A 52,148-nucleotide genomic window follows, 5' to 3' on the forward strand; every position below is an offset into this window, starting at 1 on the left:
AAGATTAAGGCAAAATGGATCATAGACCATGGAGGCCTTTCTTTTCTTCTCTCTCAGACTGTGATGTTTTACTGGTTTTAGTTAGTTGTTACCAAATTCATACATCCCATGTATACATGAAAGAAGGAAATCTGAGGCAACCCTTCATGTTCTGTGGAAGTTTATCCTCACTGCCTGCAGGTCTGTAATCACCTGTGCTGGATAAACAGTGTTCAAGCTGTTTCAGAGGGAGCATTCACCACTACCTGTGCTGACGGTAGAGAAACTTATCCTTGTTTTCATGTTGGTAAGAAACACAGACATGAGCTAAACTTTTTGGGAATCACTTTTCTCTTTTTTATCTCTTCTATTTCTGTCTGTCTTCTATTTCTCTATTTCTAGTCCAATCATTTTTCCTTTTCCTTCCCTTCATCTTCTCCCACATGAAGCAGCATGTTTATTAGAAATGTGGAATGCAAGAAACTAGAAAGATGGAATGGAGAAAGTCTGGTTGTTCTAGTCAGAGGGTTCTCTGAACTTACAGTTGTTCTCTTACCATTAAAAATTGCATTTCTACTGTCTTGCACCTAACCCTCCAATTTAAAGCCCAGTTTCTAGGCTCAAGGATTGAAGATCAATTGCCAAGTCTTCCAGACTTCCTGAATGACATCAAAATTCCTGGCCAAAGTGACTCACCTTAAGGTTTTACGGACATTTCTTTTTTGGGCATTTCTTTTTAGATTTTAGAAAAAGTTAACATCAAAATGGTTACTGAGGTTTAAGTTCAGCTTCATAAAACAACCTTGATGAAATGCACTGAAATGAACTAGACTAAAAAATAACTTATAGAATGTCTCAAATTGGTCTTCTCAAATGTAGGTTTGAGTTTAGCAGAAAATTTTCCTTTACCATCAGACTTACTTTCCAGTTTCACATTCACAAAGCCTCCTGAAAATACTCAGCTAGTACTATAACTGCAGAGAACAAGGGAGTTTTCAAATATAGCAGTGCCTGAATGAACTAATTACACCACGGTGCCCAATTTTAAACTGCATATTTAGCAAGTGAACAAAAGTGAAATGGAGTAGTCTGGGCAATTTTGTGATGTTTTGAAGATAAAAAATGTCCCTTATTTACTTGCTAAAAGTTATTTCTAACTACTTTTTTCTCACAATTCTGTGTTTGCGTTTGTTTTTTTTTTAAACACTTCTGTAGTTAGTTGGTTGAAATGCAAAAATTTAATAAAATTATGAGACTTGGCAAACAACATTTTGCATAAGTTCCTAATTTCTAGAGGCAAGTGTCTGGGCTTACTGAGCTGGCATAATGAAGGGTTAGGGTGATGCTAGAGGCCCAGAGTCTGACCTCTTTACTGTAATGTTTTGGCAAAAACAAAGGGATTTTTTTAGTAGAAAAGCTTTAAATAATTGAGAGCTGCTCAGTTATGTGCCAGTCTAGAAAATATAACTTCAAATTCAAACAGGGTATGAAACAAGATCTATAGCACTGTACTCCCACCCAAGTGAAGGCCATTAACACAATCCAAGAATAAACCTAGATGATCATGTTTTGCGCATGAGATTTCCAAGGGAATCTAAGAATCCCTCCAGGTTTAAAATACTTAAAAATCTGTGCTGCCAGATTTTTGATAGCTGTGTGCATGTCTTGTTGAAAAATGATGGAGATCAGAGTGTCTCATGGGCAGAAATATAGGGCCAAAAGTTTTTAGGAGTCTTCTGTATTAAACTACACCTGTGCAAATGATTCATCCAGAAGAATAGGTAAAATCTTTATTGCTATTATCTGATCCAAATAAATCATTATCTTCATATTATTTTCCTCATAATTTTTAAAATCCTTTGTTTCTTTTTTTTTTTTTTTGAGTGATACTTAGGAATTGATCTGACAAGACTTCATGTCAATTAAATATAAGTGCAGTGTAATTTTGATGTTATCCTTGGAGATTTTCCCAACATTTGTGTGAATAAAGAGGAAAGGGTTTGGTTCCCAACATGACAGATCACCAACACTCCCATTGCTCCCTTTGTAAACTGCAATATAATACTTCTTTTTACATTCTCCAGCAGAGCTACATGTCATAATGTCAGTTTCATGCTCTTTTTCAGCCTCGAGAGTAACAGGACCTGGACATCTTCCTGATCATTGTTAAGAAATATTTATTACAGCAGTGTGTGGTGTTTCCCCCTGTAAAACCATCTCCATTAATAGGATCTGAAGTCATCATGGGCTCTGTTCCAGGTACTGTGTAAAATCGAGTTAGTAGGAAGCCACAGCAACTCACTGCATTGCCTGTGTTTATGTTTTCTGCACTGAGTAATGTGTGGAAAACCCCTGAACTTTCTTCAAGTCATTTGGAAAAATACTTATTTTCAATGAGATTCTCACTGCTTTAATTTGCCTGTGGATGTTCAGCACAGTGTTATATCTGCAGGCAATCTATCCAGCAGTGCATGGTGGGAGGACAAGAGGCAAGAGACAAAGTTAGAGCAACAGAAGCTCCAACTGGCCATAAGAAAAGGGCTTTTCATTATGGGCACCGCTCAAATTTAGAACAGATTTCCGAGGGCTTGGGCAGTTTCTTTTCTCAGAACCTTTCAAGATCATATTGGAGAAATCCCAGAGCATGCCTTTGAGCAGGAGCATGGAGAAAATAACCTCCTGATGTCCCTTCTGACTTGAAGTATTTCATGCCCCTAAGGTCCTCTTCACAGAGACTATGCCAAACAAAAGAGGTTGTATCTTGTTCTATCCATGCTCTGTATCTCCTCCTAAACACACAGAAAAAGATGGTTGGAGAGAAGATTCTTAGTTCTGTCCACAGGCTTCTCCGACTAACTCTTTTTGAACTCATATGGCAACAAAAAACAAAAGTTGAACTAAACTTGTAAACTCTGGCTCCTTTGAAAATTAAGTAATGTCTTCTCTGATAGCTTTACCTTCCATGTCATAAAATGGGGAGCTATTCCATATTAAACAGCTCTAACTAGTTAGGTTTCTTTTCTTCTAAATTTTCAGTTCCAAAACAATGGATGAAACATCACTTGCAGAAACAGTGGCTAGTCACTTCTGGATTTCTTTAATTTATTTTCTTTCCTTCTAATCACTTTTTAAAAACTCTCCTGTCCTTGATAAATTTTGTTTTATTTATTGGCATGTCGAACTAGTCAAACAGGACTCTCACCATTGCTGACTAATTTTTTAATGCGTCACAGGGTTTTCCCAAGTCTCAAAGGTGAAATATGCATGTAGGTGGCAAATACAAACAGAAAAGGGTTACTTGTGCACATACTGAAGTTGGTAAGTGAAGAAAATGTTCAGTGGTTACACACAAAAAATTCCCCTGTCTGTGTGTGTGGGGTGTGTGTTTGATGTGACCAAAATGAATAGAAGAAGACTAACCACATGTAACAGGGTTTTTTTGGAAAGACAAATGTCCAACCCTCTCCCTACTTCTTCCCCTTGCTTTTATTGCTGAGCACAACATCATATTGTATGGAATATCCTTTTTGTCAGCTGGGATCAGCTGTCCCAGCTGTGTCGCTGCCCAACTTCTAATGCACCCCCAACCTACTTGCTGGTGGGGCATTGTGAGATGCAGAAAAGACCTTGAGGCTGTACAAGCACTGCTCACAACAACTAAAACATCCCTGTGTTGTCAACACTCCTTCAATCACAGTTTTAAAACACACCACCATACAAGCTATTATGAAGAAAACTAACTCTGTCCCAACCAAAACCAGCACATTCAATTTGTTTTCTCCTTGTATAATTGTGCAGGAAGCCTAGGTGGCTAAATGACAGAAAAAGACATCAGTGGGGAAAAAATTCCCAAATTAGTTGGCACAGTAATAAATGTAAGAGTCCAGCTCCCAAACTTCCAAACTCAGCACAGATGTCTGATGAAGTAATGTGAAACCCTGGGAGAATGATTTAAAGCAACCTGCATAAAGTACCCAGTAATCTTATGTGCTTCTGTATCTTGTTTGCATGCTCTTCACAATGCCTACAGAAAACACTCTGGAAATTGTCTGACCTTTTCTGTAAGTCTGATGTTACTCTGCAGTTCTCAAAATACTTTTGAAACTGCTATGCAATTACCAGTAAAAGCAAAGATTCTAATAATAAAGTAGCATTTTGTTTGACCATGAAAGTAAGTACAGGAATAAAGCCCTGCTGTTTCTGGGTTAAAAAAAACAAATATATGTTGCATAAACAGAGGATAACTTGGATATAGTTGTCTTACAAAAGTGATCATATGTACACAGACTTTTAAATGGATTTCAGTGATTAGGAGTCCACAAAGATGATTTTGAAAAACTGTATTGCAAGTTGGTAATCTATCTAATTTCTGACCTTCAGCAATGTCACCCTGAATAACAAGTCCATTATAAGGAGGAATATGTAGCTTTTTTCCCATTACTGTGGTAAATAAAGGATTATGCCTTTGTTCTCATGGGCACCACCATTTTAATATATTACTATACACAGTCCATACTACAGCAGGTGCAGTAATATCTCTCTTAATTTCAGGGGTTTTTAATTAGATTCCTTTACATTTGCTATGGGCCCATATTGACACTACCAGTTTGCATACCTTTTGCATAGGGCTCAGGGCATGAGCAGACAAGTAAATTCTAGGTTTCTTTGAATTGTAAGCTACTCCAGAAGAAGCTCATGTCTGAAGATGAAATTGATAGAGTTAAGAGGTAGACAAGAGATTAGGAGAAGATCCAGGGGGAAGTATACTTATGAGGAATATATCACAAGTTTGGGATTTTTTTTCTGTATTTAAACCCCAGGAAAAGATCTGTCTTTAATGTCACATTTTCTACAGGCTATGAAAATTAGCTTTAGTTTTAGGTTGCAATGTGATGCCGAGAAGGGAACTTGCTGCAGAGCTGCAAAACCCCCAAAAGCAGCATGCAAGTGTACCACATAATAAAACTAGGAAAAATTTTGATCGTATCTTTTCCTGCCAGGGAGTGGCTGCAAACTAAAGAGTTTTAAAACAGGAATTGGCAGATTATCCCATGTTCAAAGAATTATACAAAAGTATTTAGGGAAGGAGCTGCTGAAGCAGTGAAGAAAGAGAAGGACAGAAACAGAAAAATAACTTCTTCCATCCTTCCTACTAAAGAAATACAGATATAGAGGGGTTTGAAATATGAAGAAAAATAAACGTCTAGAGGAACAATTGCATTCCATAGATCATCAAAAGGGGTGTTAGAACCACTTATGACCAACAACACAGACATAACTATTGTAAACCAAAGGATCTATTTAATTAGCTATTAGCAATATCCTCTGGCCAGTCAATAGGAGAGCTGGTTGCTCATAAGCAGACACAATTAAATATAAAGATTTTATTACTTTAGCATTCAACTATGTGCCTGAATCTTTGGACTCAAATCTTTGGGAAGTACTGGAGAGGTAAGGTTTTAGAACAGATCTTCCCAAGAAGATACAGAGTTCCTGACTGTATCCCTTTACCCTTTTTCTTTTATTAGTGATGAGTTGTGCGGTAGTTCAGAAATGCCCTCACTTTTCAGCATTCATCTATATTTGACTTTTAATAGGTCACCTATTGTGTATTATGAGGAGGTAGTTCTGACACTAGATAATTTCCCTGTACGGATTGTTCTGTCACAAAGAGAGGCACCATAGTGGTTTCTTTTGTAGTTTTTCAAGTCAATGCTCCTTCAGGTTCTCCTAGCCCGCAGTTCACCAGCTACTGATAGTGAAAAGTCCTCTTAAAAGCTCTCAAAAATCACTTCTAATGATTCTTGCTTTACCTGCACAGTGCTCAAGGCTATACATCAAATTATCTTGAAGCAAAAATGTTGAACAAAGACATAAATGGTAACTCCTACTTGAAGTGATGAAGAGGTGGAAACACATTGCTACCACATGTAAAAAGCATTTCAAAACATCCTATCCTTGCCCTTCACAGAGAATAGGAGGAGAGCATTGCGGCTGGTTGTGAAAAGGTGGTGGCTAAAGACCTTTGCAAAACTGAAAAACCTGGACTGACTACATGTCTTCTTTCAGCATACCTTCCACCAGACCATGAGTCTGTTGAAACTATTATGCTTTAAACCCAGGAGACCAGCTAGGATCACCATCTGCTATTTGGTGAGCCAGTCCTCCCATCAGCCCCACCCCAGTGAGATCAGTATTTGTGAAAGGTCAGCTGGTTTAGAATGAAGATTGACACCCAGATACCTGTGTGCAGGCTGTCCACAGCCAGTGCTAGCTGTTGACATGATGCTGTGAAGCTGACCTTTTGCACACTGATATTTATGATCCATTCCTGATTATTTCATGTGTGGAATATCATACAGTCTTACCACTGGCAGTGGGTGAGGCCCATCCCAAACACTGAGACACAGGAGGAAAAAGCATGCCAGTCCTCTCAAGCATCTCAGCAGTATTTTCAGAGCATCACATTAGAATGAGCCAGTCCCTACTTCTTTAATAGTGCAGGGCACTTCCCCCAGGAGACCAAGCAAACTAAAAGTACCACAAGCTTGAAAAAAGAACTAACTCTTATCTGAATCCATTGGATTCTGTTTCGTGTGTGTCATAAAAATAACATGAGGAAGCACTATGGACATCTACATGCAGAAGCAGCATAGATGGAGCTGCATCTGCCTTGTACCTCCTTAAAACCTATTCGTGTCATTTTATCTTTTACTTCAAGTGCAAAAAATAGTTATTTGCCCAGCCATATCCTTGGGAATTCTAGGAAGCAACCACTTTGTCTTCAGTTTTCTATCCAGCACCCAGACAGAGCAATGCATAGTATGGTTTTGCCAAGTGGCTGTCAGAGCAGCTTGATTACACTAATAAAACAGTTGATTAGTATCTGTTGCAGATATTGTCCCCCTAGAAGCTTGAATTTATTGATGTTTTATATTAAAAGTCTCAGATTAATTTAGAACTTATAAGAAATTATAAAAAATCGTTTATTCTGATACTACAGGCTGGTTGACCTTATGGAGCAGTGTTTTCTTTCCTAGTCCTGATTCTTTCCAACATACAATCTCAGTTAATTCATTACAATAAAAGGAGAACTTCAGCCAACCAATGCATTTGATTAACGAGTAGGAAGGTGTTCTAAGGACAAGGTTTCCATGTATGCAGAGGGATGATGGTAGAGCATGCTTCTTTTGGAGCAGCAGAGGGGAAAAAAATTGCAATTATCAACTGAGCATAAAACAGTAGCAAGACCAGAGGGTTTTCATATGGCCCAACTTAGAGATGCTTACTTACATCTTCACTAGATCCTTGTCTTGGACTGTAGATTTCTCAAGGCAGGACAGAACTCTTGCCAGAGTTATATGTGCACAGCTGAGAGTAAGAGTTGATTAAAATGCTATAATTTCAGAGATAAAGAAACCTTGTTCTTAAAATCAATAGTTAATGGCTCTAAGTGTTACCCTAATCCTAAACTAACCTAATACTTGTAAACTAAGTATTTGTTGAATTGGTTTATTGCCATTTAGAAAGCTTTCCAAAAATTAACTTGGATCATATTAATAATTTAAGAAATTGTGTAAACATCAAATTCAGTGAACCATGATTGTCCACTGGTACATTATAAAACTGGGCTATCTCTATCTATTTTGCATGTGCATTACTGAGAAACTCTGTATATATGTGCATTTTATTGCAAGCAGCTACAGCAAGGACAGTTGCCTCACTGTCCAACATACATCATTCCACCACCATGAAAATACAGCTTCTTCTCTGAAGAGCCTGTGCTGCAGTTTTCACTAAACTCTCAATGACTTTAAAAAATAGGGCCTTGATAGTTTGTCGCTAGAACTGGAAACCAGTATTTGGAACTCTACACAAACTTTGCATAAGAAATATCTGAGGTGGATTGCTGTGGAACAACAGTTTTAATAAAAAAAATTTAATGTGGAACCATATGTGAAAACACAAATGATTTATGAGCTAATGTCTGTGATTGCTGCTAGAGAAGCAAACATAGAATTGGCTCCTGATATTTATTTTAGACACCAAGAAGCAATCAAGATACTCTGTATTTTATTGTCAGCAAAACAGATCTCATTTTACTACAAGCAATTGGATCAAAACATTCATTCTTATCATGTTATCATAAACTTCAGTAACATAGAAGACAGTTTGAGGTTAGCACTTTCAGGGAGGGGAGGAATGTCTGCTTTGAAATCAATGCAATATTGTTAGGAGGGAGAGGAAAGACACCTTGCAACAGCAAGGAGCAGCAATACTGTTTCAGAATTCTAGGATATAACTATATCAAAAAGCACAAAACTTGAAGCAAATCTCGAAGCAGCACATTCATGCAGAATATTACAGTGAAAGTGCTTTGCCTCTGTGTGACTGCAGACACTGCTATTGCTGAGTCAGAGGCAGATTGCATTGAAACAGCCCAAAGGTTATCCCAGTGCCTCCTATTATTCATCACCTGAGATTCACACAGGTGCAATTCATGTATATATGTCCTCATGAAAAAGGGTAGGTATTCCACATTTACATATTAAATTTAACATTTCCAACAACTGGCGTGCCCATTACATCTGCTGAATTTTCACACTTCCAGTTTTCTTCTGTAGCTCGTTATCCTACAGATAAACAAAATTATTCTAAAAATGGTTTGCATCACTGATCATCAACAAAACTCTGGAGAATCAATTCACTATTGGTAAAATATTCTGCCCCCTTTTGCACAAGGCCTTTTCCCAGGATTCTTTTTTTTTTAAACATGCAAGTCACTTTAGGAAACAAGAAGTCAAATTCCAATCGGAGCAAGCAAGAAATTTTTTTACAATGAGGGTGGTGAAATACTGGAAGAGGTTTGCTAGAGAGGTGATGTATGCCACATCTCTGGAAACATTCAAGGTCTGGTTGTACAGGGCTTTGAGCAACCTGATCCAGTTGAAGATGTGACTGCTCAGTTTCTGGGCTACATGACCTTTAAAGGTCCCTTCTTTCTATGATTGTATGATTCTGTATCCTATTTACATTAGGCAAGTCTAAAGACTGGAAATCAATCCCACAGTTCTGATGCTGTTATATGCAGAGGTTCTGTGCAGGGAATTTGAAAGCTAACTATCACAGGATGTAATTTTAGCAAAGAAGGCATTTCCTTAAAATATCTGCTCCTGGCTTTTTTCTTTTCTTTTCATGTAGGGGGCATACCAAAATCAAAAAAGGCCTAGCACTGGTAACTGAGCTATGTTCTGCCTCTTGCAATGTCAAAGTGTTGCTAAGATCAAATTTCTCAATATTTATAGCAATGAAGAAGAATGCAAAATCATAACCAGGGATTACACAGTTTGTACTTCAAATTACCATTATTATTATTATTATTATTATTATTATTATTTTGTCACAAGGGGGAGTTCTTTTGTAGAAATGACAGTACGTGGCCCCATTGTAATTGTATTTCAGTGGTTTTTAAACTAGAAAAAATTCCACTATATTTGGGGGTAGGGATAGGATGGGGAAATCATCAGTTCTCTCCTTCTTGCTATTTTCTATTCATTATCAAATAAAATTAATCTACAATGTCACAGTTCTGGTTAACATACCACATTGCTCCCATTTCCATAGATCACCAGTATAAAGGTGATCCAGGTTTTGGGAAGGATTGACAGCACTTCAGCGACTGAGACCAGGCAACACCTTCAATTCAGTAACATGAATCAACTCAAAAGTATACAGTTGAATTCCAGAGTGACAGCTTTCTGTCTGTCTTCCATTGGAGCACAAAAAACAAATAAACATTCAAGTAAGAGAAAGTGGACATTTAAATAAATACAAATGATTGCAAAGATCATGACACTCATTACAGCACCTGAAAGTGAGAATGTGTAGGAGAGGTTTGCAGTGATATTTCAATACAATCAGAAATCCACTGGATTCAGCTTTTTCGTTATCTGCTTTGATTATGACAGGGTGATTTGACTCAAAGTCTAGTGCTAGATAATAGTCTTTAATCTCTTGAAGAACAAAGTTGCTGTCACTAGTCCTGTTGGAAGGAAATGTTAAGACCATGGATTGCCTTCTGCCTAACTTCTGCTACTGGAATGAAACTCCACACACCTGAGAATACAAAAACACCTGAAATGACTGTCCATTTCTCTGAACATTTCTTCATTTTTCTTAAAGTGGCCTGAGGCAGGTGATAAACTGACAGACTGGCACAGTGTCATGCCTGGAAAGGAACTGTGTGGATGCCTCTGGTGTTCATTGCATAGTTTCAGGCTTTCAGAGAGAGACAGAGAGAGAGAGAGCACCAGTTTCTGAACTGTCTCTGCAATAGCTCTTGTTCATCTACCCAGCATCTCCTCACCATTTCTTTCCATGTTATACAGGAGCTCACAAGTCAGCCTTGATGGCTCAGTTATAAGTCAGGGAACTATGGTTCAGAAACCTATTCTTCCACGGAAAACAAAATACTAGCTTTAGCTTACTTGGGAAATAAATATCTCTGCTGAAATTTCACACTGATGAAAGTCACCTAACCAGGTCATACACTCTCTCAATTGGAAAAGAAGTTTCCACTTCAGAATCCTCCCAGGAATAGCAATCACTTCTTTTCAAAAGTTTAAAGTGCATTTGTGTGACAAAAAATTAAAACAAACAAACAAAAACATCCATCACCAACAAGAAATCCAAACAAGCCAACCAAACCAAAACCAAAATAGTCCTGCTAAGCCAGAAATGTTGAAACTGCAGTTAATGGAGACTGCCTTTCTTCAGAGGGCAAAACCTGTCAGGCCCTGAATGCCAGCTGAGTAGCTACAGTCCTTTTAATCATCACAGTGCCAACAACTACCTTCATTCCTGAGATCAGTTACAGGGTTTGTGGGGTTTTTGGGGGGTTGGGTTTTTTTTTTTTCTGTTCTGTACCAAATAATAAATCAGCATTTCAGTCATTCTTTGCTGTGACAGCATTGCAATTTTGTGAAACTGGGTGGAAAGACTATACTCTGTAACAGTCTGGAAGAGGGCTTGCTGATCACTTCTTCGTAAATGGATGAAATCCCATTGCTGATTTCTTTTCCTCATTTACATTACACAGCTCAACAAGCCCACCAGCTCGGTGCAAATATCAGTGCAATTGCAGAGACACTTGAAAGTAGGAGAGAAAAAATTGCATTCATGTATCACAGCACAGATGCCATGAGCAGCTCACAAAATCTTCACCAGCAGAGTCCTTCAAGGCTGAAGAATGTGTGTGGCATGCTGGGGAATGTATGCACAGCTGTAGAAGACAACTGTTGTGGCAAAGGGGATCCATCTTGTGGAGTGAAAATAGAGGCTTCTTAGACATCATAGACCTCCTCATCCACGGCAGGACCGACCTCTCCACAGAGCTGGCGGAAGGTGTTGCGCCTCAGGATCTCCCAGCCACGGTGAGAGCTAGTTCTGGATGTGCTCCGTGACAGCGACAGAGCAGACAGCTCCTTCTTGTCCCCGTGGGTTTCCAGCTTTTCTGAGCCCTTGTCATAGATATCCTTATCTTGAGCCTTAAAGGCCTCTGTGTACCTCATCATCTTGTGTTTGTTGGGATCAACTCTGTCTTCAATTCTGTAAGAAGGTAAAAAAATATTCACTCGATGAAGTAGAAAATTGCCAGTTTATCAATAAAACCCGTCCAAAACATGGGCCTACTGACACAAACATTCCAGGAAAATCTGCACAGAAGCAGGAAACTGATTACAGGCAGTGCACTGGAAGTACTAGCACAGTTATCTCCTAGGCCTTCACCCCCATCATTGACTTCAGTACCTTTGTCTGCCCATGGTTTCTTGTCCTTTCACTCATTTCCCACTCATGATTTGCCCTTTCCATTTCGCCAGCTATAAGCAACTGGCAGACTTTGTATATATGCATGTATTCATATATTCATTTATTTTCTCTGTTCTTGGCTTTCCTCCTCTGATACTCCATGGCTGATAGCCTCAGGATGTCATTCATCTCTTGCTGAACTTTTATTCAACTGTTCCACTTCCACCAACCCTTCTCTACACTGATTATAGATCGTCTTCTGAATTAGTATCCCACACATATATAATGAACATCCATGTGATTTGACAGAATTAATCACAGCAACACTCTTTTCTCACATCATCCAGTGAAAAATTTGGATTCCCAATTATTCCCAGTGAATTTCTGGGACATTTCTCTTGCAATAAATTGTTATATTCCATGCCTTGGACTGAAGGTGTTGCATATTGGCACCACTTTAGGTCTGCTTGCTCTGCCCAGTAAGTCTGAAAATCCACAAGGCTCAGTTGTCTGAGAAACCTGTAGAAAGTCCTGTGCAGGGCCAGGAGCTGGGCTTTGATGATCCTTGTGGGTCCCTTCCAACTCAGGATATTCTATGACTCTATGGTTCATACAGCCACCACTCCCCCTTCTGGCTTTACCAGCAAAAGATGGCACAGTTAGAAAAGGCAAATGCCTGAAAGTTAAATCTTTTCTCACCTGGCATAAATACTGACTAAAATCAGAATTAATGAGGAATTTAGTGTTATCTAGACTACAGAAATTTTGTTAGTTCAGTGCCTATACTGAATTCCTGGACCTGTCTTTGTCACCTGAGTCATTGCGAAGTATAACGTATTTAGTAGGTTCACGCAAGAAGGAAGTCTTGACTTTAATTATTCCTGTTCTGATTTTGAGTCATTCACAGAGCAGCTAATTGTTGCTGAATGACTGATAGATCAACTTTGCCTCTGCCATTTCATGTATCTAAGGGACAGGGACAGCCAACCAAGCACAGCTGTGAAATTCTGTGATACTCATTAAAAGAAGTTTGAAATAAAAATTTGGGCCTTATAATCTGAGCAGCTTCTGGGCTCTGTCCAATGTGACTACTGGATGAGAAAGCATCAGCTGATTTCCCAAGGAAATGCACTGAAGAGCTTTCTGAGGTCAGTGCTTGTCTATCAGTCACACACAGAAAACAAGACTGGGGTTTGTATTCTGCAAGGAAACCCTCCAAACACTCCCTAGGCCACTGGGAAGGCTCTTTATGGACACCCATACATTGGGTTCTTCTTGCTGGATCCTTACATGCCCACACTCCAAGAGAGCTCACCTGAGATACCATCGGTCCCCCAGCCCAAATTCCCGCCCACAGATTCCTGAGCGAGGCCAGAGGCACCGTGGCAGCTTCCTCTCCAACATGACAGTCGTAGCAACAACCTTTGGGATGAGAAAAAATGAAAATACTCAGATGAATTAGAAAAAAATCAGAGTCTCTTGCAAAAATATTCATTTCATTAGCACCAACCCATACTGTATTTCATTACAGCTCCTTATGTAATTAAAAAAATAATACAGTCTATACCTCATTTCTGATAAGGCAGTCACTAATTTAGGTTTAACAATGCTGTGTTTTGAGGAAGTAATGGTTCTCTTAAAACACTGTTCAATTTCTTTCCTTTTATACCTCATGGCAATGAGTAGGGTAATTAATTGCGAGCTAGAGAAGAGGACAGTGCCTACACCCACATTTACTATCATCAGAACTTGCCACTGTGGCCACATGACTCCATTTAACCATTTGTCTGACTGCTTTCTCACAGAAAAGTATAGGAAATGGATCTCCTGTTGATTAGCTATAGAACTGGTTGAATTTCTTTGCCTTTTGGCCAAGACAGCAAGGCCAACTTTTTTTAATGGATCTAAAGACGTTACTGGCCTTCCTGTAATCATTACCTAGTGTTCTATCTCCCCACCTCCAGTCAATCCCTATAATCATAATCTAACTCTCAGTTACTCAGAAATGGGATTTCCCAAAAAAAAAGATGCAACTTTAATTCTATTTAACAAGAGATTCCATGCATAGGGGACCAACATCTAGGGAGACACAGGATGGACAAGAAAGGCCGATGGGCTCCTAGCTGCTGTGTGAAATAAGGTAGGAATGCCCACCTTAACTAGATTACCTGGGCTCTCCAGAGCTCATCCTGCTCGTGGGCCACTCTCCAGTGGGTGTCACCCATCATGGCAATCAGCAAGTTGAGCATGAGGAGGGTGGCAATGATGGCAAAAGCAAAGTACACCACGCTGTACATAAAGGGCAGGTCCACATCATAGTTTGCAGGGCCATCAATGATAGTGAGGAACAGCTCAAAAGTGGTGAACAAGGACATGGGATAGTTGTAGAACTGCCCAAGATTTTCGGGGTTCTCTGTCTGGAAGATGATGTAAAAGGCTGGAGGAGAGAAATGGGGAGAAAAAAGAGAGTTTAACAACAGGAGTCCCTTTCCAAGAGGAATAACAGAATCCTATAAGAGATTCTAACAAAAAATGGTCTGGGAAGGACCTGCAGGTCTTTCTATGCAAGGACAAATCCCTGATTAGAATCACTGGCCTCCATAATAAAATGACCCCAAATTACTTTGATTATTTATTTATTTCTCAAAGTAGCCATCTTTTCATCCTCAAGGATATAATAAAGCTACGTGGGTAAATCAAATTTTCCACAGACAAATATCATAAATGCAGATGTTTTTAAACCTTGACTTAAAAATACATGGGATCATCTGCATTATACTAATTTCTACTACCCTGGAAAGAGCAAGAATTAAAAGCCAAATTCATGAGAACAGAAATCAGTACTGGGAAAGTGACCATGCTCAGAGAAATAGAATCTATACATCATCACCAGCTTTTCCAGCTATTCAGAAAGCAATCAGAGATTAAATCAAAACCCACTCTCTTACTTCATACCAAAGCAGCTGGCAGCGGTAACATATTATTTTCTCTCTGTAGACTCACCTGATGCAAAGCCTAATATCACCACAGCCATGAGCCAGCAAAAGCGCATAAGATCTCCAAATATCATCTGTAGAGCAAAGACAGAGCCACCATAAGGCCCAACTGTCCCACCAAGGCACAGTGCAACCCTATATAAACCTTTTTCCAGATTTTAAGACCATGAGTGGACTGAAGGAAACTTCTGCACTAAAGAGAGAATGTGAAAGTTCTAAAAAGCTCCATGCAGACAAGAATTTGTCCATTTGACATTAATGCCAAGTTAAGCAAATAGCTGTGAGGGAGAAGAAATATTCTTACAGTTCTCCCTATCTGCAAAGAGGTGTGAGGATGCTCATAGAAAGCCCATATTTGTTTGTGTCTCTCACCTTCTGGATCATGATGGTGAAAGGCCCGAGCATCTGGAAGCCTCGTGCGAAGTACATGACATTGCACCATCCCAGCACCAGGGCGAAGGACATGGGCACCACCTCCCCAGTTGTGCTGGTGAGGCGCATCACCATGGTCACCAGGATCATGCAGGCATATGTGATGCTGCAAAGAAGAAGAGACAGCAAAAAAGTTTGGTAAAGGAACTATCAGTCAAGCCATTAAGAGAAATAAATCAAGAGAAGGAATACTCTAAAAGAATGGAGAAAGTAACTCACCTAGCAAAAGACAGCAGTGGGGGAAGTGATAGACAATATATTTATTGGTCTTAGTATGTTCTGTACTCACACAATTATGTGGAAAGGCCCTCCTAGGATTGTTTGTCCAAAGTATTTCGCTGCTCCAACTCTAAGGATATCTGGAATCTAAGAGAGACATCCTATTCAGTTCAAGATTCAGAGAGTTTCCATCACACTACTAATGTCATGGTAACCACCAATATTCACAGGTTCTTAGGGTCAGCCACATCTCCTTTGATACATTGATTTTTATGTTACTTTAAAATCAGAATGGTTTGTTTGGTTGGGCTCCTGTTGGGATGAGACTGAGACTGATGGCAAATCTAAGATGCTTGGGCAGATTGAGAGACATTGCAGAGGCACCTCAGTAACAAAGACAAAAAAAACCTTCTTGGGGAATGAAGGGAGTTTGTTGCAATTCACACTGTGTTAGTTGTAGCCTAGCCCCAGCGTCCTGACTAAGCACAGGAAGAAGGACTTGTCCTTCTGGAATATATCATAGAATCGAAACTGCACACCACACTCGAACTAAGGTTGCACCAGTGCAGAGCAGAGAGGGACAATCACCCCCTTCGACCAGCTGGTGATACTCTGCCTGATGCTCCCCAGGTAGGCAGAAAGCTGTTTACATGACCAGTTTTATTTTCTGTTCTGCCTGTCATCATCCTTTTAGTTTTCTCACAAAAGTTTCAATCTTCTATTTCCTATTATAATAAAATCAAGTGGGGGATGGCTGAGAAAGGCTCCTGCTACAAGTCCATAGAGTAACTGATCTTCAATTAAATACAAACTTTTCTGTTTATGCCCAGAAATCACGTCACCCAGCACCCCTAAACACAGAAATATTTATGGATACTGGGTGAAGCAACATCTGAGAGTCAGCTGGGCCACGGATGGTGCTAACAGGAACTTTGGATTACCCTGCAGACAATATTTGAGAGTGCGACCAATCCTTCTAATTGCTTCTTCCGCACCTGGAATCTTACTGGGACATCGTCACAGTCTCTGTCTCATCTAATAGATATTGTTGACAATGCCTATTGCCATAGATCTATGTTGAAGCACTCAGATTAAGCAAATAACCCCTACCAAATAGTGAGCACAAATCCTTGCTTGTCTAGTAAGTAAAATCAGCCCTGATGAAAATTGAAACTCTATAGTTCACTGTTTCTCTTACCTCAAGGACCAAAATTACTACAGCTCCAATGACCGTGATCAGCTCCCCCACCAGCCTCAGCTCATCCTCATATGCCACATATGATTCCTGAAAAAGAGTCAATGGAAATTAAAATTAAATTTTAAAGAAAGTAAAAGCAAATTTAAAAAGAGGATGGGGGAGAAGAATGCCTGTTGTTAATGCAATAAATCTGAGTAGACGTGGCAATGCCAGAGGAACCAGCCCAGCCCCAGCAACGGGGAACAGAGCACACCTCCTCTTGCCCCCTGACAAAGGTCAGCTGGCTGAAAGAGGGGAGCAGGGCAGCTGCAATAGCTGGGGACAGGGGAATGCTTGGACTTTCCAGTTAAGTAGGTTAGATGGGAATTGCCCAATGCTGCCTATGGGGCCCTGACTCCCACAGTCACAGTACCTGAAGCAGTTTCTGGACATAGACTGTGTTGTCCCTGCTGCTGGTTCTGTTGCCTGTCCGGGGTTTCAGAGGGCGATAGACGCAGCACATGGTGAAGCAAACCATGTAGAGGATGTAGAATAAGGCCAGGAAACAGAAATAGGGACGACCATACATGTTCCACTTGAGGCTCACCAGCTCCTTCACAGGTGTTAGGTCCAAGATCTGGCGTGCCTGACAAAGGGAGAAAGAAGGAATTGATTGCCAAAAGGGCATTTTTGTAAGCATCGTTCACAAATTTTCCTGGGAGAGTGTTAACAAAAAATTCTCATCTATCCTATTCAGCATTAAGAAGTTTAGTTTATTTTGCAAAAGTGGAATGCTCAAGTGGGATTGGATTTGCTCAGTTTGACAATAAAGAACATTGGGAAAAAAGTAAAAAATATATCCTGCAGAGAACAGCTTTTGAGTACCAGTGGGAAGTACAAGAAAAGTATGTTAGACACTGGAATAAGTTTGTCCTCTGTGTAGGAGCATAGAACTGAGGATGACAGAGGATTCCTGTTGGAACAACACAAGTTTTTGTATCAGATGTTTTAAAATAAAAAAACTGAGACATTTTTCTAAAAGATATTTGTACCTGTCTAAAGCTCTAGGGCTTATGTAAAAATACTACCTTTTAAGTTTCTGCCTTGTTATTTGGGTGATAATTGAAAAATCTATATCAAGCCTTCAGTTTCTACTAGAAGACTGACAGAGCGAGTCAGAGAGATAGGTGTACTTTACAACTTACTTATGAATTTGAGCCACACAATTTATTAAATATTTCTGGACTTACTTTCTATTGTAATGTGCAATAAGTGAGAACAAAATCCAAGTCAAATTGGTGTGACCAGGTTACTTTAAAGTAAAACTTCTTATTGCACTCTAGATGTTTTTCTTCTCTTGCTAGAATGCCCTGTTTCCTCTAAGTCAGCCAAAAATTGCTGAGTGCAAAGTGCAAGAAATATATGTGTTTCAATAAATGGACATGACTCTAAAAAAACTCTTGAATGGCCTAAGAAATATCCTAAAGGATCAAAACTACATGAGAGAAAATGCACCTACAGGTGCTGTGGTTTCTGTAGAAGTCAGCATTCTGAAATTCTTTGCATAGAAGAGTAAATTACATTTTCAAAGGGATGATATATGTTTGAAGCTTATTATAATCTTCCTGTAGCTTAGTTCCCTTCTATTTTTTTTTCTTGATATTTGGGGATACCTTATCCTCTGAAATTAAGAATCTTGGATCCACATGTGCTATATGAATATTCTGGGATAAGAGAGGCACAATATTCTGCTTTGTTTTTAGGATTATGGTTTACTCTTCTAAAGTGGACAACTTCTAAGCCTGTTCTATTTTTTAACATGGACTACTTTTCCCTGGATTTCCATCTGTATCACCAGTCATAGAAATTTAGAAGATTTTACACAAAAGCAAATGAGAGCTCCATAGACTTCCACTGCAGAGTGCAAAGCTCTCCAGTAGCTGAAACTTTTGTTAGAAAGGTTTGACTAATTTTGATAGATGGAAATTATACAGGATGGGCAGAATTGTGCTAATTGAGGTGTCTTCTGATTCATTTCCTGTCCTGTTAGGATTATTTAAGGTCATTACAATTGACAGGGTGGTGTACCTTGAAAGTCCTATGGAGATCTATCAAAGCTTGCCATTACACTCTGCTATTTTAGTCTTATTAATCCCTTTACAAGCTTTTGAGCCTACAGCAGAGATAATTTGCCCACTTTGTTTTTAGTCATAACCTGTCATTAAATGAAGGGAATAATAACAAAAGTGGTTTTAAAATGCACTCCAGTTTAGGATTTCTGAATGTACTCCTGTCTCACAGGGACATTGTGAGAGCTAATCCGTGTCACAGTTACAGGATACTTGCTGGAGCTACTCTACAGGAGCTTAGTATATCTTTGAGCCTGGTGAAAGAAAACCCTTTTCTGTACTTTGTTCATACTTTCAATAACCTGCAATTTTCACACCTCAGAAGAAACTATACATAAACCATCAGATGTAGCCAAGTCAATAACAAAGCCAACACTTCATGTATTCTCTGCAGCTCATGGTACAAACTCCTTGCCCTATAGATTACATCAACAAGCTTGAACCTTCAAACTCATCATTCCTCTCCTATAATCACCATGGTCTGCACACAGAAAGCAAGAGGTGCCCACAGTACCTCTCTCTTCTTGGTGGACACAATGAGCTCAAGGAAAGACTGATCTTCAGCCCAGGAGTCAATCTCTGTGATATCATAGAGCACAGTGGTCAAGGGACCAAAGGACCACAGATTCTGCTTCCGCTTCTGCATAAGGTATTGAAACATCTGAGGAGAAAGGATGGAGGGCAAGGGTATCAGAAGCTTTCCAGTATATCATGTATTTACAATGAGAACAGATAAAATGGTTTAAACCCTTTAATTGTGAGACATTTTCCTTGAACTTGGTAGCTGTTGTGGTTCTCATATCTCTCAGGAGCAATTACAGCAGGTTACGAAGTGGAAGAAATTTTTCTGATTCCTATTTGACTGTTAGCTCATGCTTGATATAAAGGATGAGTGATTTTTACTCTAAATTCTAATCAAACTTCCAAAGTTACTTGACACAGTTATACTCTCTGACAATAGATTTCAGATGGAATTACATGTTGATTAGAAAAAAAATGTTTTAATACTCTTCTACAAGTTATCAGAAAAGAGGTGTGACAAGGATCCCGTCCCTTGTGAATCTACAGAAGGAACACTAACCACCTTTGTCTTTTCATTAAGGGGCAGGATGAGAGTTTACATAAAATGCTGTGGGTTTTTTATGAATAAATGCCTGTGGATAGCTGAAGAAGTTTCCCATGTGTCACACTTAGAGTAATGAAATCTAGACAAGCAAGACAATAATTTCAGTGAGCCTTTCAGCAATTTGCTTGTGGTAAATCTTTCTGTTAACACTTGTTTAACTCAATGCTTCACAATTGGAGGGGAAGTATCTATTCTTTAAGCACTCATTTCTTTCATTAGGATAAAGAAATGTCTTATAAACGATTCTTATAAACGATAAATGGGACATATATAAGACTTCTGGGGGAAAAAAGGTCTTGTTATATATCTTCTACCCACAAAGAACATGCACAAACCCCCTTTTCTCTGAATGATGTTATTTCAAGGTCTCCTCTTTTGTATGGAGGTACCAGAGTCACACAAACTCACCACAGTGTTGCCCTCAACTCCAGCCAGTTTGAACGGAGTGAGCCCCTCCTTGTTAGGAATCAGTTCAAGTGATCCTGGTCCCTCTTTGCTCCTGTCATAGGACAGTATCAGGCTGTACATGTGGCAGGCAAACGTCTTATTAGGCTGGAGAACCAGGATGTGAAGAACAGTGTTACCTGTGAAGGAAGCAGACTGGATAAGGCATGTGGAATAGCCCAGCCCATTGAAAAGATTGAGAATTGACTGATGGCTTTTATTTTCCCCACATCCCTCATCCCACAGCTGTTTCTAGTGAGAGAAGAACATTTGCATGCACAGATGACAGAGTCTGAATTAAAATGTCCAGATCCACTCTGTGTAATTCACTGAGCCCCACAGCACATACCCAGAGAATCTTGAGCTCTAATGTCAGCTCCATTTTCAATGAGCAGCTGCACAATTTCCTCATTTCCCACACAGGCAGCAAATGATAATACATGCTCTCCTGAAATGAAGGGAATGGGGAGAGACAGCATTAAGAATCTAGAAGGCAGGAGAGGTTGAAGCATACAGAGGTAAAGCTATCCATGAAGCCATAGGATATGAAACAAGGAGTTACTTGAGGTAACTTATAAATTTCCTGCCCTTCTCTTCATCCTACTCAGAAAGGTTAAAAAAAAACCTGCCCCACACAACAATAAAAGTAAAAAGTGTTCTTTTCAGGGGTTAACATCCATAAGAAAGTTAACAAGTAATTTGCAGTATATGCTGCTAGGAAAACATTAAGTTACAATTTTTGTGAAATACATATACTTATTTGCACACATGTACATCTATAAAATGTGTATAATTTACATGTATGTAACATGTACATACTCAGAGGAAGTCTTCCTGTCTGCTAAAAGGTGTCCATGTCTGATGACACTTGGAGATAGGAGCCTCTGCTTATCCACTTTAGATGGGGACTAAAGTCAGCCTCCCCCAAATCCCCTCCCCACTATGCTGATTCCCTCCTAGAGCATCAAGGGGAGAAGTGAAGGCTGTACCAAAATAGAAAAGGTTCTGGGAGCTGCGCCTGAAGAAGTGCCCAGTGGCCCTTGCAGTGCTGGCATTGGCTCCTCTCTTGAGCAAAGCCTTCACCAGGGTGGTGTTCTGGTTGGCTGTGGCAATGTGGAGAGCTGTCTGCCCTGCAAGACACAGAAACAAATCCTTGTCTTCCTAGAAAGCAACTCCAGGCTGATCAGCAGCCTGCAGGTCACATGTCAGTCATGGTAAATGGACAGCAGCTAAAGGAATTAGCTTCAAAGTTTTCCCTGTTGTGTGCAAAGGATTGTCCTAAAGATTTTGCAGGGGTGTCATTCTACTTACATCTTTTTTATGAATTTACAAAAACTGACTTTACAATCTGCCAATAAAACCCAACAGGATGCACTTTCTAGATTTTTTTTTTCTAGGAAAAATCAGGACATGCCGGACCCATCTGGGAAGCAAATGGAAAGCTGTGAGATTGACTGTGCTTTCCTTCATAAGAAATAAAGTTAAGGTCAAGACAAAACTCCCAAAGAATTCCTCTAATCCTTCAAACTAGGTTTTAGAATTTTTCAAACCCTTGAAATCATTGTTATTTTAGTGGTTTTGAGATTCACACTGGAATTTCTGTGTACTCAACCAGAAGCATTCTTTAAAAACCTGGATAAGAGTCTAGCCTCAAAAGCAGTAGCCACAACCCTCATTTTCTCAACCAAATAACTACTTTTTCTCCTTTCAGGGAAGGTCAGGCAGATATCCCTTTTTTCACGAGCATGTCAGAAAGCAAGCTGTACATATCCTTGCAATCCCTTTCCAATCCCTTGCAATTCCCTGGTCATGGCCTTTGCACGATTGCACATGCTGTTTTATGTAATTCCACCTTCCAAGAAAGGTCAGAAGCCATTGGTATGCTGGTTTTGCTGTGTAACAGTTTAGCAACCTATTGAACCAGGAACAGAAAAAGCCAATTTCCCAAATGTCCAGGTGGTACTTCCTCTCCCCCTCTGCAGGGAATCCTGCCCAACCTCATTCCCAGTGAAATTACCTTCATAAAGCTCTGATGTCATCCTCTCATTGATAAGCTCAGGAGCTGCTTCCATCAGAGCCACTGCTGCCTCCAGGTTATCATACATGGCAGCTACATGAAGGGCAGTCTCTCCCACTGCACCTAGAAACAGGAGAAGCTTGTGAATTGTCGAGACATTCAACTGTGTGGGACAAAAGCAGAAATAGATTTATTGAGGTGGGGAAATATGGGAGTGCTAAGTCCTCCCTTCAGTATTGCCTGGCACAGCCACAGAACTGCACAGTCTCTGTCCTGCACATCAACAAAATCTGAAAACTGACCAGAAACTTCAGGTGTTTGTAAGTGACAGCCAACCTTAGGAAAGAAGTGAATGAGCACAACCAAGTCAGAAAACTCTCTGTTGCAAAGCTGCTGACATGGAGTTAAGTCATCTGAGTCTGCTGATGCAAATGTTTTAGCAAACTACTCATTGTAGGAAGCTCTTGCCTTCCACAGAAAACCATTTTTCTCAAATAATCCAAGTTACCTCTCTGATAGATGTCACATGTTCCATCGGTGAGAAGTTTCCTAATTGCAGCAAGGTCATTCTCTTTGGCAGCCTGGAGCAGTGGGGATTCCCAGATCCTGTAGTCAGGAAAAAGTGGCTGATAAGGAACAAAGTCAAACACATGGTACCTCTCTCCAGAGCTAGCATGGCTTTTGCTCTAGACATTTTTCATCCCGAACATTTTCACTGAAAAATCAGTAATGCACATCTACCGCCTGAGGTGTTTTTTGAATACACAAAAATAAGACCAGGAAAAAGCAGAGCAGTGCAATTCCAAAAACATGTGTTCATCACTCCTTGGCCTACTGATGCTGAACCGTATGGTGGCAGCAGAGAGAAAGACAGGGGAAATGAATAACCAAAATTTTTCTGGTTTGTATAGCCCATGTTTTGAGGGGTCATCGATAGCCTTCCTGCCAGTAGACATGTTATCTCAGGAGCCAGAAAAAGCCAGTTGTTTTTTCGCACACCACAGTAAATTAAGAAAAGATCATCATCTGAATTGCTCCCATAGTGGATAGAAAAGTGCAAACAAGAATTCCATCTGTGTTCATAGCAATGCTTCCTATGATATAATTAAAAGAATTAGCCCTGATATGTTGCTCCTGGTTATGCAAAGTCATGAACAAAAAATTGACAGCTTTGCTATACTATTTTTTTGTCTAATGCAGAGAGAATTGAGGAAATTGTTGAGAACTGGAATGCATGCATGTCCCAGGAGAGAGCATGCTCTCAAACAAGTCCCAGACAGAGTGGTTCTCTCACAGCTGAAGCATGTCCTTGAGTCTTCCACGAGGATTTGAGTTATTTGAGTATATCCTTTGGGCTTGATGAAGAATTTATAAGTACAGCCACCAAACTCACTACAGCAAGGTCTTTGGAAGCAAACAACAGGTCAAGGGAGGTGATCCTCCCCCTCTGCTCAGCCCTGGTGAGGCCATACCTAGAGTCCTGTATCTAGGTCTTAGGATCTTCAGTACAAAACACATGTGGAGCTACTGTAGAGAGCTCAGCAAAAGGCCACAAAGATGATTATGAGAATAGAAGATCTCTCAGATGAGGAAAGGCTGAGATAACTGTGACTGTTTAGCCTGTATATGAAGAGAGTTACCTGCAATGCTTGCTCAGCATCCAAATAAGCTTTGCCAATGCTCAAAACGATGAGTTGGCCACACAAAAATTAAAAAAAAAAAAAAAGAACATTCTAGAAAATTTGGATAAATATTTCTGTTATCCTTAAATATTTTCAGGTTTGTCTTTTAATTCATAAATTAAAAAGTGGTTTGGGGTGGGCTTTTGATTTTTTGATTTGATACAAATAAAGTATTCTAAGTATCCCTGATACTTAGGAGGAGTAAGGAGCTAAAGATTTAATGGGAGGAAAGACTCTCAAACCAAAGAAAATTTTTACATCTCATGAGTTTTTAGTATGAAATAGAAAGAGACTCATTTCTCCCAACAGGAAAAGTTCAGTTTTAGATCTTTGTTCAAATGAAAATGTTGTGCTTTTGTCTCACCCCTCCAATTTGCTAGTACAGATGTTTAATTTGATCTTAATTATCTGGCATGGCTCAGGTCAAGCTGTAATATGTGATGTGGAATAAGTCTACGGATTACAGTAGAAAATTCCAAATTCAAGCTGATATGAACAAGAAGAACACCAGCCCTGTTTTTCTACCAGCCTCTGTCCATCCTTTTACTGCAATCTAACAACTGCCAATAGCTGTCTTAAACACACCTTCCCAAAAAAAACATGTGGGACAAATGCATTAGTAAAACCACATATGTGGAGATACAGTAAATGCTTTCTCCTGGTGATGTTCCATATATTCTAGTACTATTTAGTTACAAGATTTTGGGGATGGGGTTTATGGGGCAAATACCACATAAAGCAATAGGTGCTTTGCATTAAGTGAAAACACTGATGTGAGAATACATTACCTGTGAATTAAACTCTATTACAAGCATAACAAAATCCACATCAGAGACAGAGAGAATATAAATGGCCCATTGCAAAAAAATGTTTTCTTTCAACACATGCATCATAAGCATAGGACAATTTAACAATAAAAACATAGGAAATCAGGCAACATAAATTCTGTGGCTTACAGGAATATGTATTTCTTGCTTTAAATTATTCTTTTATGAACAACAGGATCTTGAAGCAAAAACGTTTTTATATGCCATTATCTCTGGATTTAATCCACTTGAACTGTGAGAGTTCTGCACTCCTTCATAGTGGAAAGACACTGTACATGACAGATTTTGGGGGATAAAGCAAAACAAAGAGAAGTATCAAAATTATACAGATAAATAGAAATAATTTGAATAAGTGTAAATTAATGGGCATAGGGTACAAGTAATAAAACCTTAACTGAACCTTATGTTTATCATTCCACAAAACAAACACTTCCTGTCGCCAAAAACACACCATTATCTAAGTCACTAGAAACTGAAGTAGAAAAACCCTGAAGAACAGGGGAGAAATAAAAACATTCAGTATATAAGGAGCCATCCCCAACAAATCAGGGAGCCATTGTGAGATATTTTTATGTGTCCTTCACACTCCTAGTTAGGGAAGTAATCCTTCTACAGCTTACTCATGCGTCAGTTTCATTAGTAACTAATGACAAGATGATTTGATGAGAAGATTGCATCTAGGATCAGACAAACAGGAACTAAATAAAGAGGCACTCTAAGCAAAAGTTGTAAGATTCAGTATTCGTGAAATCAGCCTGCCTTCTCTGCCACTATTGGGGCTGAGAAATACTCTGTGTTCCTGGAAAATATAAGTTTCAGAGGCAGGAAGTGGGAAAGAGGTGGGGATTCAAGAGTATAAACAATGCTACAATTAATATGTTGATGCTTTACTGGGTAGGCCTTTATCCCTCAAATGACCTCAGAGAGGAGGAAGGATTGGGCAAGAGACAATGTGGGAGGACACAAACACAATACCTTTCTCTCAAAAATTACCAAAGTTCTTGTAAACAGCTAATTAAATCACAATACTGCTATGGGGAAGACACCTAAAAAATAAGATACTCAGCTTTTGGAAACTGAGGGCAAAATTGTCAAGCATTTCTTCTTACTGTAGCAACCTCCAACCGGACTCAAAGAGCCAGAGATCTCAGGCCAAAGAGCAAGACAGAAGAAGAACCCAGAAATGTTGGTAAATGTCATGGCACACTGCCTGTGATGCCTCAAAGGGTCATGAGTTACATGTTTAGAGCATATGCTTTTACTCTCATTTAATTTTCTGCCTCATAATTGGGGAAGCATTTTACCCTCATTTAAAACATACCCTTCTAATTATCAACTAATTTTTAATACATTGCAGCAATGCACCAAGCATATAAATGTCAAAAAAATAGGGGAAGCAAATTTGCTAATATAAAAAATTAAATGAAGTCACCTGAACTCAGAACCTTCAAAACCTTTTAAATTATTTAACTTCTGCATATTTAACCAACTTTTTTCCTGACAGATCAAACACAGCATGAATATTACATTTTACAACTTGGATTCCTTTGTGTCAAAGCAGCAGCTGGCAAAATCTGTAATTTAAGTCTCTTAACAGAGCTGCCCACAGTACGTGCTTAGTTTCCACAAAGTACCAGTAAGTCACTGAATGGAGAGCCTGGTTTTCAGAGAACAGTTCAGCAGACATATCTAGACACCTTGAGAGGATAATTCTGCACATCTGAGTTAAGCTCCTGTTCTAATCCTGTTCATCCCCTTCAACAGCTACGGAATCAAGGAATACTAAGCTCCTGATTTACCCAGCGAAGTTAAGTTTGTAACACTGGGCAGCCTGGATATTGCCTTACAGTTTAGGATCAGTTTAGGATCAGCACAGCTGCATAGCAAACCAGTAATTGTGATGGGCAGTGAGAACCACAGCAGTATCCACCTGGATGTGCTCCTGGGTTCCCCTTTCTGAGCTAAGGAATGTGTCTGTGTGGAGGTAGTTAGTGAGCTTTGATCATGCACTACTATCTGGTCAGTTTTCTTCATACATGATTCAATTATGTACTTGGGAAGCTGTGAGGTGTTTTTCCAGCATAGGTGAGGGCAAAATCAGGAACACCCGAAAATCCATTGTGAAACAAAGAGAAGATAGAATGTAGGTCAGATTCTGACTGAGGGAGTCATGTAAAATAGTTTTAAACAAGGTTAAAGGTTTCACAAACTCTTTTTGCTGGTCATATGTACCCTTTTAGGTTTGCAGGTCCTTAAACACTTCTTTTGGAGTGGAGCCTCCTCATCTCACTTATGGAGAGATAGAGAATGCAAAAACTAGTAAATAAGTCTTCACTTTGTTATAAAAATAAGAAATTGGATTGCTCTGGTTATTCTTTCAAAACAGGGAAATATATGAAATATGTGAAGTGTCTGGACAATAACCGATCTGAACCTTCTGTTTCAAGACTGAACTCATGAGAGATGCAATGAAGCAGCTCTTCCTATTCTTCCATTTTCAGATTCTACAACTTCAGTCATTCACTATATGGAATTTGCCTGTTGTTTGCTCTAGCTTAAGTTTGCTTCAAGCTTTAACCCCATAGACAGTCAGTTACTGAGGTTCTGGATTAATTATTTTAGCCCAAGCTACAAATTCATCAGCAGAATATTATTTTAGCTTTCTCTTCTTTCCCTGTTGTGATGTTCAGAATAACCATGCTCATCATGAAATTACCAGCGGAGATCCATCTTCTCCCTTCCTCCTGCTGGTATGTGCATGTAAATGTGCAATAGCCTTCAGGAGAGCAGAGGGCTGCTCAGAGGAAGCTAACCAGCTGAAAGAGGATCAAAGCAAACACCTTGCAAGATGCCAAAGAAAGAGTTAGGGAATAATTGCATGAAGTGAAAAGGAGACAGATAACAGGGACGTAGACAATCAACAGGGTCAGCAAATTTCTTCAGTACCAACAAGAAGACTCAGCAAGTTAACTGGAACCTCTTGCCTGCATATGTCAAAGCCTCTTCAGCTGAGAGTAAACAGAGCTTCTCTGGAAATAAATTAATCAGGTTAATAATTGCCAGTGTTACTAGACAAGAAACTGATAGGGAATTCTTATCCCTTCAGATATTTAACTATCTGCCACACTGAGCAATAGAAATCTTGATCAGTCATTTCCAGCAGGGCATTCTACTCTACTTGTTTTTTGTTTTTTTCTAATTCTGCATCTGAGACCATTTTAGGAATAATCTCACTCTAGAACTGGCTTAACAGTTCAGAAGGCGTGATTTACAATTTATTATCAGTGAATCAGTCGTAAAACAAATTTTTTGTCTGAAGCATAACTTCAAACTGCATCAAAACTTCCTGCACTCTTCAATACGGATTTTCTTGCAGTTTTATTCTGGGTTGTGTTCCTTACCCTGTGTCTATTAATTTTTCTCTAACAGCTTTTTAATTCGGAGTGAGGTTTTTTCAGGGTAGAAATTTCATGTTTACTTCTTCATAAGGAAACCTATAGCCAAGTTTAAGGAGTCAAATAACTTCCTACAACTATGAGTCTGATCCACATCTTAGGACTGGGATTGGGGGCAGGAGGTGTGTGTCTCTGCATTGCTGGGTGAACAGGAGTTCTGGAGGACTTTTACACTTGTGATTGTTTCCCATTATTAGTCACAAATGTTCCATTAGGATGAAGGTGTAGCAGTAGGAAAAAAGGTCAGAATGCTGCTATTGATGCTTTTGGTTTTATTTTACATGCAGCAGCAGATTGTCCAGCCAATTGTTCTTTGTATCTTGACTATCAGAAGCACTGTTACTGAAACATGCTGTAAATGAAGTAGTGGAGCTGGAAGCTGGCATCTTTATTTCACTGTCTTTGGGAGCAAAGCAACCAATTAATACTGACAGGCATTGTGGATTTTAAGACAGGACCATCCTATGTTAATTGTGGTCTGAAAGCTCAGTAATGTTGCTGAGACAAGTAGACTATGAGCCAAACTATGAGGACATCTCATTCACTACCAGCTTGAGAAAGATTTACAGAGCAGGTGAAGGCTCTCTGTGTCCCACTATTACTCTTAAAACACTCAGTTTACCAGGGTTAGGCTGACCTATTTTTATGTTTGTGCCACATTTGTTTTCAGAGTACGCAAAGGACCTTGCTAATCTGTCTGGGAGACTAAAGAGCCGCCAAAGAATTTGGTTCTAAAAGTTTTTATTGTGGCATCTTTGGAATGACCACAACTCTGCAAGTTATGCAAATTGTTCCAGGCACTTCTAATGCATTACTTATTATTTATCAATCAGAGTTGTGGACACATGTAGTAGCAGGAGGAAAAATACTACTAAATTTTTATACTTTTACAGGTACTGGAACTATGTACTCACTTGCTCTAATTTATGTATTGGTTATTTTTTATGAACAGTGTAATTCTCATAGGATGGAATTTCTAAAATCACATTCTAGGAGGAATTTGTTCACATTTCCTTAGAAATTGTTGTGCTGAAAGTAGTTTCTAGAAGATCTATTAGCTGTGACAGATGTGATTCTTCTTCACCTCTATAAGGCCCAAATCCATAAGAATTTATCTTTTTGATCTCCATCATTATGAATTATGCTGAGAATTTATGTTCATATGCTTCAGGCTGTGTAGATCCCAGAGTTTGCTTCCAAAGATGATTCTAGAGGGGATATTTGAGATGTGACCACTCTCCCTGGGATTCCACATTGAGCTACATACAGGCTGTTTAAAAAGGAGAGTCTTCAGCAGAGAGAAACCAGAAGATCAAGACCAAATAAACTCAGTCCTCTGTAATATTAGGAGATTGTATCACTTTTCTGTATCTGGATTCCCCTGGGGAAATATTATACAGTGCAATATTATTCCCTTTCTGTGAACAATGCTGAGATACTAGTAAGATCCAAAGAACTGTTTGGCACAAAGAAATAGAATGAACATCAATTCCAGGGAAGGTGACAACTACCCAAACAGTTAGTTTTCAGGTACTATCACCAGCTGTCAGACTGAAAAAAAGACATAAAAACAAACACCTTTTTCTTCTCTTGCAGACTTTCTCTGTGCAATACAAGAGAATGGGAATTTAAGTAGTAACAGATTTACCATTGGCTTTCAATAAGAGAATGGTACAATTTAATCACTACTAATTACTGTACGTATTCCAACACAATTTTCTCTGAGAAGAACTCAAGCTGAAGCCACAACACTGCAGTTCTACACCACAAAATGACAGGACATCATAGCAGAAACCCTCTTGGCTTACAACAGTTTTTCCACAAAAGCAGAGGTTTCATAGGAGGAGTTTCCATACACAAGTCACCCCAGAAGGTCTCCCTGTTGTGTTTTTCTATCTGTACATAACTAAAAATGTGAAAGCAATAAAACTGATTCCAGTCCTCTGCAAAATGTTCATTTTCTTTCTCCTCAAACTCTGAGCATCTCTGGGGACAAGAGAGGAAAGAGTAGGGATAACAAGGGGAAGAATTGGTCCTGTCCTTCTTTAGGAAAAGAGTTTTCACATATTGGCACCATGGAATTTGTGACCAAATAGCAGAAGGCTAATTTGTGTTAATTGAAAGCTGCAGGAAACATACAGACCTAAACTGGAAGGGAACAATAGTGTCCCCTTGCAATCCTGATTTCACAGACAGTGAATATTGTACTCACTACATGTGTTTTACAGAGAGCTTTATAAAGAAACACAGAAAAGTTATCTTTGGGGCCAGTGGGACTCATATGACTAATATTTTTTCTCTTTTCCTCTATCAGTAGCAACACACGAAGTGTTAATGAGGCTGTAGCATGACTAATGAGGACTAATGAGCAAAGAGGAGGTCCAATGGCAATTTAACAGTAGCCTATGTGACAGGGAGCAGCAAAAAGGAAGGAGCCAAACTTCTTGGTAACAGCAGATGGTGAACAAGGGACTGGAGCATCATGTTATGATTTTGGAGGTTCATGTTGACTATTTGGGGGAAAAAACCCTTTTCCACTAGGAGGTTACTACAGCACTGTAACAGGTACCTAAAGATAAGGTGGAATCTCTGTCCTGGGGAGCTTTCAAGGCTGACACAGAGCTTAAGCAATGTGATCTACTGCTGGCAACAGTTCAGCTTTAAGTGGGATGTTAGAGATCAGCAGATCTTCCTTCCATATATCTTTGACTTAAAAATGCAAAGATAATGCTATAATAATAAAATATGGCTATATTAATTATAATTTTCGTTTGTTGATATTAATTATTAATACATGACTAATAGAATTAATGTAATACAGAAATATATTTAAACTTCCATTTTGTACTCATTTGGATCTCACAACATCTGCTGAGAACCTCTTTTTCAGTTACCTGTGATGTTTTTCATGAACACATCAAAATGTAAACACTTCAGCATTCCACAGAAACACTGTTGTTCCCATTGTCCCTCCCAGTTCAAGTGTATTTAAGTCCCATTACTCTGAAGTAAACTGGAACAGACTTTGCCACTTGGTCAAAAGTTATATCATGATATATTTAAGTTCTTTCCCAAAAGACAGATATGTACTTTTGTTCCTCTTAAGTGGCTTTCTCCATATTTATATATATATATGTGTGTGTGTACATACACATATGTATACATAGATTTTGTCCCACACAGTCACCTTTTTGTCCCCAGAGACATTCAGAGTTATGTGTGGAAAAACTCCAGATTTTACAAGCAACTGGAAGCAATTTGTTATTTGAGTACTGCAGCATTTGTGCATGCAGAAATGACAATGAAAACCAGATCCAGCTGTATTTCCATGAATAGTCCCACATTTCTCTGTGTGGAGGCAGCAACCCTGCACAGCAGTAACAAACAGCCTTGATTCAGTATTCACATGGGGAGACACAGGCAATCTTCTGGATAACCTACAGGCTAAGAGGAGTCACTGAACATGCTGACACCCAGGTCACAGGGCTGAGAAGCCACAGTCTGACCCAGGAGGTGACTGACCCCCAGAATGTTCAATATTAAGTCTACTCTATACCACAGTAAGAGCAACCTTTAGAGAGATAGAAAGCAAAATCCTCCCCAAAAAAGCACCACTATTTCAGCTGACTATATCCTATACATCACACACACTCTTAGTAATAATAATAATAATAATAATGTTAATGATTATGATGATAATAATAATGATAATAGTAATAATTAAAAACAAACCTTCATGCATTTTCCTGTGAGCTTTGCCAACGAAGCAGGAAAGACAAGAGAATACATTATTAATTTGTGACTGAAGTCCTGCACTCAGGGTAATTCAATTGTGACCTGGTAAATCTACCTGTGAGAGCAGATAAGATTGGAACTCCAGAAGCATTCCACCTTGAAAGAAGAAATCTGATAGAGGAGAGTGCTCCAGGGTTGTTTAAAGTTTATCTACTGGCAGAAAAGCCTAAGGGGAAAGAGTGAGAATCAGCTACAGGGAGAGCAGCAGAAGAAAGGGAAGACAAGAAGGCTGAAATGCACTGTACCTTCTCTGCTGGAGTAAGTAGATTTCATCCAGATGTTTATCCCAGGATTTTTTGCCTTGCAGCTTCTGACTTAGTCCATTCCAGATGCGGGAATAGAATGGATTTCTCTCCCCAAATAAAGGTACCCCCATATCACGTCCCTTTTTCTCTCTTGCCGAGCTGCCTGAAGCCAGCAATGCCCACTTTGGAAAAAAGTCAGGAAAGGCTCACTGCAGGTCACCACTCCTCTGCCCTCAGTTACTTACAGAGGAGACTGTCAGTCAAATGCATCAGCTGACCAAAGTACATGTAAAAACACAAAATAAAATCACTTGCTCCTAGCAGACCATACCTTGAGCCTCATCAATTACTTAGTTTCCAAAATAGCCCAACCCAAAGGTGTGTCTGATTCAGAAGTAGCTTGCCAGCAGCCTACCCCTCAAAAAGACCCTGAACAGCACTGAAGAATTCATACAGCATCAAATTCCTAAGCTTCTACTATTTTGATTTTGAAATCTAGAATTTAGAAGCCATCACCCTCCTTTTGTATCTCTGATTTCCTCTTGAAAGCAACATGTAATTTTGAAATAGACAGCTGAGCAAGTCAGGCAAAACACCTTTAAGGTGAGTGAACATGTGGGAGCTTGTCCTAAAAGCCACAGGGCTCTGGGAAGGTAGCAGAGAGGAGGACACACCTCCCACCTCAGCTGTCTGCAAATCCCATTAAAGAAATTATCGTTACAGACTCCACCTTCTCCACGTGAAACAAAGTCACTTTACTCCACAGGCTGGAAGAAGAGTTTATGTAGATTAATGTGTAAAGTTTACACATTTCAGTTTCATTTAATGTTCTACAAACTCTCATTATTTCTTCACATTTCCTCCAGAAAAATCTTATTTAGGAAAGGAATGAAAATTTTTACATAACAAAAACTAGATTTTGGTACAGAAAAACAACCAAGGTCAGGGGGATGTTTCTGAAAAAAAGTAGACCAAATATCAAGACAAAGACCACATATCTGGTGAAGAAGCTGGAAGCTATGAGGGAAAAAAGAAAAGGAAAAGAGAAAATAGAAAGCTCTTAGTCTCTGATCTTTTTTCCCTAAAAACTTGTCCTAATATTCTTGCACCTTGAATCAACAGAAATATCCCTTCATTCCTACTCCTGCTGTAGTGGAAAAGGATTCTGTTCAGGGTGTCTGGACGTAGGCAGAATCAGCAGGTAAGGGAGAGAAGTGTGTAAAGTAATAGGACTGAGTAATCTCTTTGAAACTCCTGGTTTATTTAGAGGTTACTTAGAACTACATAACCAGGATTAACATCCAAATTCTGTAAACTCGTGATACATCTTATCCTATAAAAACATAAATTTCCACACAGAAAAAAAACATTGCTTTAAGGCAAACTTGAGGAATCATATCCTAAAATGTAGGATTCACTGAGTTGACCAGTTTTAGAAGGTAGTGTCAAGTTAAGCTGTCATAATGGGAAAAATATATTACTTGCAACATTGAGAGGTCAGAGTTTGTACCAGCCAGGTGTTTTGAGCTGGTTTAGTGTTTTTAATAGGATTTTTATTTACCAAAATCAAAAATGAATCCCTCCTAACACACTGAGGGGTGGAGAGAAGCAACTCCTCTCAAAGTTGGGAAAGATATTTAGACACTGAAGTGTTAAGTGCCTCTGACAGACAAACACAATCTCCATTTCTCCCAAGCAGAGGATACTTTCTATTGCCTCTGCAAGCAGTTCAAGCCCTAGAAGAGTGGTATGAGGAGGGCAGGAAAGCAGTGAGCTATTCCTGCCTCTTCTGGGCAGCACTGCCACGCTGACAGCAACTCTAAAGTACAAAAAATGAAGAACAGACAGATAGCCATGGCTGAGGAGGGCATTCTTGGCTAACCAGCAGCTGCAGCAGCCAGGGCAATCCCAACAGCTCAGTGTCAAACCTGTGTCTCAGGTGGACTCACCACGCAGCCGTGGGCGGCTCATTAGAGCTCTCATTGTGGCTTCAGACTGCAGGAAAGCTGGCTCCATAGTTTTCCTTTACCTACTGGTGTGAACATCAAGTCTAACACTGCAAAAGTGTGGGATTTTTGTAATTCATGGTGTAGAGGTCATTTTCAGCGCTAATAGAATAGGAGATTAAAGGTGGATGAAATACATAAACATATGGTACAGAGAAAGCCTCTTTAGCAGATCATGATCGTACCCCTTAAGCACTGCTGGGCTTTCAGTCTAGCAGGAGGCTGTAAATAGTTTTTTTTCAAAAACTGAGCACCTGATAAGGCCTTGTAGTTGAGATGTGGATTGTAGGTCTACACACTTTTGATGCATGTGGTTTTCCACACACCTGATAGCTGATAGCTTCCCACAGCTCCTGAGTCATGCTGTGACTGGCTCCTAGCCCTTTAGCTCCTGACATTATCCTAGTTCTATTTGTTCCTTGTTCCAAGCTCCTACTGCCAATACTGTCCTTATCCTGGCTGTCAGTGATGCCCTTCACTGGTGCATGTCTTGACTTCTCTTGTTTCTGGAACGGGGTGATTCTGACTGACCTGATTCCTTCTTGATTCCAGCTTGACCCCATCTCACAAATATGACAGCTGATGTCAAAATCTCCTTACACACAAATTCCCTTCTATATCCATAGGGCATCAGAGGCAATGCAAGCAGGAAGAAATGCAAAGTGCAATCAGTCCAAATGTGTTTCTCACACCATGGTGTCTGACAACACAAAATTAAAACAGACCAGCAATTATGGAACGATGTTGGTTCTGTGCAGTTCAGTCACCCCACAGCTCCAGGGTGTCTACCAATATCATAAATGGCACAGTAAGGATTTGCTGCCCTTTGCTGAGCTATAGAAACTCTGCAAAAAAACGTGTGGAAATACTTCAGCAACGACCAATTCCTATTTTCCCGTACCTGGTATAAATAAAAAGGAGCAAAAACCCCACTTTTGTTGCTGGGGATTGTGATCTTGACAGAGACAATGCTCTGCACTTTTTTATACTGCAATGCAATTCTTTTAGGTCAGACTTTTTTCTTTTTTTTTTTAACAGACCTGAATAGTTGAGTATGAATGAATTGACTTTTGGTGAACCTGAAATTTAAGGTAGCATTTTCCAGCAACATACTGGAAAGGGAAAAATTATTACAGGGGAATTACAGAAAAAACTACAGGAAAAAATTTCATATAATCTCCACTTTTGCGTCATCCCAGCCACCTTTTCAGTCCCTTCTTTCTTTTAAAAAATAAATCAACACAGCTATTACCTGACCTAATATAAAAGAAATTTCATTGCTAATGTAGAGACAGATGTAATTTGCACAATACATGGATGCCTTTCCTTCTAAATGTTCCTGACCCCTACATTCCATGTTCTTACAAAACTCCTGTTAACCTTCCTGGAAATTTTGAGTGCTGGAGGTATGTAAGATTAAATCCAATGTGCTTATCAGGTGACAAATCAGGATGGAAGTGCTTTTTTTTTTAATCTATCTGTTTTATCTTGCAGATTTTTTAGGGGGAAGGGGAATTGCAAGAGCTGCATGATATTTTAAAGTTACTACAAAGATGTAAGTGAAATCCTGCTCTTTCACAAAATCCATAGGAATGCAAACTGTGAGTAGCAGGAAATGGAGAAGATAAAAGGAATGCTAAAAGTAAGGAAACCTATTGAGCCTAAAGGAGGAACACAATTAGCTAGACATGATAGATATCCCCCATTCTGATCTGAAAAGTCTTCTATGGTTTCTGTTAAACACAGACAATTATGTAATGAGTGGTGTCCGGAGAACTTAAACAAAATATCTTTTGAAGAGAAAGAAAAGAAAGGGAAGCCAACTCATTTATTATAATTAATTGAAAATCTCTTCTTCATTTACCTTCCAGATTTGCCCTCCCCCCCCCCAATTCATGTTAAGCATCTGGTAGACAAATAAAGTAGCATAATTAGATGCTTTACACATTCAGAGCACTGCACAGCCACTGAGTAGCCAAGTTATCTTGGCTAGAGTACAGACAACACAAGTTTTATCTGTCAGAGATAAGTACTACTCCAACCCATCTGCCTGGACAAATTTCCACACAAAGATCTGCCTGTTTTGCCAGAGCCACAGACTGCCAAGTCAATTCAGAAACTCTTATTCTTCCACCTATTTCTCCATGTCTTGTTTCATATAATCTTTCTGAATCACACATAATGCTCAAACCTTAAAAAATAAAATTGTATTTCCTTTCCTTTTCTCAAAATCTTTCTCAAAAATCTTTCACTATAAAAATTTGGTCTTAAAATTTCCCACTTCAGAAATCACAAGAGACTCTCTGTCATTTCAGCAACAGTAAAAACAAAGTGCATGGATTGGATTCCCAAGTTTAGACTACCATCTTAAGAGCAAGACTGGAAGTGCAGCCTACAGCCAGACCAGCCTTTCCACATCTCCCCTGCACATTTCTGTTTGTACTGCAATTCTTTGTCTGAAATCACAACATCCAGTAAAGGCTCTAAAGATTTGGATTGTGAGAGAAAAGAATGAGAGAAGCAGAAGTACAGGAAAAAGCAATAACAAATAACAGTTTCAAAGTACAGAGAGAACGCAGAACAGAAAGTCAGGAATTCACCAAGTCAGCAGTAAAGAGTGATGTAGTTTCTCCATGTCTGTAGTGGATAATCTTCCATCGGAGAAGATTGTAATAATAACTGGGCAGCAACTGCTTGATGTATTACAGATGTGTTGGGGAATCCTGTTGGACTGTGATATTTCCAGTTGTTCAAGTTATATATCTTTCTTGTGTAGCATAGGAAAACAAAGCTGTGGATGATTATATGGAAATGCACTGCATTATGTAGAGTTTGATATCACATAGCTGATTGGTGATACCTATCAAAAACCAAACCAAACTAACAGAGGAAAATAACTCGATATTCCAGAAGCAGAATACTAGTGGTGTTATCTCCACCAGTCTTGAGAAACTCTTATCTTCACAAGATCTCATCTGCTGTGTAAATATGAATTACTTCACCACCAGTAAATCACAGGTAACTCAGCAACAGACATAACTTAACAATGCATTATAAACTATGTCAGGGCATAAGTGTCCTTGAAGGATCTACTCTGTATTAGGCAACTAACCGTGATGTGCAATTCCATGAATCTGCCTCCTGGCCTGAAGGGGTGCAAAAGGCTAGAGAGAAGCTGGTTGTAAATAAAATATTACACTGAGTTTCCTTAATTAACAGTGTGGGCTCTTTGTGTGTGTGTGTGTGTGTAGCAAGCCTGGTTAAGAGAGTTAAAGTGGAGTGGTCTCTACTACTTGGCAGGGATTAGCAGAAGTAAAGACAGCTACTAGTGGAAAGGAATGGCAGCAGAGGCCCAGACTCCCTTGGAAGATGCATTCCTGAGGTCCTGGTCAGCTGGATGGGTGATTAGCAATAGTTCCACTGACTGTTACAGAAAATTGTGGTGCAGCAGCACAAAGACCACTAGACTTCATGAAACCTACTCCACCAACATTTGCAGCAGACTTTGGAGCATTTCCAGGAAAAGCCAAAACAGAATTGAAGACCTGTGATGACTGCAGTCGTACCAGCAATGTAAAGGAGATCCCTTAGTGAAATAGGACCAACAAGAGTATTACCAATTCATAAAAAAACTTGCATGAGGGAGTCAGTGGGATTGTATCTCACTGGGAAAGCCCAGGAAAGTGTCCTGGGTGTTTATCTACTGCTATGATTTGAGCTACTGGCTCAAGTCAGAAAGCTTTCTGTTAGTGAGTTGCAAAGTTTAGTTACTGGGTGTCCACATAAAGAGACCAATCCCCCTGTCAGGGGAAGGCATCTCAGGGACTCATGTACTCAACAGAAGCAGAAGCATATTCCTCTGGAAAAGGTGGATTGAGTAAATGTGAAACCAATAATCTACTACTGTAGACAGGAAACTGGTAGTGGGGCCTAACACAAAAAATAGAAAAAGTTAATAAAGAGCTTGGCACATCACTTGGACTCTAGACTAACATAAAAATTGTGACAGTAGGGTTATTGAGAGATATAGAGAGCCTTTTCATTTGGATTTCCTCAAAGGAGGTCTGGGATTTTTAGGTAGCCTAAGGGTGTTACCAGGAATGTCTAAACCAGCCTGTAAGAGAGTAGGAAAAACCATTGGCAAAAAAAGATCACCTCACCTTGTGGCCAGGAGTGCCACAAGGGTCGCTAAGCCTTTCATTCAGAAGCTGTAGAGTTCTGTGTATGAGTGGGTAGACCCTGTTTTTTCAGTAGAAATTCTCCTTGCTCCTAAAGATACACAAAACATGAAGGTTAGCTCTGGCATACATCCATGGCAAGGCTAACCACAAATCTGTGGTCAGCAACATTTTCACAGTTTGGAGAAAGGAAGAATTTGGCATGACAGCAGCTTGGTTTTCATGCCTTAAAGCGTTGATTTGAGACTGGGTGTGAGCAATCTGACTCCCAGTTTCATTGCTGGCATCAGGCTTCAATATTCTCTGAAACCTCTGAAGTACATCCTGATTTGATTCTGAGTTCTTTGGGTCTTAGCCCACAGCAACTGTACTACTAAGTCAGGATAGCAGATGGGAAATCACACTTGGATTGTGACTGGTTAATTTTTGTGACAACAGGACCACTTAGTACTTGGAAAACACAGCTCTGAGTTATGCTGTTGTCCAAAGCATCATTAGGGGAATTCCTGAATATATTGGTGGAAGAGGAAGAATTTTGAAGGCAACTGCTGGTGACAGAGGTTAAACTTTGGTCCTGACTAACAGAGGAAATCTGGGCCCTGTTAAATGTTTGTCTTTAAGAGTATTCCATCCTGAGAGCAATTCCTGGTAGAGCCATTCAACTGTACATCTCAGATTACAGGGCTTGCCACAAAAATCTGCACCCTGTGAAATCACAGAGCAGAGTAAAAAAATCCTTCTTTTTATTCCTCTGCCCCACCTTGCTCAGTCCCTGAGTGTACTAAAATGCTATAATGGTACTGACCAGACTCATCTGATATCTCCACCCTCATATCCATCACCTCAAAGTCTATATGGTCTCCCACATACCCTAGGTTTCCAGTTTTCCTCCCAGGTTTCCTAGGGTTTCCTTCCCCCTGCCTCTTTTGCCTTGCCGCATCCCCAAATCTTGTCAAGGGCAGAGTGAATTTCTGTTTCCCATCTTTTCGGGTGCAGCCAGCCCTTTCTTCTTCCTAACATCTCCCTCACAGTTTAAGAAGTTCTATAAATATCTCTGCACCTATTACTCTTCAATTTGCAGTATTGAAGATTGTCCCAATGAGGTCTTGACCTGTTCTGAAAGTTTTGGCAGTAGCAGGAAATCGTGGGCAGATGCAGAACAGGTTGTTCTGCAAAATTAATTTTGAGAATCCATTGGTCCTAAAGTAGAAACAAATATCTCTGCTTATGTGAACTTGTTGCTTTCAACAACAGACAAGAATAATCACTGAAAACAGTAGGTTCCACTGATGGTATCTGAAGAGCTGCTTATAGAATTTTTCTGGTAGAGAAGTGACAGAGAAGACAGTGGTTTCTTGCACGAACTATTGGAAGACCTTTGATTAGGTGAGTTTATCAGAGCTTGATCCCAAGCTGACAGAGATTAAAATGGTCTCCTCTGAGACAGAGCAGAGAAGCTCCACATGTTCCTCTCAAAGGGGTTATCCCAAAGGATATTCTTCCACGTACTTGTTGCTGGGAAGGAACATTTACTGTTAGGTAAGGACCTATTCAGAAGTATTTGTCTATTAATCAGTTTTGGTCAGCTCAGCCAGGGACGGTCCAGGTTGCTGTGTCACTGTGTGAGTCATCCTGTTCTTTGTGTGCAGATATGGTATTGCAATAGTTAAGAAAGATCCTCAAGGGCTGCAGCACTCATTGCCCTGAGCTTCTGGGAAAAGGACTGTTAGACACCTCATGGAAAATTTTATGGCAGAAACTGACGAATGCTGTACGCAAAGGGAAACTGATCCAGGGAAAAGGCAGTGAACTAAACTTAAAATAAAATTTTATAAGCACTGAGAAAGGAAATAACCAATCTCCTGTAAGATGGAATTGGTTGGGGTTTATTTAATGCAATTATTAAAGTAACTGCTAGAACTAAAATAATTTATTTGTTTATTTGGTTACTTATTAGTAATTTGCTATGTTCACCTTTACTTCTGCTAGAAAACTTGGTGGTTGAGATCTTTTTGTTTGAATTTTTGTTTTTCCTTGGATTCTGTTGTGTTCACCCTGTTTAATAACACAGGATTCATCTTTAGATTCACGTTATCTGATTAGAATTTATCAGTTAATGAATTTGGAGCCTGATAAACCACAGCATCCAAAGAGCTACAAGAGCTATATTTGCATTAGTGAATGTTTTACCCTCATCCCCACCAAGAAATTGAGAGAAATTTTATTCCACCGCTGAAAGAAATACGTTCTAACCACACAATTAAAGACAGATGAATGATCAAAATTAATCATCACACTCATCCCCCTGAGAATGTTGAATATACCAGAAACCTGTCCCCTGAAACAGATGTGCACTGATTAAAAACTGAGTACAGAACAAAAATATTCAGAGAAGTCAGGTCTTTGGCCACTTGTAAATAGTCCAGGCACAGCTGAATTTTTCTGTTATGAAGAGTCTCCTGAAGCTTTTGAAGTGCATCCTTGCAGGGACAACTAACTACGTTTTTAAGTGGAAAGAAGTTCCCTTGACTTGCATAACCCTGAACAGGACTGACATTTAGAAAATAAACAATTAGAGCAAGTGTTCTATCTTCATGAGAGAATCTGAGAATAGAATTTGAAATAGAAAGTTAACATTCCCTTTGCAAGTATGATTCATGACTTTTCCCAGGCTGAGGCTCATTTATAACCTCCCTGAAGTCTCTTACTATCATTGGCCATGGACAAAAAATTAAATATGTATAAATAGACCTTAAACTACATTTCAACCAAGGATTTCTTTCTTTTGTTGTTTAGATGATCCAAAATGACACCTTTCCCTTGAATGACCAAGAGAAATATCACTTGTGGCTGAAGTGAATTTAGGTAATGTGACACAAAGATCACAGCAAGGCACCCCAAATCTGACATTGTACAACAGCATCAGGAGGTGACTCCATAGTAACACTATTTCTCCTTGATTCAGCCCTGATGTCCCAAAGTGGAAGTGTAGTCAATTTACATCCACTATCACTAAACACGGGCTCAAGTCTCAGTGTAACACCCAACAGCTGAATAGGAAATATAAATGCATATTTTATCTCAGTTATTCTCAACAGTCTCCACAGTTGACTTCCCTACTTTTTAACCTGTTTATCTGTGAAACACAATAAGAGCTGGTGTGTGTAAGCTTTGACATGTCTCTGTGTCCTGCATTTTAATTAGGGGAGACTGGCTGACCTCTACTGGATTGATTAGAGTTCATTCACATCATTGATGGTACCACAAACGCCTTCAAAGTCAAAGTCCAGAGGGCATCTTCAGTAAATTGATGACCCCAAAGTGTGGGAATACTTGCTATACTGGAAGGCAGGGCTGCCATTCAGACACTACTTGATAAAATGAAGTAAGAGGCCAAGAGGGTCCTCGTGGGGCTCAACAAAGACAAAAACTCAGTCCTGGATCTAGGGTAGGAAAACTACAGGCTAGGGGAAGATTGGCTGGGGACCATCTCTGCAGAAAAGAGTCTGCAGGTTGAACAAAAGCCAGCAGGGTGTCCTTGCAGCAAGGAAGGTCAACCACATGCTAGACTGCATTAACAATACTGTAGGCAGCACGTCAAGAGAAATTATTGTTCCCTTCCATTTCAGAGGGGTTACTCTGTGTTTAACAAGGGAGTGAATCCAGGCTTGGGCTCCCCACACTGGCAAACAGGAGCTCATCAAACAGAGGGTCACTGAGGTGGACAGCACTGCTGAAGGGGAGACTGAGGGAGCTGCTTTTGTTTATCATGGAGATTGTTTAAGGGCAGGGGAGGGGAGGGATAGAGAAGGGAGGGTACAGAACTAATTGCTGTTTCCAACTACCTTAAACAGGGTCACAGGGGTGATAGAACCAGGCTCTTCCCAGAGGGACCAAGGGAAAAAAGCAGCAACTTTCAAACACTGCAGTGAGGGTGATTCAGCAGTACAACAGGTTGTCAAGAGAAGATGTGACATCTCCATTCTTTGAGCTTTTCAAAACTCAGTTGAACGAGACTCTGAGGAAGCTGATCCAGTTTTGATATCAGCACTGCTTTGAGCAAGGAGAGACTACAACCTTTTTAAAGTGCTTTTAAGTACTAAAATTTAGCAAATCTTTAAAACTTATTTTGTTAATTAAGATAGAAATGATTTTTATATAATCACTACTTATTCACTGACATTAGTGCATTCTAGAGCTGTATAGCCATCAAAATTACAACACTGTTGTCTTCTTCAAACACTAGTTAAAAATAGAGGAGGTCAAAAATAAATGTGACTCTGTCATCCTGCAGGGTTATTTTATGTGAACCAGACCTGTCTTTTATTTTCAGCACTTCCTAAGACCTGAATACTACTCACAAACACACTTCAAAGCAAAAGATTGTACTTACAAGTAGCCAGTAGGTAAATCTGCATCTCTTCTCTAATGAAAAATAATTTTTAAAGGATGACCTTAGGGAACAAGAAAGATTTCTCTTTATAGTATTAATTTTTTAAAAATTATTTTCTGGACTGAAATGTATGAGTTTTGGAGGATTTGGCTTAAAGAAACTTGCAAATTTCAAATTGCAGGAATGAAAAAAAATAATTTTCCTTTCACAACACCTGGAAACAACTGCCTTCCCAAGATATACCCTCTGTCAAATAATTTTAGCCTCAACCTATTTGGAATATATACACACCAAAGGTACAACCACACTGTGGTCGCCATGATATCTCTGTGTATTGGCTAAGAGATTCTGGATGATACTCTGCCGTCAAGAAGCCACAGCAGCTCAGAACTCAATGTAAATTAAAATTATTGCCACCAAACAATCCAGCTAATTTGGAGCTATCTCAGGTGTGTCACCACTACAGACTGCAGGGTAAACCTCCTTCAATGAAGACCCTTTTAGCATTCTCTGCACACCAGAGTCCCCTGTGAATCAGCCTGCCTCTTAACCTGGCATCTCTTGAAATATCTTTGTGCTTACAGCTGGGAAGGATCTACTCTCATCAGCTTCTCCTGATTTCAGAGTCAAGTTGCTGGAGGTTCAAGGCCATCATTCTCCAAATAAATAAAATGGTAGCATCACTTAGAGTGGGGCCTTCACAAACACTAAATGAGATCAGCTGAAACCCTTTAAAAGAGCGATTTCCCATTCATACAACAGCATAACCAGCATTAGTGCTCAAGTCTTTGCCCATCCTCTGATTTGAAGTCTGCCAGATCAGTGGTCACGTCTTTAGAGCTGCTGTAAGAACACTGTATCCAGGTGACCTTCATCCAAACCCTGAGGAAAAGACCACAAAGTATTTTTCCGCCTGAACATCTCCTGTGCACCCACGGCATTTTTCCATAATTTGCCCTTTGGAGTCACCAAGTTTATTGAAGAAAAAAAGGTAACCGAATACACTTATTACATTTTGCTTCTCCTGGTTTGAATTACCAAGGAAAATAGTTATGCCTTAAAGCCTTCTCTGCATCTTAAGTTTTTTCTGACGTCAGCCGTAAATATTGACTCCAAATGGATTTTCGTGTGATGCTGTATACAAACTTCATTTGCAAACTGATTATCTCTATTACATTCCAGATCATCGACTTAGTGTTTTGGTTCCCATTTTCAAAAAGAAGTGGCATACCACCTCTTGGTCTTTTCTTATTTAGGCTATGTAGTGTTTTAAATCTTTCCTCATTTGGAAATTTCCTTTTCCTAAAACTTTGAGACATTTTGATTTCCACCATCCAGAAGCAAAACTCCGATATCTGTTTCTTTTTCAGGGGTAATGTAATCAGAACTTGGAGTATGGGAAGCATGTACAATGATGCCTGAATTCCTATAAAGCCTGTAGGACTTACTTTGGCAATTCATTTCCACAGTTCACAAAACTCTGCTGGCTTGCAGACCCATGAGTGCTCTGCAGCTCTGCAACTATTTCATGGAAACTTTCAGCTCCAAAACTTTTCTGGTTAATAGTGCCTTTGAAAAGGCTACATTTTTGCCACGAAGAATTTAGAAATAATAATCCAGAAGCAAAAATACTAATATGAATTTAAACCATGTAACTAAATTTGTTCTCTGGACTGGTAGTTCCTCCAGCTATGGCACTTATGTCTGAAGCTACCTATAGCGATTACTTTGCCATGGTATGATGAACACAAACTCTTGGCTGCATGTTTATTTCACATGGTGCCATACAATGAGTGTTAAAGATATCTTGGTGATGACTCCATAAACTAGGGCAATCATTCAGCTTCTCTTATTTTGTTGCATTACCTGTGGGAGATTGACTTTGTAATAATAAACACAGCAATTATAGCCTGATAATAAATCATAAGGTAATTTAACACTGAATAATTTAAATGGTCAGTTTTTCCACAGTTCTCTATGCTAAGGGAGTGATATACATTGAAACCTTACCCAAGTTAACAGATGACTTTAAAAAAGAAGGAACATATCACAGGGCTAATAAAAGATCGTTTTGCAATTTTTACAATACTTCTCACTACGAGGAAGCAAATATAATTTCTAGCATTTTATTTTTTGTGTCAGTTCTCTAATATTGCCTATAGACAGCATAGTAATATCCTTTCCTATGACAGTGTATTCAGTATTTTTTGTATTAATAGCATATTGTTGATGTTATGTAGAAACAGCAAACATTCCAAGCCATGACTAGAAAGTCCTAGGGAGAAAACCCTAAGAATATACCTTTCAACTATGTAATTTCTCATGAAAAGAAGCTCAAAGGTAGTAACAGATGTTACTAAATATAGAGCATTTGAACTTCCCCACCTTTGGGGTTCGTCTTCACAAAACCCTCATGAATCTGCTATATTTGGAATGAAGGAGGAGCAACAACATAAAAATCTTCAAAATATCTTCTGCTATTTATTTCCTAGGGCCAGACTGCAAGACATGCACAAAGGAACCCAGGAAGAACTTGAGTTCAGGTGCTGCAGCAGTGGGCACAGTTCACATTCCAGAAGTTACAGATCAGATTGCAGATTGGGCATCACATTATCAAGAGTATTATGGGAAGAATGCACCTTCTGGCAACTTCTGCCCTCTGTTGCAATTCTGAGAAAGCATGGCAGTATTATCATGCTAGGGAATATTTCTGCCACAGCTACAATTTCAGAACATGTTCTCCTGCATTAGAAACAGGAAAAGTAATTTGTTGACAGTATTAATGTGTTCTCATTTTGGAAGGAATATCTGTAAAAGGAAGAGTCACAGGTCTAAAACAGCTATATTCAATAGATTAAAAGAAGGTCAAGCACATTACAGATGTAGATAATGCAATGCACCTGAGGTATCTTTGCAGCCACTGTGATTGTCTGTCCAATCTGTCCTGCAACACAGTCCTCTTCAGTCCAAATCCTTCACAATGGGACTCAAACACTTCTCTCTCCCTCTCTAGACAACTCTGTTTACACAATTCAAATAATTTACCAGGAAATAACATTGAAACATTCAATTTTGGATTGACTCGTTTTGTTCCAGCAAACTGAAAGCAAAAAAACCCCAACACTAAAATTTTGGAGTGTTTCTTGTGTAACTGCCTGTGTCAGACACCTTGAAGACTATTTGTAGTACTCCCACTCAGCTAGCAAACATGCAGGTACTACTTGAAAAAATCTTGACTCCAACGAAAGACATTGCAGTTTTGCAACTGACTTCTTTTCAAAATGCAAGTACAGTTAAATTTAAAGGGACAATGCAATCTCTGACATTGTCCTATTCCATTACAACAAGTCAATATTGCAGACCTGGGCTTATAGACACTAAAGGAAGAAACAGTGAGACTGGAAAAGTAAAGCTTCTCTGAGCTGGAGAAAGAGAGAGCGTGGAGTAATATGTATCCCATGGGAAATTCAGAAGTGAAAGTCACCATGGTTAACAAGCAGTGTTCCATGGCTATTCAGAAAACACAATTGGAATAATGAGAATGAAAGAAGACAATTTTTCTTCATAATCATATTTAATTGTTTAAACACTGAGTTATTTATTTAGTTATTTTAATACTGTATATTCTTCCTTTCTAGAAAGGGTGACTGGGATATACTGCAAGACAGAGATTGTGCAGCTTCGGGGTAGTTCAGAGCAACACCTCTGACAGCAGTGAACTATCACAGACTTTCTTACCAACTGCCTGATTATCATGGATCTCCATCTTATCATAGTACTGCCCTCATTTACCCCAAACCAAATTACAGCCTGGAAGGAGACTGCAGCAGTGATTTGTGTACCTTATCTGATGAACAGTTACATCATGTGGTCAACTCTGGAAAGGGTTCAAGAGAAATTAAGACAGAACTTTGTATAATTGCCCATTCATAAAGAAAGCATGTCAGAACAATGTCACTGATGTTTTGCCCCTGGAGAGAGGGATCCAAGGCCCTGACAATGCACCTAATGACTTTTGCATTCCCACGGTTGTTATCCCATTCCTCTTCTTTGTATTTTCAATAAGCAAAGGGAGAGTTGCCTCACATTCTCATTTGCAAGAACCCTGGGTATATGTAGACTCCACCCACTTGGAGGCCCCATCCTATTGACATAATTATATATACATTAATTTATTAAATAGTTACTACTAATTATAGTTATTAATTTAATTAAATAGTCATTAAATTGCATCTTTTTCTGGCTAGGCCTTTCCACAAATGAAAAAAAAAATTAGCATCTGCATCATAAAAGCTGAATAAAAAACAGAGGTGTTGGATATATGGCTATTCCATGGGAAATGAACACAACTGGCATTGTACAAACACTGCAATGCCTTCTGCAGAAAGCCCACAGTGCATGTTGGACTGAGTGCCTGGATCCTTCGAGCTTTTTAAGAATTAGTTCCTAGATTTCATTGTTAATAAATGAACTGTGCAAATATTAAGCAAGTATGTTCAGAACAGAAGGCAAAAAATATTGCCATATTATGTTTCTTATAACCTTAGATAGTTTATTAATTTTCTTAAGAACTTGCTTAATAACTGTGACTTTCTGAAATAATAAGCTGAAACTCTTTTCAAGCAATTTGTGTCTTACATTGTGTCTAAATTTGGTCAGGGCAGCCTGAAGTAAATTAGAGGAAAAAAGCATAAAAGTGCTTTACAACAAGCATAGTAAAGCTGTTGTAAGAGAGATTTCAGTATTTATTGAATGCATATGGAGGTGGTTGATGAGAGACATAAAGATATTTGGATAAATGATGTGAGGCTTAACAGGCCACACAGAGCAGTGCCTCAACAATTTAAGATTCTTTTGACTCCTCTGTTGATGATGAAGGAATAAGGCTCTTTATGTATTTGAAAGAAGTGGCTCAGCAGTCAGTGGAATAGTTCTGATTTAGAAGCTTCCAAGTGTGAACTTTCTTTTATCTGAATTCAGTTTCTTCAAACCTACAGGCAGGTTTCACTTTATTTCACTTAAAACTAGATTTTTTTTTTTTAATTGGTGAAGTCTGAGTAAGTGTTAAAAGTAACGTATCCTGTCCTAGTACAGCTGTTTGAGCTGGTTGGAAAGGACTCCCTTGTAAAGGTGACTCTTTCTCTTGCAATATTAGATTTAATAAAGATTTGATTAATATTATGTATCTTGCATATGATTACACTGTTGTTATTTTAAATAGTTAGTAGCAATCCAAATAAGACCAAATGAAAACAGAAATGGAAGAAGAAGAGAATGAGAAGAAAAAGTGTTTATATAATTCATGACTTAGTAGAAATCCAGTTTGCACTATTTTTTAAAATAATCATCCATCATTTCCAGCTCAGAAGGTTTTCATTTGTTGTTATTGTGTCAGTGAGATGGACAAAACCTTTGGGGTAAGGATGTTGTCCTCATCTCTTGCATGGGATAATACAACCTGGCTGCTGCTATCTGCTCTTTAGAAGCAAGACATTTCAGTTTTCAGAATCCAGCATAAGTGGTGAAAAATAGTGACATCTCGAAACCCTTCTGCTCTTTTTCACCCCTCCTTCCAAGTTTTCTTTTTTCTGAGACCTCAGAAGGTGTGAATTCTTCATGAGAAAGCAGAGAGGGAGAGTACCTGCCTTGGGTTAGTCATGAGAACCAGATTCCGACAGATTAGTTAGCATTCTGATGATAATGCGTGACAGGTAAAAGAAAAATGTGGCTTGCCAGAGGGGAACTAGTTTCTCGGAATTTGCAGAGCACTTTTTGACTCTCTGCAACACCAGAGCAGGAGCCAGAATACAGAATTGTCTGCAGTCCCTTCACCACAGACCTCTAGTCACAACTGTCTGTAGCTCGAGCTGCAGCCATTGATTCATCCCAAACACAACATCCATCATTCCTGTCTTGCAGCTGCCAAGTCATTCCTCTAGTCACAAAACCCTCTGCCAGTTCCTGCTGTCCTGTCCTGCATCTCTTCATTAATTTTGTTCTGGAATCTTCACAACGTTCTGCTTGTGCCATTCCTCACTACACTGTTGCATGGCTTTTGTAGTTCTGGGCACTCAAGGGAATCTGCTCTCAGTCATGTTCTGGAGTTCCCCATTACATACTGCAGTATTCCCAAATTCTCCATCTCTATCAGTTTCTGATCCCAGCATGAAAACCAGCCAGCAGGTGTGCCTTTAGTTTCCTGGCACTATCCTGTTCTCTGAGGAGTACAGCCTTGGGGTAGGATGCAGAAATTCACTGATTACGATCTTTCGGTCCATTTCCTTTCTTCCCTTCATTGGCTCCTTTTTGCCTCAAGGCCCTCACTGCTCCATCTTGGGAATGACTTTACAGCCTCATCCACCTCCTCATTACAAATCCAATGAGGTTTTGACCTCCCATAGGAGAGTCATTTGATGCAGACAGTGATAACCTTCCTGGTGCTGCCAATTGTCCCGTGCTTCACTGGACCAGAGAGCTGCTTTTACTGGATTTCATGCACCAGCTCTTTTGAGCTGATGAGGGAGAAAACATACATTAACCAGTCTGCTTTATCCCCCTCCCCCAGCCCAACCTGAGAGCAATGTGCTGTTCTGGCTTGGGCATTTTCATCGTCTTTGCACCACACACTGAGTCATGTTGCAGAATTTGCTAAAGGAGGAAAACGTGAAATACTGAATCACAATCCCTAGAAAGAGAAATTATTGCTTAAACAGGTTTGTGCAATTGTTTCAGTGTATTCATCTCCATCATATGCTGCTCGTTCCCCACCATTGTATGGACAGACAAATCCATATCCACTGCTCTTTTCTACCTTGGAGCCTCAGCTTCGAAGGAGTCCAAGTCCTTTGCCCTACACTCAGAATCCACTCTGTTGGCGACAGAAATGAATCTGTAGCTCTGGTCTGGATAGAAAAGCAGAGTCTCAGGCAGGAATCTGTTGTCCAGAGCAGTGAGTGTGACAATAAACAGGAAGGACCATGAGGATTCCAGAAAAGGATCAGGCCATGTGAAGTAAGATTTCTGAATGTGGGTCAGTCCTTTCCAGAAGCAAGAAGTGATGTTTACGTACTAAAGGGCAGGCCAGGAGAGCTCAAGCAAAAAAATACTTAGTTCACAATACATCCAAATTAGGCCCAATATCCAACAACTCCTACAACAAAACAGTTTACTGAAAATACACTTGAAGAATGTAGTGCAATCTTTGCCTCCCCATGAGGTCACAGTGCTGACAAAGGGTGATTTAATTCTGGAAAAGGAGATGAAGTGGAGAAAAAAAAGTCATTATTAATTTAATTCTTTCAACATTTTTTTCTCTATTGTGCTGGATGCATACAAATTGAAATTTTCACACATACTTGCATTCACACATGCAAAACACTGTAACAGAGAACAGCCAGAGAAATATGTATACAAGGTCTGAGATGGTCAGATAAATTTTATATTACTGGCAGACACACTGAGGAAAAAGAAACTATTTATCAGACAGTCTGGTTCTCCATATTTATTTTTCTTTTGAAAGAATTTTGTAGTTTGATTTTAAGAACTTTTCAGAGATGGAGCTGTGTTTAAAGAGCACTGCTATTAGCTTAAATCTTTCTCATATCACATTTCATCTGAGCACATCATTTTCCTATTTTCATTATATATCCTTTTCTAGTGAACATATGTAACCACAAACAAAGCAAAACAAGAGTCAGAACTCCCTGTACTCGAGCAAGGATTGCATAGACACTGTTTCTTTTTAAGGCCATGGCTTCTATTGAATTTGCAGTGTCTGTCACTGAGTAAAGGGCAGTCCAGCCTTCCTCTGTCCCACCCCAATCGTTTGTTTCTGCTGCCTCACTGCAGAGTAGCCTTTGTGTGGCTGCACAGCCAACTGGATCCAAAACTCTCCCAATAGAAACGTGACCAAATAAACCCCATATTTAAAATGGCTTTGTCACCTATTACACCCCACTAACTGAGCCACACCAACACTAGTGTCAGCAAAAGAAAAAATGTAGGAGCAAGCGTCCAGCGGCAGGAACCCTTGCTGAGACAGGAGTGTGGGCTTATGCCAGAATGAATATGTCATCATGACCTCAGTCATAGCAAGGGTTTTCACATCCAGCATCTATTTACTTTCCTACTTCAGTGAAATAAAGAATTTTGGAGCTGCAGGTGAGGACTTGAAAGTATTCCATACTCCCTGTGAGGAATGCAGAGCACCTTTGAAATACAATCTTATGCTGATTTGGGTACAGATTCCTTTAGATCCAGAGATCCCTGTAGGGAACATGCCCCTTGAAGTTGCTTTACTAATTGCTCTGCAGGACTGAAAATTCCACGTCCCAGTCCCACTCCCTCTTACCCTTTCTGATGCAGATCTCTTGAAGCCTCTCTCCTACTTCTGTGTTAGATTATATAGCTACTGATACTGGTGTACTGAACTCATTATTACACCATTCAGTAGGAGACACCAGGTAAGAAATTTATATTAGAGCCATGTAATATTCAACAATTCCACTCAATGAATATTTCAGAAATATTGATGTTCTAACCTATCTTGAAGTCTATTTCTAATGAGCACTTTCTGGGCTGAGAGTAAAATCTTTTGAAGATTAGCAGGAAAAAAGAACATTGAATGTCTTGGACAGCAAGTTGAAGCTGACCTAAGACCACCACCTGGTGTGGAAATCTCAATGCCTATAAATCAAAGTGTAAATATCCTTGCATGTGCTTAAGTCCTTAATAACTGTTATAGGCCTGGAACAATGATTTTCTTGGTCTGCCAAGCTAATTTCCCAACCTGCCTAAATTCCAGACAGTTTTTTGGGCATCTAAGAAAAAAATGGGAAGATCTTGAATGAAAGGACCATTGCTAATAGTAGAAAAGGAAAAAAAACCCACAAACAAAAACTGGCAACCACTCACCACCAAAAAATCCCTCCAAACAAAATCTATACAAAAAACCCACAAACTAAAAGCAAACACACAAACCAAAACCACACAAAAAACTAAAATAAAATGCAAGGGACCTAAACATAAAACTGTAGGTAAATTTCAGGAGAGTGAAAGAAATTCAGTACAGGCAATAATAGCTGGGTTTAAATACAAGTTTGAAAATAACTAGAAAATTGTCTTCCAGGCTACATGATGCAAAGTAATCATCAGGGCTCTATGCAGTCTGGATAGAGATTTAATTAGAGTGGGCAACTTGGTCTGGCAAAGTCAATGACAAGGGTTAATAAGACGTGAGAT

The 52,148-nt window shown here is 39.4% G+C and overlaps 1 protein-coding gene across 4 annotated transcripts; it reads right to left on the reverse strand.

Annotated features, from left to right (window-relative positions):
- Window positions 1-11,135: 11,135 nt before the first annotated feature.
- On the reverse strand, window positions 11,136-32,967 carry LOC146445121 (transient receptor potential cation channel subfamily V member 6-like). Of its 4 annotated transcripts, none has more exons than XM_085067839.1 (16): window positions 32,663-32,967; window positions 32,332-32,494; window positions 22,836-22,933; window positions 22,328-22,450; window positions 21,300-21,440; window positions 20,660-20,758; window positions 20,275-20,450; window positions 19,255-19,401; window positions 17,045-17,257; window positions 16,633-16,719; window positions 15,505-15,581; window positions 15,156-15,321; window positions 14,791-14,857; window positions 13,956-14,224; window positions 13,103-13,209; window positions 11,136-11,586 (listed from the first exon to the last, which is right to left on the reverse strand). In XM_085067839.1, exons 2-16 carry the CDS (start codon window positions 32,460-32,462, stop codon window positions 11,322-11,324), a joined length of 2,166 nt encoding a protein of 721 aa, XP_084923965.1. In that variant the 5' UTR covers window positions 32,463-32,494; window positions 32,663-32,967; the 3' UTR covers window positions 11,136-11,321. The 4 variants fall into 4 exon arrangements, with proteins under 4 accessions (XP_084923965.1, XP_084923955.1, XP_084923946.1 ...); XM_085067829.1 differs by having other exon boundaries at window positions 32,332-32,558; XM_085067820.1 differs by having other exon boundaries at window positions 32,332-32,967.
- Window positions 32,968-52,148: the final 19,181 nt, after the last annotated feature.

Source organism: Lichenostomus cassidix, chromosome 1 (genome assembly GCF_008360975.1).
Source record: "Lichenostomus cassidix isolate B80296 chromosome 1, HeHo_3.0, whole genome shotgun sequence".
Classification (NCBI taxonomy): Eukaryota; Metazoa; Chordata; class Aves; order Passeriformes; family Meliphagidae; genus Lichenostomus; species Lichenostomus cassidix.

Bases quoted from the DNA above. Each gene is read 5' to 3' on its own strand.
- LOC146445121 (XM_085067839.1), bottom strand. From the start codon at position 32,462: ATGGGGGTACCTTTATTTGGGGAGAGAAATCCATTCTATTCCCGCATC. The intron at 17,258-19,254 runs GTACTGTGGGCA...TCCCTTTGTCAG, and splicing joins TGTCCACCAAGAAGAGAGAG to GCACGCCAGATCTTGGACCT. The intron at 13,210-13,955 runs GTAATCTAGTTA...CTCATCCCAAAG, and splicing joins ATGAGCTCTGGAGAGCCCAG to GTTGTTGCTACGACTGTCAT.